General features: G+C 40.7%; 1 protein-coding gene across 1 annotated transcript; it reads left to right on the top strand.

Moving 5' to 3' along the window:
- Window positions 1-40043: 40043 nt before the first annotated feature.
- On the top strand, window positions 40044-63413 carry DIPK2A (divergent protein kinase domain 2A). Its single transcript, XM_008266285.4, has 3 exons — window positions 40044-40949; window positions 56104-56407; window positions 60528-63413. Exons 1-3 carry the CDS (start codon window positions 40293-40295, stop codon window positions 60857-60859), a joined length of 1293 nt encoding a protein of 430 aa, XP_008264507.2. The 5' UTR covers window positions 40044-40292; the 3' UTR covers window positions 60860-63413.
- The last annotated feature ends 8676 nt before the right edge of the window (window positions 63414-72089 follow it).

Here is a 72089-nt window from a genome sequence, read left to right as displayed (position 1 = left end):
CCTGGAGCCTGGGGGTTGCGTATCTCAGTATCTAAGCAGGAGTCCCAGCTATTGGATGAAGCTTATTTGAACTGCAATTCTGGAAGTGCTTCTCATAGAATGGTTCTGGGGCCAAACATATCAGAATCACCATTTGATAAATATGCAGATTCCAGCACTTTATCTCTGGCCAAACGCATAAGAATCTCTGGAACTCTGCAGGTGGCCTAATCATGAATATTAACATTTAGTAGCAGCAGCACAGTGCCAGACCTCAGGACAAGGAGCTTGCAAAGAAAATCCAGGAGAGGAGTATGCTTAAGAACAACATGTGCTTTTACTAGGCTGACCCTGGAATATCTTCCCCAGCAAGCTGACATGTGGGTGTATGTTTGCCCAGGGGAAGGGAAAAGGATGTGAAGGTCAAGGAATGACACGGACATAACTGTACTTGCTGGTTTTTCCTTTTGGCAATAAAGTTGAGCTCTGTAAATACTTAGATAAAAATTAGGTATCAAATAATATTTTCTTTCTTCAGGTAAGATTGCAACATTTCTTTAGGTTTTTAATTTAAAGATTCCACTACTGTAATTTATATTGAAATTAAATTCTAAAATGAGCCACTTAACTCATAGATGGCCTAATCAGTATAATACATATTGACCAAGTTTTGGTTGTTGGCAACACTGTTCTATAAACACCATTGCCTATTTCTGTACCCTTGCTTGAACAAGGAATAATTAAAGGAATGATTAGCTGGAAAACATTTTCAGTCCTGCACATGCTCAGGAGAGCAGTGACTCAACATATTCAATAAAAGGTCATTTTAGTGTCTATACCTTGAAGTAAAACAGGAGACAGGAAGAAAGCTAGAAAATAGCTCAGGTTAGAGGAAACAGTGAGACAACAGGTCAAAGAAAAATCATTATCATTATTGGGCTTCAACCTGCTCTACAAATGCTGAAAGGAACAGGACTGCAATTTTATCCTTAAGGCAATACCAAAGGGAAGGGGAGAGGGATGCTTGGCTGTTTGTGTTTCTGTTACAGCTGCCTCTTCATGTACAAATGTTCACAAGGATGGCTCCCCTTCTAACAATGTTGTCTCAGAACTTTCGGTGCTAGAAGTAACGCAAAACCAGACTTAAAACTGTGTGACAGAATGCCGGTTGCCCTTTTCTCCCCTTCTTGCTTTTAATCAGTTTTAGCTGTGCATGAAGCTAAAGAGACTGTATCTCCCAGGCCTCTTTGCCATGCGGGATAGTCATGTGGTTACATTTTAGCCCATGATACAGGAGCTCAAGTAAGGTTTGACCTTTTAAAACTTTGGCCTTAAAACATTGGCGATGTGCTTTCCTTTTTTCTTTTTTTACTTTATTTGACAGATAGAGTTCGACAGTGAGAAAGAGAGACAGAGAGAAAGGTCTTCCTTCCATTGGTTCACCCCCAAAATGGCCGCTATGGCCAGAGTTACACCGATCCTAAGTCAGGAGCCAGGAACTTCCTCCAGGTCTCCCACATGGGTGCAGGGGCCCTAGGAGTTGGGCCATGTTCTACTGCTTTCCCAGGCCACAACAGAGAGCTGGATTAGAAGAGGAGCAGCCGGGACTAGAATCGGCACCCATATGGGATGCTGGTGCTTCAGGCCAGGGCGTTAACCCACTGTACCACAGTGCCAGCACTGGTGATGTGCTTTTCAAAGCTCTTTCTTCCTTTCCTATAGACTGGAATGGAGACACAACATCTTTCATCTCCAGGAGGAGATCACCTTGATGTTGGCAGAGGAACAAGACAGTGAGTCTCTGGATGACCTATTGAAATCGTCCTCATAGCCTTAAATAGTCACTTTAAAATAAAACAAGGAAGAAATTACTGCCTTATTGCAGCAACTAATTTTATTTTTATCTCTTTGTTATAGCAGCACCCTATTTACTATAAGACAAAACCAGACAAGCCAAAACCCACTTTAAAACAAAGGGATTTTTCCCTTTATTGACTAATGTAACTGGAAGATCTTGGAGTTCGGTGAGCTTCAGGGCTGGTTATCAAGGACTCTTTCCTTTCCAAACCTTAGTCTGTGTATTAACCTCCTGCTGAGACTGGATATCCCATGAGGGTACAACTGCATACATCTCTCCAAGGTCAGGGCACACACATTTGATATCTCCCTTAGGTCTGAGCTTCCTGGCCCACCCTGGAGCCAACAGTACATGAAGTAGTTGTTATTGTCAAGATGAAAATTCAAGGATGAGTGTTTGGCTAGTGGTTGTGCTGTTGGTTACAATACTCATGTCTCACATCCCAGTGCCTGGGTTCCACTCTTGGTTCCAGCTGCTGATTCCAGCTTCCTAATAATACAGACACTAAGAGGCAGTGGTGATGGCTCAAGTAATTGGATTTCCTGGCAAACACGTGGGAGACCCAGATTGAGTTTCTAGCTTTGGCCTCAGCTCCACCTAAGCACTGTCATCATGGGCATTTGGGAGTGAACCAGAAGATCCTTCTCTCTCTCTCTCTCTCTCTCTCTCTCTCTCTCTCTCTCTCTCTTTCTCTGCCTCTTAAAATAAAAATGAAAGTCAAGGTTACTAAGAGATATAGATGCTGAAGAGGAAATGACACTACACAATGCACTTTGGGTGGCTCTCAATGTTCCCATGATAGTGGGAATTTTTTAAAAAACAAAAAGGAAAATGTTCCAACCCTCCCCATGACTCCATCCCCAAGCAGTTAGCAGGTATCCCAGGCATATGACAAAAGCCATGAAATATTTATTTCATGGGAGTCATTTAAATTGTTTTGAAAGTGATTACAATAAAAGGGAAATTATGTTTAGACAAAATTTCAAATCTAAAATTTTTAACTTGAATTTTGAGTTTGGGATATTTAGGGGAATAGGTTGAATTGAGTATCTTTTTTTTTTAAGATTTATTTATTTATTTGAAAGTCAGAGTTACACAGAGAGAAGGAGAGGCAGAGAGAGAGAGAGAGAGAGAGAGGTCTTCCATCTGCTGGTTCACTCCCTAATTGACTGCAAAGGCTGGAGCTGCGCCGATCCGAAGCCAGGAGCTGGGAGCGTCTTCTGGGTCTCCCACACAGATGCAGAGGCTCAAGGACTTGGGTCACCTTGTACTGCTTTCCCAGGCCATAGCAGAGAACTGGATCAGAAGTGGAGCAGCCAGGACTTGAACCGGCGCCCATATGGGATGCTGGCACTGCAGGCGGCAGTTTTACCCACTATGCCACAGTGCTGGCCCCGAATTGAGTATCTTTGAAAGAAATCTGACACTGTTAGTGGTTGGAGTAACAATTTTTTAAAAATATTTAATTTATTATTTGAGAGGTACAGTTACAGACAGTGAGCGGGAGAGACAGAGAGAGAGAGGTCCTCCATTCGCTGATTCACTCCCCAAATGGCTGCAATAGCTGGAGCTTGGCTGGTCTGAAGCCAGGAGCCAGGAGCTTCTTCCAGATCTCTCATGCAGATGCAGGGGCCCAAGCACTTGGACCATCTCTACTGCTTTCCCAGGCCATAGCAGAGAGAGCTGAATCGGAAATGGAACAGCTGGGACTCAAACCAGTGCCCATAAGTGATGCTGGCCGCCACTGTTATCTTTATTCAGTTACAAATCAAACTCTAGTTGATCTCAAGCCTGGACCCAGCTGACCGGCAGACACAGAACCGTGATATCCAGAGTTGGGGAAGCAGTCGGGAAAGCACCGCCTAAAGAATGCTGTCTCCAGAAGCCTATTCCACTCCAATTCTGCCAATTCCACTCCAATTCTGCCACTCACAAGCAGCTCTGGAAGCAGGAACGCTTGGACTGTGCAGAGTACAACTATTATCACCCCAGCCTCTGAAGTTAATTCTGTCTGTGCAGACACATTGCAGAAAACCATGCCCCGCAGTTTTCCCAGAAGCCATCTGTTCAGGGTCTACCAAATTCCACTTAAGCAAAAGCATTTGGCCTTGAGGCTCACAGTCCAGGGAGACATCTTTTTTTTTTTTTTTTTTTTTTTTTTTTTTTTTTTTTTTGCTAGGCTGAGCTAACAACAGGGTAGGGGTTGTGGAGAACCGGATTCTAATCCTAGTCTGGCTTTAAACATACTATTTAAGAGGGAAAGCAAAATAAAGCAAACAGTGATGAAAGGCGAATGGCATATAAGTTTCATAGCTATTAGACTTTAACCTTACCAGAAGGGCTGTGACTCATCTGTACTTCTGTTCCTCAAACACTTTTCTCAAAGAATACAAAAAGATGCTCTTTTTATGAAAAGGTGGTTCATACAGAACAGTCATGACAAAGAGTAAATAAAATTGAGTAGCTACTGGTAATTGTTAAACCTGAAGGTAAGTTTTAAAAATGCTTCTTAGAGGGGGCCGGTGCTGTGGTGCAGTGGGTTAAAGCCCTGGCCTGAAGCGCTGGCATCCCATATGGGTGCCAGTTCTAGTCCTGGCTGCTCCTCTTCTGATCCAGCTCTCTGCTATGTCCTGGGAAAGCAGTAGAAGATGGCCCAAGTCCTTGGGCCCCTGCATCCACCTGGGAGACCCAGAGGAAGCTCCTGGCTCCTGGCTTCGGATTGGCGCAGTTACGGCCATTGCAGCCATCTGGGGAGTGAACCAGTAGATAGAAGACCTCTCTGTCTCTACCTCTCTCTGTGACTCTGTTTTTCAAATAGATAAAATGTATCTTTAAAAAAAAGTGCTTCTTCAGGTCTTCAAAGAGGGAGGTGCCTTTCTCTGAAGGGAGGAGAGAACCTCCACTTTGACTATGACCTTGTCTAAACAAGATAAGAGTCGGAGAACTCAAGGGGCTTCCATAGCCTTGGAAACTCATGACTGGTGCATAGGGAGATTACTGATGCCATAAACAGGAGTGTCAATTTGTAAAGTCAACAACAGGAGTCACTGTGCATTTACTCCTCATGTAGGATCTCTGTCCTTAATGTGCTGTACACTGAGGCTTAATGCTATAACGAGTACTCAAACAGTATATTTCACTTTGTGTTTCTATGGGGGTGCAAACGATTGAAATCTTTACTTAATGTACACCAAACTGATCTTCTGTAAAAAAAAAAAAAAAAGAAAAAAGAAAAAAAAGAAATTATCAATTCCCAACTTGACTCTCACTGGGATTAAACATGACAATAGGTCTGATCTGATTTCATCATCATTTAAAAAAAATCATCTATTATTTTTCACTTTATGTTTCTGTGTGGGAGCAAACTGTTGAAATCCTTACTTAAGGTATACTAAGCTGATCTTCTGTATATTAAGATAATCGAAAATGAATCTTGATGTGAATGGAAGGGGAGAGGGAGTGGGAAAGGGGAGGGTTGTGGGTGGGAGGGACGGTATGGGGGGGGAAGCCATTGTAACCCATGAGTCGTACTTTGGAAATTTATATTCATTAAATAAAAGATAAAAAAAAAAAGTCAAAAAAAAAAAGTGCTTCTTGGAGCACAAAGAAAAAAAGTCACCTTGTAAACCATAAATATACATAATTGTTGTTAATAAAATATTTGAATGATAGAAAGAAAAGAAATTTAAAAAGCATCAGAATATATTTTGGGGCTGGCAGTGTGGTGAAGCTGGTAAAGCCGCTGCCTGCAATGCTGGCATCCCATATAGGGGCCGGTTCAAGTTCCAGCTGCTCCATTTCAGATCCAGCTCTCTGATAATGGCCTGGGAAAACAGTAGAAGATGGTGCCAAGTGCTTGGGACCCTGCTACCCATGTGGGAGACCAGGATGAAGCTCCTGGCATCTGCCTGGCCCAGCCTTGGCCATTGCAGCCATTTGGGGAGTGAACCAGTGAATGGAAGACCTCTTTCTGTCTGTCTGTCTCTCTCTCTAACTCTGCTTTTCAGATAAATAAATAAATCATATTTTTTTAAAAAAAGAATACATTTTAAGAATTGCTTTGATAAAGGATTGCTGGGTACCTGAGAGTAAGCATCTAATCATTATTTTTATTAAATGTATAATCTCTAGTTTATTTTACATACATTATTCCCAAACCAGTAATTGATACTTTTTATATATTTCTTAATCAAAAATAAGTTCCTAAAAAAAATGTCTCTAGACATTGGGTTGAGTCTAGTGGTTAAGATGCCCGCATCCCATTCGGGAGTGCCTGGGTTTTATTTTTAGCTCAGGATCCTGGCTTTGGGAGGTAGCAGATGATGGCTCAAGCAGTTGCTGCTGCACACATGGGAGACCTGGATTGAGCTCCTGGCTTCAGTCCCAGCCTAGCCTCCCTGTCATGGACAGCTGGGGAGTGAACCAGCAGATGGGAACTCTGTCTGTCTTTCTGTCTCTGCCTCTCCAATAAATAAATGAGCTTTTAAAATTGTAAAAAACATGTCTTACAGGCAAAAGTAATATATGAAGGTAGAAGTCGGATAATGATTATGAGAAGGATGGGTATTGATGAGGAAGGAGCAGAAGAGAACTTTCATTTGCCAGGAGGGAAACGTCTATATATCCTTATTTAGTGATAGTTACAGAGATCTGTCTGTATGTAAAAGTTTATAAAACTTTATGCTAAAGATGTGTATATTTTACTTTACATAGCATATATCTTAAGTTTAAAAACTTTAAGCATGCATTTTGTTTATGTGAAATTCTAGATTAGATGCCTTTACTTTCAAAATTTCATTTAATTTGTAACAACACATGCAAAACTGATGCTTGGTACATCATGCAAGCAGTACGTTATTTGTGTTTGGTCAAAAACACATTGAGATTCTGGAGTTATATCACATTATCATTAACTAGTTTATAAGAGTAATATATCTGGGGGCTGGTGCTGTGGTGCAGTGGGTTAAAGCCCTGGCCTGAAGCCCTGGTTAAAGCCCAAATGGGGTGCTGGTTCTAGTCCCGGCTGCTCCTCTTCCAGTCCAGCTCTCTGCTGTGGCCTGGAATAGCAGAAGAAGATGGCCCAAGTCCTTGGGCCCCTGCACCCATGTGGGAGACCTGGAAGAGGCTCCTGGCCCCTGGCTTCAGATTGGCACAGCTCTGGCCGTTGTGGCCATCCAGGGAGTGAACCAGTGGTTGGGAAACCTCTCTGTCTCTATCTCTCTCTGTGGCTCTGTTTTTCAAATAAATAGAATACATCTTTAAAAAAAGACTAATATATCTGGAAATTAATGATTTTAAGGTCATTTTTAATGGAAATCTAGCGGCCAGCATTGTGGTGTAGCAGGTTAAGAGGCTGCCTCCTGTAACCTACATGGGCTGCTCTCCCTCTGATCCAGCTCCCTGGTAATGTGCCTGGGAAAGGAGCAGTGGATTCCTACGGGCTCCTTTTCGGAAGTAAACCAGCAGATGGAAGATCTCTCTCACTCTCTCTCTCTCTCTTTCCCCCTCTCTTTCTCAACTCTGACTTTGAAATAAGTAATTAAATCTTAAAAATAAAATAACATAAAATGTAAACTAAGGGAATTCTTCAATTTCTGTTAAGTTTGATGCAACTTTGTGACAGTCAAAGCATGTTTTTGTAGCCCAACTAGCACAAAATCCTATGTCCCAAGATCATGATTTTTGTGGCTCCAATTATACCACTGATATTTTTTTGAGATTCCAGCTTTTTTTATTTTTTTCCCCTTTTACACAAAACAAAGTAGAAGAAATAATACAGGATTAAAACTGCAAAAGTAGTTAATTTGTAGAATACATATACACAAAAAAACTGCATAGCAAGACAGGCTTATTTAAAAGGAGGAAACATGTAAAATTCAGGTAGTTTTCATATGAAACACTAAAAAAAATGCTACAACAGGAGCCACTGTTCACAGCAATATTGAAAGGGAAGAACCAACACCTACTTAGGGATAGATATACCACAAGGTATAGGGTTTACAGCATCAGTGCAATAAATTTACAAAACTATATTACAGCTAGTTATTTGCTTAATAATTGTTCCCAAATATTTCACATTTTTGGCCTTTAGAAGTTTATTCCCACAGATATCAACTACTCTAAACTTCTAGCTACCAAGAGGGAAAGAATGACTACAAGAAACTTTCCAAGGAGTTGCAACACCTGTGCAGACCAGGAATCAAAAAGTCTGCTTTCACCAACAGCCCTTACACTTTGCACAGAATTATCTAGAAAAAAGGACACAAGCCGAGTCCTATACCAGATCTACGGGGACCAGTGTATAGGCCGGTGCTGCCTTACCTTTAGAGACTCATTCTGGTCTCAGAAATCGGTAAGATAAGATTATTTTCTACTGAAATGAATCTTGACTAAACATAGAAAGACTTTTGTCCTTCATGGGCTGGTCTCGCAGTAAGGGTCATAGACATGGGTCTTAGCCTGCTGTGTACTTTAGAAGTCAGCTGCAAATCGGAAATAAAAGTATGCTAAACATCCTGAATCTCATCTTTTGGAAGTCTGCCTTTGAAGATCCACTAGCTCCGGTCTAAGCGCACAGGGACAAGACGGCTAGACCTGTTATATTCTCCGTTTGGGAGCAAGTGCTAATGTCTCTTCTAAATTTCTAAGTTTTGCACATAGGAGAAACCTGCACATAGTAAGCCTGGAATTGTTGCGTGTTAATCCCTGGGGATTCTTCTCCCACCATAAGAAACGGAATGAAGAATGGTTCTTAATTGGTCTCATCATCAGAAGCAGTGAATTTGGTCCCTGCAGTTTCTGCAGTCATGAAGTCGGACAGTACTGTAGCAGACGGCTTCCTGCAGCCTCAGACCACTATCCTGTGTTAGCTAAAGCAAAGGTCAATTCTAACAGTTTCCCAGGTCACTGTGAACTGTACTAAAGGGTAAAGTTCATCTCTATGCTATTTTAGAGGAAGTTGCCTAAAATTAATGTTGTCTAAGAATTAACGCTGGTTGAGAAAAATCAAAGCAAATTCACACTCACTAAAGACATGTCCGTATAAGGCCAACTGATGGGAATGTACCCAGCTACATATGAGAGGCAGGCACTATGCACAAAGCCTTAGTCGGCAAGTCTGAATTTTCATTAACTATGGGCAGAGTGAGGGAGAGCAAAGACCAACTTCTATAACATTTTAGTATCCAGATAGCAAAGGAGAAATTGTGTCTGGGGACAACACATACTCCGTTAATCACAAGGAACAAAGTAAGGGCACTCACACCTCATTTTTCTTCTCCTTCTCTTTGAGAAGCTTGTTTATCTCCCTTATGGCCGTTCCGATGTACTTCGAAATGATTTCGTGTTGGTTCAATCCAGGAAGCAAGAGTAAGAAAGTTATTACTGGGGCTGACAATGTGGTGCAGCAGGTTGAAGCCCTGGCCTGAAGCAACAGCATCCCTTTTGGGTGCAGGTTCTAGTCCCGGCTGCTCCTCTTCCGATCCAGTTCTCTGCTATGGCCTGGAAGAGCAGCAGAAGACGGACCAAGTTCTTGGTCCCCTACACCCAAGTGAGAGACCTGGAAGAAGCTTCTGGCTCCTGGCTTCGGATTAGTGCAGCTCTGGCTGTTGTGGCCATCTGGGGAGTGAACCATGAATGGAAGACCTCTCTCTGTCTCTACCTCTCTCTGTAACTCTGTCTTTCAAATAAATAAAAATAAATCTTTAAAAAATAAAGAAGGAAAGTCATTACCAGGTGGATGAGAAACAGATTATGGACTTGCTGTCCCACCCAAGCAGCTGCCCAAGAGAAATGGTCACGGTCAGGAAGTACATTGTAGGCTTTTCTTCCTTGAGTGTAAAGCGGCGTTTCCACCAGCCCATAGCTCTGTGTTGAGTTTTCACTGCGTTGCTGCAAGTTTCATGGAATCTTGGTTGTTGTCCAGTGGTCCATTCATAGGAGCCAAGAATCCGAGGTGCCATGATGGCAGGTGGAAACCAGGCTCTTTCCCGTCGGATCACTTCATCGGCTGTGAGCACCACTTCTCCCCATCCCTGCAGCTGCTCCTCCAGACGTGCAGTCTCTGTGGCCAGCAGGTTGGTGCTGTGATTGTATCCCTACAGCATCGTCCGTCAAGGGTTGTCTCAGCGAACTCAAGCTGCCCTCCAACTGCACCTGCCACTCGAAACCCACACAGCGAACACAGTCATACCACCAATTTTAATGTAACTCTTTTGGTATATTTAAAATTTGAGAATACAAAACTAGAAGGAAAAAATATATACAGTATAACCAAAGGCAAGGTTACAAAATTCCAAATGTTTTGTTGTATTTTTCATCCTTTTGACACTTTACCTTCAACCTCACTTGTGCCCACTGCTCAAAACACAGTCTATTTAGGACATCAATCCCTTCATGTACAATTATTCTGTTTTAAAAGATTTATTTATTTGAGAGGCAGAGTTACAAACAGAGAGAGGAAGAGACATGGAGAGCTCTTCCATCCACTGGTTCACTCCCTAAATGGACACAACAGCCAGAGATGAGCTGACCTGAAGATAGGAGCCAGGAGTTTCTTTTGGATCTCCCACGTGGGCACAGGGGCCTAAGCAGTTGGGCCATCTTCCACTGCTTTCCCAGGCCATAACAGAGAGCTGGATTGGAAGAGGAGCAGGGGCAGTACTGTGGCATAGTGGGTAAAGCTGCCGCCTGCAGTGCCAGCATCCCATATGGGTGCTTGTTTGGGACCCACTGCTCCACTTCTGATCCAGCTCTCTGCCATAGCCTGGGAAGGCAGTAGAAGGTGGCCAAAGCCACGAGGGAGATCCAGAAGAAGCACCTGGCTCCTGGCTTCAGATTGGCCCAGCTCTGGCCATTGCAGCCATATGGGGAGTGAACCAGCAGATGGAAGACCTCTCTCTCTCTCTTTCTCTCTCTCCCTGTCTTTCTCTGCCTCTGCCTCTCTCTAACACTTTCTAACACTCTCTAACACTTTAAAATAAATAAATAAATCTTAAAAAAAAAGGAAGAGGAGCAGGGACTTTAACCAGTGCCTACATGGGATGCTGGCACTGCCGGCAGAAGCTTAACCTACTATATCATAGCTCTGGTCCCACATGTACAATTACTGAGTACTGAGTACCTACAAATTCCTAGGCACTGAGGCAATAAAAGGATAAAAAGGACTGGCCCATTCAGCCAGAGAATTTGCAATCTAAATGAGGAGACAACTCATTTAAAAATTATTTTATTGGGGATAGCCTTTGCGGTGTAGCAGGTAAAGTCACTGACTGCAATACCAGCATCCTATATGGGTGCCGGTTCATATTTCGGCTGTTCCACTTCTGATCCAGCTCCCTGTTAAAGCCTGGGAAAGCAGAGGAAGATGGCTCAAGTAACTGGGCCCCTGCACCCACATGGGAGACCAGGAAGAAGCTCCTGGCTTCTGATTTCACTCTGACCAGCCGTGGCTATTATGGCCATCAGAGGAATGAACAAGCAGATGGAAGACCTCTCTCTTTTTGTCTCTCTCCCTCTCTCTATGTAACTCTGGATTTCAAAATAAATAAATTTTTAAAAATAGAAAAAATTATTTTATCATTATATTAATTAATGAAAACATCTAGATAATATTATCTAAACATGTACCATGTTCCAGTAAGTATTTAAGTGACTCTTTAGGAGATAAAAATAACCTTGATTGTGGTTTCTGTCAATTTCTGTGGTATAAATACTTTTACCCTCGCCTACTGTCAAGGGACTAAAACAAAATTCTTCAAATTTTGGCAATCCAGTGTCACGAACGAGTGCACATCAGTTCCAGCACACAATTGCTTGAGTGTCTAGTGCGAGTGCAAGTTATTTCTATAGAATCTGCATGAGAGTTTACTTTATGAAGCATCAACTAAAAATCAGGCACCATGTTAGATATTAGGAACATACAGACGTTTAATTATAGTGTTTCGAAGTCAGAATTTGGCACAGTGAGTTAGACCCTGTTTGGGACACCTGCATTCCATATTAGAGTGCCTGGGTTCCAGCACAGGTTCTGCAACTCCATTCCAGTTAATGTGCCCCCTGGGAGGCAGCAGGTGACTGCTCATGTACTTGCCAGGGATGTGGGAGACCTGGATTGAGTTCCCAGCTTCTAGTCTTTGCCTGGCCCACTCTGGCTCTTCTTGGCAATTGGGAAATGAACTACTGGGTGGAAGATTTCTCTGTGTTTGTCTCTGTATCTCCCTTTCTATCTTTCTGGCTCTCTGCTTTCAAAGGAATTGAAAATCAATAAAGATATTTAGAAACTGTAGACTCTGTCCTCAAGGATTTTATAATCTACTGGGCATGGGATTAGAAAAGCAAATCACTGACTATAACACTAGCATTAAGTGCTATGTGAAAGGAAGCAGAAAAGAGTGCAATGATGGCTTACAGATGTTCCCTAGTGATGAGAGTTGAGTCGAACATTGAACAGGGCTAGGAAGCACTTATCTCAAGCACTATTGTCAACCTTACATTCGCAGTGCTAATACTTGGGAAGAGGAAAAAATTGTATTTACAGGTACTGGGGCAAGTGCTTGTGCCCCTGCACCCATATGGGAGACCCAGATGATCTCCTGGCTCCTGGCTTCAGCCTGGCCCAGCCCTGGTCATTGCAGCCATTAGGGGAGTGAGCTAGCAGATGGAAGATCTCTTTTTCTCTCTTTCTCTCCTTCTCTCTGTCTACAACTCTGCAATTCAAACAATAACAAACCTTAAAAAAAAAACTTCTCAGAGACAGGACTTTTAAGTATCAAATATTCAAATCAACTTGTAGATATCTAAAGTTACTGAGTGAAATAGTAGCAACTTCACCAGTGCGCAAAACCAAGCACTTTCATATTTTCTGTCAGCATATCCTGATGTAAGTTCTATGGATCTTTTTAAAAGATTTTATTTATTTATTTGAAAGACAGGTTTACAGAGAGGCAGAGGGAGAGAGAGAGGGAGAGAGAGAGAGATCCCCTGGTTCACTCCCCAAATGGCTGCAATGACTGATCTGAAGCCAGAAGCCAGGGGCTTCTACCAGCTCCCCCACGGGGATGCAGGAGCCCAAGGACTTGGGCCATCTTCTACTGCTTTCCCAGGCTATGGCAGAGAGCTGGATTGGAAGTGGAGCAGCCTCAAACCAGCACCTATATGGGATGCTGGCACTGCAGGCAGCAGCTTTACCCACTACACAACAGCGCAGTCCCCAAGTTCCATGGAATGTTAATAGTTACATTCAAAATAAGATTTCATGGCTAAATAAGCTTGAAAATACTTAGTGAAGAAAATTCAATAAGTTACTACAACAGTTCCTGAGTTTTCAATAGGCTCCTATGCATTGTGATCCTTTAAGAATAGACTACCTGGGCCCGTGCTGCAGTGCAGTAGGTTAAACCTCCACCAGGGGCACTGGCAGCTCATATGGGCATTGGTTCATGTCCAGGCTGCTCCTCTTTAGATCCAGCTCCCCATTATGGCCTGGGAAAGCAATGGCCCAAGTGCTTGGACCACTGCACCCACGTGGGAGACCCAGAAGAAGCTCCTGGCTCCTGGCTTCGGATCAGTGCAGCTCTGGCTGTTGTGGCCATTTGGGGGGTGAATGGTATACTTTTCTCTTTGTCTCTCCCTCTCTCTGTCCGTAACTCTACCTCTCATATAAATAAATAACATCTTGAAAAAAACCCAGACTATTATGTATCAAAACTATTTTTCAGAGACTCTTAAGATCAGTGTTCCAAGAAGCACACTTCAGGAAATGCAAAAGTACAAACAGCTCATTGACAATTTTTAAATGAATTTTTTCAAGAAAAGATTCTTTGTAGACTCATAGCTGCTTGAGCTGGTAGCGTCTGTAACTGTCATTGTGAAAACATGGAAAAAAGGCAACTGCAGTTGACATTCATCATTTCTCAGCTATGTCACGGAAGGTAAATGACAAATCGGAGGAATTTTTAAGTTTCTCTAAAATACTAGCTATGGTGTTATTAAACATGAATAGACATTGCACCACTTGTTTTTAAAGTCCTAATGGCACTTGGGGAGGCGATACAACAAACCTGGGCCCCCAACCTTGGATCACTGCCAGTCTCGAGGTTGAAATTATGGACGATTATGTTCATGGTTGGAACTGCCAGAACAGGCCTTTTGCCCTCCTCTTCTACAGTGCAGCTTTAGTGTCACCTTCATAAATCCCTCCCTTCCTTTTTAAGGCATTTCTTCTAATAAGGGCAAGTACTACCCTGAGGGTTATTTAACTCGAAGCAGATTTATCAGATGTGTTTCTAAGTGAGAATCAGCAGGAAGCCTGTCCTGAAGGGACAGCTACAGAAGCAATAAGCTTTAGTCTAAAGGAGAGGAGAAATATTTATGCTCAGTATAGAATTCCCTTAGGAGACAGCAGTCCAAGTTTGGCAGACAAGGAAGTACTTGTATCTGTGTGAGTCATCTCCAAACCTGGAGGGCTTTCCCCCTCCTCCTGTTGTAGGTAAGGTAGTACTGTTTTACTCCAGGTCCTTGTCATGCATGAAGATATGCGTTCTTCGTGCTGATACACATTAGGTACACAATGTGATAAAGTTGATTTAAAAGGTGGGAAAATGAACACACTACAAATATGAGCATGGGTTGCTCCTTACAGAGAGATACCTGGCATGAGTGGGCACCTGGCAGGCCCTGCGACTGTGATCTCCAGCAGAAGAGAGACCCCCCTTCCAAGCTGTTGGTCTCCTGCATGAGGTCAGGGCTGTGTCTCTGTAGGAATGAAGCCACCTGGGAATTTTATGGTGCTTCTATAAATTCCAGGTGGAGCTCAAAACCCGTATTTTCATGGCCTCTCCCTCAAGTTCAGGATGTAGCAGATACATCCCAAGAAAGGAGACATTTTGATTATCAAGTAGAAGGTTAGAATTACATGTGGGGCAGGATGGGGGGTGGTGGCTTATAGGCATCTCCCTAGCTGCCTGCCTTGCCCATCACTCTTTGACTCTCATCTCCTGCTGACATCGTCAGAAAACCCAAAGGGGATGAAGTCAGTTAAGGTCATTCACTCAGGAGGCAGCAGCAAGTAGAGAAGCAGCAAATAAAACAACTAGCACATCTTCAAATACAACCAGATCATAATAGAGGCCACCATTTTGAGATTTCCTGTCCCTAATCTGTGATAGCAACTTCTGACTTATTACCCAAAAGAGAGTACAGCTGTTAACTTCAGTGTGTGGACTGACCAAATGCAGCCCATGGTGGCTTGCTTCTGTAAATAAAGTTGGAATCCAGCCATGCCTATCTATTCTATGAAGGCAATATTAAGTAGTTTCAAGAATGACCATGTTTCCTGCAAAGTTTCATTTACTATCCTTTTTTTTTTTTTTTTTTTTAAGGCAGAGTTACAGAGAGAGAGGAGAGACAGATCTTCCATCTGCTGGCTTACTCCCCAAGTAGCCACAATGGCCTGTGTGGGGCCAGGCTGAAGCCAGAAACAGAACTTCTTCCAGGTCTCCCTTATGGGTGCAGGGGCCTAAGAATTGGGCCATCTTCTGCCGTTTTCCCAGGTGCATTAGCAGGGAGCTGGATCAGAAGTGGAATACCCCGGACTTGAACCAGCATCCATTAGGGATGCCTGTGTTGAAGGCAGTGCCAGCCCCATAGTATCTGGTTTTTGACAGAAAAAGTTTGTCAACTCCTGGCTTAGACAGACCCACTTTTTTATTCCATTCTAATTCCTAGAATGTCTCCAAAGTGACTTAAAGTTTACATTTTTGAATAGGACTTTCTCTGTGAAAAGATTCAGGTTATTTTACACTAAAAAACAAATTACAATTAAGTCTGTAATAGCTAGGCTAGCACATGTAGCTGAAAAGTGGAAAAATAAAATGCTTGTTTTTAAAATACTGTTGTTTTTTTTTAAAGAACACAAACATCTGAATGTTTCCCAAGACATCTGGAACACCAACTGATTGACTCATTTATATTTAGCCAGGTGCACTTTATAAACAGTAGAGGTAAAAACTAAGCATTAGATGTAAAAACAGCAATTTCATGTAACATTGCTGTAGAAAACTGCTTCTAAGTTAAAATGCTCTTCTTGCACCTTTAAAATGTACTAAAGTCTAAAACTCTATAAGAGACTTTGGAGAATTTAGAGAACATAATAATATTGTCTTTTTTTTTTCCTTTCCTGTATTTGGTTACCCAATCCATGTATTTTCATTGTCTGAATGATAGAAGATATCACTGTGATGTTTACCAAAAAAAAAAAGGGGGGGGACCTCAAAACTGAAAGTAAAATGTATTTTTTATTTATCATATAAGAGTATCAACAAAGGGGTATGAGACATGTGCCCTCTCTGAGTGTTTAAATTGAAATAAAGTGTGTTTCCTGGTCTTTCAATGCCAGACCTCTTAATGTCAGAGTAGTATTTGGTTAGAGATTCAGTAGAGCCAAGTAGATCGTCACAAAAGGATTGGGGTTTTGGAGCCAAACTGAGGTTTGACCACTGCCCTGACCACTTTTTTATTTGAGCTTATGTCTCTACACAGTGAAGGGTGGATTATGTTTTTCTTGGAGGTACAATATGAGAGGCACTGAAAAAAATTAAAACAAAATAATGGCTATTACATTCCTGACTTCCGTATTCTACTCCAGTCACTAAGTGCAGTGTGTTCTGTGCCTTCCATCATTTAATCCTTGCAAAAGCCTTAAAAGATGGGCAGTTATTATCTCTAATTTACAGATGAGTTCACTGGAGTGCTAACTTCCAGTTTACAAATTCTCTCCTTTTTTAAAAAAATTGCTTATTTATTTGAAGGTCAGAATTATAGAGAGAGGGAGGAAGGGAGGGAGGAGGAGAAAGAAAGAGAGAGAGAGAGAGAGAGAGAGAGAGAGAGAGGTATCAGGCTGAAATCAGCAGCCAAGAGTTTCATCTGAGTCTCTTACATGAGTGCAGAGACCTAAGCACTTGGGCCATCTTCTGTTACTTTTCCAGACACATTATCAGGGAGCAGAATTGGAAGTGCAGCAGCTGGGACTCAAACCAGTGCCCATATGGGATGCCAGTGTCATAGTCAGTGGCTTTTTACCTACCATACCGTAATGCTGGCCCCACAAATTCCCTTCTTAAAAGAGTATCTATCAATCATTTAGAACCTTTTATAGGCTGGAGGGTTTGTACATGTTTTTAATTCAGTCCACAGTGACAAGAGATGTATGTTACTACCATCTCCAATTTATAAATTAGGAAATTGAGGTTTAAAGAGGTTCGTTTGCCAAACTTAAATAGTTATGAGCAGAGCTGGGGTCAGAAATGGTAAAGATAAACCCCTAGGACCCTTACCTTCAACTTTTTCTATACTATTACAGCCTTAGCAAGGGGCAACTATTATTATTATTATTATTATTGCCATAAGTATCTTATAAAAAACAAAATCAGTGCAATAAAAATGTATGTATATGTTTGGAACTTGAAAACAGTAATTAAAGAGTCAGTTTTAAGTATAATATCTTAAATTGAGAGAACCATCCTTTGTACTGAATTACAAAGTTACAAATATACAAAATTTACAAATATACAAAATATACAAATATTACAAAATTCCAAATATAAAGACAACTTCTCAAAGTCAAAAATAGAGCTAAGCATACCACATCTGGATTCACTTTCCCAGGACAATCCTTTGAGGAACAAATTTTGTATTTCAGAGTGATAGTCAAAATTACATAAATATCGTGGTATATGCTGCTGAGAATTAACAAAGCCCATAATTATGTCATCTCAAGCTCTGAAAAAGTAAGGTGCAATAATATTTATGACAGATTATGGTGCCAGATGCACTTTGTGTCAGAAAAATTAGTTTGAGTTTCTATGTTCTTCTAACTTCACTGTAGATTATCAGCCTGGACAACATGCAGAAAACTTACACCCTGCCAGATTTTAAGTTTTCCCAAATAGTGTCAGTATTATTGGATAGATGGATTAGAATTTTTGTTTGTAGAGACTTGTCCTCTTCTGATATTTTTGTTTCTATTTTCATTAGAAATAGGGATGGCTTCTAAAATTTCTGTTAAGAAATTACATGTAGCCAGGATCATTGTTGGAAACCTTGGTTTTTATTACTACATTTGGACAAATTTTGAAGAAAATGCCTTCAAACAATAAAAGGTAGTAGTGAAATACAATAAAATATTTGTTGACAACCTAACTCTAGGTAAGCCAGTTTGCAAATTCTGCAGAAAGCATAGGATCCAGACTGTACCTTGCAAAACATTTGGGAATAGAAAATGTTGGAAATGAGAATAGTTAAGGGTTAGCTTTTTGAGTTTCACATTTCACTCATTCCATTCTTTCTCTACTCACAATGAACCCAGTTTAACTTTGGGTCACCCACTCTTTGGAGAATTTCTCAACATGTGAGCACGCCACCTGGTGGTAGAAATGTTTGCTTGCAATCTGCAAAGGATTGGTCAGAACTTTGTATCTTTAAAAAATAGTCTCCTGAGGCTTCTATTTGCATGATCAATTATTTAACCCACTTGTTCCAATAATTTTATTTTTCCAGCACTAAAATCAAGTCTTATTCATAAATGCTATGTTTGCTTTAACTGGTTAGTATAATGAGCAGAAAATAGCCAAGGAGAAATGAAGTTTTGTAGCCTGAGGGATTCTTGTCTTTCTCAAGCTTCCCAGGGGCACAGAGAGAATTCGAGATACAGTATTTGTGATGTAGCCCCTGATTCAGAGGTCATGCTGAGAGTGTACTTTGTAGGTCTTAAAAACACTTCAATTTTAATTTTAAAATTCATTCCTAAGGACAACAAACTGTCTTACAGTAGCTTTGTATAGCTGAAAATAGAGGAAATTAAATTACCACTCCCATAGTAGATTGTTTAAAGTCTTTAATAACATTTTGGAATTTATAAAATCCTAACTGTTCCTGCATCGGTTAGTACAGAAAATATAGGATACCCACATAAATTTGAATTATAGACTAATAAATACTCAGTATGTCCTATATATGTCAAGACACAGGTTACTTAAAAGCATTCCTTGTTTATCTGAATTTCAAATTTAACTGGAAATGTTGTCTTTTTTGTTTGCTAAATATGGCAACCCATCAGTTCACCTAATTCTTTGGTTTTAGGTAGTGTTCGTGAGTTCAATTATCAAAACTCTTTACATTAATTCCTTCACTGACTCATTAATTCATTCACTTAGCAGGTATTTGGATACCTCTTGTATCATTGTCAGTATTAGGAATAATTTTGCAAGAATCCCCTACCTCATAGATCAGTGTTTCTCAATCTTCACTGCCCATTGTAATCACCTGGGGAACATTTTAAAAAATGTTAATGGGAATCCCATACCCAAACCCTAAAGGGTCTATATTATTGGAGTTTGGCTTAGTCACCAGACCTTTATTACCTTCCCAGGTAATTCTGAGGTGTGGCCAAAGTTGAGAACCATTACTGTAGAAGAAACAAATTATGTTTTCTAGGCCTTCTCTTTGCAATGCCTACACCTGCACACAGGTGTGCTGATTAATGGCTGATGGTTTCAGCCCATCAACTCTCTTCAGAAAAGCAAACTGGCCTAAAACTTTTAGCTAAAATTTTTCCAAAGCAAAGTTATTATTATGCTAAAATTAAGACTTTAAAATTTAAACTACTTTTGGGTTGGCAAGGTGTGGCAGAGGGTTAAGCCACCACTTGCAATGTCAGCATGCCATATCAGAGCATTGGTTGGAGTCCCAACTGCTCCACTTCTGATCCAGCTTCCTGCTAATGCACCTAGGAAGGCACTGGATGATAACAGAGGTACATGGGCCCCTGGTACCTATGAGGGAGACCTGGATGGGGTTCCTGGATCCTGGCTCCAGACTGGGTTAGACCTGGCTTTGTGGAGTGAACCAGTGAATGAAAGATAGCTCTCCTCCCTTCTCTCCTCTCTTTATCTCTGGAGCTCTGCCTTTCAAGTGACTAAATAATTTTTTTTTTTTTTGTTAAAGACTCATGTAAGGAGCTTTTTTAAAAGTTAAAATAAAATTTATTTTGCCTCAATTTTAGAACTATGTATACTATTTAAATAAATGCTTTCAGAGGTGAGGAACATCTGACCTGTGAGCTATATAAATCCCGGGACATCATTTGGTCTGGCCCAGCCAAGGCAACTGCAGGCGGGACTTGAAATTCCGTAAACCTATAGCAAGCTAATTTTTTTTTTTTTTTTTTTTGACAGGTAGAGTTAGACGGTGAGAGCGAAAGACAGAGAAAAAGGTTTCCTTCTGTTGGTTCACCCCCAAAATGGCTGCCACGGCCGGCGCTGCGCCGATCCGAAGGCAGGAGCCAAGTGCTTCCTCCTGGTCTCCCATGTGGGTGCAGGGCCCAAGCACTTGGGCCATCCTCCACTGCCTTCCCAGGCCAAGGCAGAGAGCTGGACTGGAAGAAGAGCAACGGGACTAGAACCAGGCGCCCATATGGGATGCTGGCGCCAAAGGCAGAGGATTAACCAAGTGAGTCACAGCGCCAGCCTCAGCAAGCTAATTTTTAAGTTGATGATTTTGTATCATTTGCAAGTGATGTTATAAATATCCAAATGGCGCTTGGCAGAAAAAGTTTCCCTACCATTACGCTAAGCAGTAGACATTGTACTGGGTGCTAGAGGTGGAGCCATGAAAAAAAATTAATATGAAAACAAAAAATACCTTGTATAAGAAAAATAAATCAAAGACTCAAGAGGATATGCATCGTGAGGAGCAGCGCACTTTGCACAGAGCCGTTAGAGAAAGCTTTTAGGGGGACATTCAGACATCTGAACCCTGTGAAGAACTGAATCGTGTAAAGATCTCCAGAGAAAGGTAAAGAAACTGGTGGAAAGGCCTCGAGGCACAAACAAGCTTGCTGTGGTCCTAGGAAGAATCAGAAGGAAAGTGTGGCCAGGGCAGTGTTAGAGGAGAGTGGAGTAAGATGAGGCCGCACAGAAGGGTGTGTGGCCCTTAGCGCAAAGGGCAGACATTAGGCCATATTCTAGATGTAGTAAAGACCATCTGGAAGTTTTGGGCTGTGAGGTAAGAGACTTGGTATAATTTGTATTATAAAAATATCACCTGGGGCGAGTGTGGTGGCACAGCAGGTAAAGCTGCCACCTGAGACTCAAGCATCCTTTTTGGAATCGAGTCCCAGGTGCTCTACTTCCAATCCAGCTCCCTGCTAATGCTCCTGGGAAGGCAGCGGAGGATGGCCCCTTGGGCTCCTGCACCCATGTGAGAGACCTGGAGGGAGCTTCTGGTTCCTAGTTTGGATCTGGCCCAGCCCTGGCCTTTAAGGACATTTGGGGTGTGAATCAGTGGGTGGAAGAAAGCCCCCCGGCCCCCATAACTGTGCCTTTCAAATAGATAAAAATAAAACTTTAAAAAGATATGTAAAAAAAAAACCCAGTCATCTGTCTTCCATGTAGAGACTGGATGGTAGGGTGTGGTAATGGTTGAGCTGAAGCAGGAAGACATTAAGGATATTTTCGAAATAGTTTAGATGGCAGATGATGATGACTCAGACTAGGGTGGTATCAAAGCTGGACTCAGGAGAGATCTTGAAAGTAAATTCAACAGCACTAGCTGATAGGTTGGATGTAGGGTATGAAGGAAAGAGTAACTAAGAATGTCTTAGAAGTTAGCCATCTACTAAGACGGAGATAAGGAACTGAGGCAAGAATTCTGGTAGGGCCATGCTAAGTCTGAGGTGCATAGGGGTCCTCTCATTGACTAGGTAGGTATGGTAGATATGTGTAACTGAAGCTCAGGGAAGCAATCAGTGCTGCAGATAAAAACTTACATCATCAGCTACACACGAAGGTTTGCTTGTCCCTGGAGTTTAACACACCAGACTGTTGTTAAATTGGGGTAGTCAGTTTTTTCAAAGTGAATTACTTTCTCTAGGAGTTACACCTGTGACTTTCTAAACTACACTAGTACCTAATGACTCATAGTTCTTTACTGCAGAAAGTGTATATAAAAGCAACCATTGCCTCTAATACTTTTTAAATATCCTTGGGATGCACACATGAAGTAATTGTGAAAATTAAATTAGGTTTTTTAAGATTATAAATCAAAAATTCTCAGAACCAAGACATTATAGTTTTCAGCTGCTACTGCTTTCTTAAAACTGCTTTACCCTATATTTTAATTTTCAAGTAATCTGGAGGTATTTTAGCCAAGTTAATAATGAAAATAATATTTAGGCTATTCCATTTTTAAAATATGCAATATATATGAATAAAATCAAAATAGAATGATTTTGATAGCTTATAAGAAGAATTTTGAAGTCAGAGAAATTACTTAGAGGGGGAGAGAGGGAGGAAGGGAGAGAGAGGGAGAGAGGGAAAGAGGAAGAGGGAGGGAGGGGGGAGAGGGAAAGAGGAAGAGGGAGGGAGGGGGGAGAGAGGGAGAGGGGAAGAGGGAGAGAGGGAGAAATGGGAGAGAGAGAGAAATGGGAGAGAGGGAGGTGAGAGGGAGAGAATGCGAATCTTCTATCCACTGGTTCACTTCCCAGATGGCCCCAATGGACAGTGCTGGGCCATGCCAAAGCCAGGGGCCAGGAGCTTCTTCCAGGTCTTCCATGTGGGTGCAGGGGGCCAAGCACTTGGATCATCTTCTGCTGCTTTTCCTCAGAAATGGAGCAGCCGGGACCCAAATGGGATGCCAACAAGGCAGGCAGTTGTTTACCTGCTATGCCTCAATGCTGGCTCCAAGAGAAGAATTTTAATACAAGTAAATTCCATGATAATAGCTACTAGAAGACATCCAATTTGTAAAGTTGTTGGAAAGCTATGTAGTCGCAGTAAAAATAGGATTTTAATATTCCTATTTGCCACCAAATGAATTGTGTGGCTGAAGAAAAATCATTTAACCAACTCAAACCCCAGTTTCTTTATTTGTAAAAAGACAATAAACTATTTCAATTTTGGGATATGCGAAATAGTGTTTTAAAGGTATTTCATGAATAATAACGTTGTACATTAAATTAAAGAGAGGTAAAAATAAATCATGGGGTACTGACCACATTATTTTCTATTAGTAATGTAAATGGAAAAGGTGTTAACTTCATTGTGATAAATTAGTGAGAAAATATTTTAAATTAACGAATATAAAGTCTAAAAGTCTCACCTTTTTTTCACTTGCTTCTCTGGTGATATTATTTATTTTTCTTATGCTCTCAATGTGACTCAGTTTATCTCTTTTCTCTCTCATGGAGCAAATGAGGTGTTCAAGGCAAAAAGACTCAAAAGTGACCACCGACTAAGGAAGAATGAAAAGAACTGTAAAGAACCCAGGGTGAACCACTTCTGTTCTAGTGTGTTTGTGCTGCTGTAACTGAATATCACAGACTGGATAGTTTATAAATAACAGAAACGTGTTTGCTCACTCTTCTCAAGGCACCTTGTTACTTTATCCTCTGGAAGGGAAGAATGCTTTACAAACCTCATGTGGTAGAAGGCAGAAGAGCGAGCAGGATGATCTCCCTCTAACAGATCCTTTTATACAGGCACCTAATACCATTCCCAAGGGAAGAGTCCTGGTGGTTCAATCATTACAGATTCCATCACCCAAGACCATCACATTGGCAACAACAGAAGTTTGGAGGATCCACAGTGCAATCATAGCAATCCTTGCACCATGTACTCTGCTGGCCTGGAGGTCTGAGTTGCAAGGGAAGAATTCTTCCAACAGGAAACACATGAGCAGCAGGGAAAGACAGGGAATTTGGAGTGGTATGCCAGAAGAAACTAGAAAGACACAGGAGAGGATTTCCTTATAGGTTTCAGAAGGAGCACAGCCATGCCAGGACCTTGATTTTAGACTTGTGTCCTCCAAAACCAAGAGGTAACAGAGTTCAGAGTTTTTTCTTAAAGTTATCTCACTGGTAGCACTTTATTAAAACAACCCTAGGTAACTAATGCAGTCACTGTTTTGATAAACCCTCCAGATATAAATAAGGCATAGCATTTATTTAGGAAGATTATGTTCTGAAATGATTGAATAAGGGTTTGTGGCTCCTGTGTTTCAGAATCAGAAAGGTAAACATGAGTCAGGTAATACGATCTTTAAGTGAAAAAAAACATTTATGCTCTCCACAGAAAAATACCTCTTCTCCCATTTTATAGAAATAGAGTGACTCTAGATGGGGAATCATATTGCCAAGTAGACCTGGAGAATGTGAGCCAGTGTTGGAAGTGTAATGGGCCGTGAGTTAACATGCAGTGATGTACTTTCACACTTCACCAGAACCAAGGGTCTAAATGACAAGGGAGGTCATTATGTTGCTCAAACTCCTAGAGCAATAGTTGATCTGAGACAGGGAGTACAGACAATTCAGACAGATAGGGGAGGGGGGTGGGGAGAATTTTAAATAATCACATAAGGAAACTCTTAAAGGGATATAACATCCATCATTTTGTCAACAGTGATTTGGTTAAGGCTAAGGTTTTAGAAAGTTCAATAGGACCTTGAAATCTAAAATTTTGTGTTATTTTACTACTCAAAACAAATTTTAATACATTGATATAAATTAGTACTTTATCACTAGGTAACACACCAATCTGCTAAATACAAAAAAGACCCTATAAATGTTATAGCCACAAATTCTTTATATCTTTAAGAGGCGAAAACAGAAAAAACTCCATTTTATGAGAAACAAAATCAGGAGAATGTATCTGAATTAAAGAAACTATTTGAAATGTGGTTTCCCAAGACAGAATCAAGTGAGAAATTCAGTAACAGAAGTAGCAATCAGGAGTTCCAACAAGTTTGGAGTTAAAAGATCACAAGGATTCAGAGACTAGCTGGGATTTTACACAAAAGAACCAGAAATTATAACCCTATGTCAAAGCCAGTGTGCAACCTAGGAAAAAAAAAAAAAAAACTAGCCAAGGAAAGAGACATGATCAGAATGAGATTATTCTCACCAAATGATTGGGTTGACTTGAAAATATTAACGGTTGGATGATTCAGAACCTCACATGATAGAGAACAGATGTAGGCCAGGCTGTAGCTCAGCAGGTTAAGCCACTGCCTGCGATGTCGCTGTCTCACATCATCCCCTGCCACCCACGTGGGAGATCAGGATGGAGTTCCAGGCTTCTGGCTTTGAGCCATTTGGAGACTGAACCAGCTGATGCAAGATCTCTTTCTCTCTTTCTCTCCCTCTCTCTCTGACACTTTGCCTTTCAAATAAACAAAATGAATCTTTTTAAAAAAATCTTAAAAAAAAAAAAAACTGTGCTGTCCAGGAATACTGCAATAGTATCCTTCATCTGGGGCTGACCTTGTGGCATAGCAGGTAAAACTGCTGCCTGCAATGCTGGCATCCCATACAGGCGCTGGTTCATGTCCTGGCAACTTCACTTCTGATCCAGCTCACTGCGAACGGCCTGGGAAACCAGTGGAGGATGTCCCAAGTGTTTGGGCCCCTGCTATCCATGCAGGAGACTTGGAAGAAGCTCTTGGCTCCAGGCTTCGATCTGGCTAAGCTCCGCCCATCGCAACCATCTGGGGAGTGAACCAGCAGATGGAAGATCACTCTTTCTCCCTCTCTCTCTACAACTCTTTCAAATAAAGAACAAACAAAAAACCTAGTATTTCTCACCTGTAGATAAGGATATCTAATAGGTGAGAGCTGAGCAGACCCAGGCCCTAGAAACTGGAAAACTACTGAAGATGCTACCTTCTGATGCAAAAGGCCATACTCTCTAACCTATCAAGTAGAACTGATATCTTGAAAATTACAAGTTGTTCAAGCCTTCTGTGGCATCCTTAGAATTTTGGTGGTCCTCTGCTTTTGGCTTGCCAAGGGGGAAAGTGGGAAGGAAGATTGCATGAGACATCTTATTGCCAGGCTGGGAAGTAAAGAGAATTATTTATACCACATTTCTTCGGCTGGAATACAGTAATAAGGCCATATTCTTATTGCAGTTTGGGAGCTTGAGTTGATGTTTACAACTAGTTGTTGATTGTTTTCTAGGACTTAATACATGCACAACTATTAGGTTTTTGCTTCTTTTACAGATTTAGAATACATCATAATTCTCATTGATGTATACCATTTTACAGAGATCTTCTAAAAATGTTTACCTGAAGGGCAGAGAGAGAGAGATTTTCTATCTACTGGTTCATGTAGTTCATGCCCCAAATGCTCACAACAGCCAAGGCTTGGCCAGGTGAAACCAGGAGCCAGAGACTCCATTAGGAGTGTGTGTGGCAGGGCCCAAGACACTTAGGCCATCATCTGCTGGCTCCTGGGTATGCACTGGCAGAAATCTGCGTTGCAAGCAGAGTAGTGGGGCCAGCGCTGTGGTGTAGTAGGCTCCGCCTCCATCTGCGGTGTCAGCATCCCAAATGAGCACCCATTTGTGTCCTGGCTGCTCCTCTTCCGATCCAGCTCTCTGCTTATGGCCTGGGAAAGCAGTGGAAGATGGCCCTACATGGGAGACCCTGAAGAAGCTCCTGGCTCCTGGCTTCTGATCGGCCCAGCTCTGGCCACTGTGGCCATCTGAGGCATGAACCAGAAGATGAAAGACCTTTCTCTCTGTCTCTCCCTCTCTCTGTAACTCTGCTTCTCAAATAAATGAAGAAAATCTTAAAAAAAAAAAAAAAAAAAAAAAGACGCAGAGTAGCGAACTCAAGGCAGCTCTCTGATATGGGATGTGGGCATCCCAGGAGGCAGCTTAACCCTCTGTACCACAGTGCCCACCTCTAATACAAGTTTTAGAATAACAATGTTCTCACTTAATTTTTTGGTTATTTTTACCCCTCAATCCATTTTTTTTTGGTGATACCTACTGCTTGAGATCATAGAGTTATTACATTATATAATCTCTCCCTTTACTTTTCATTTTTGCTTACTTCTAAAAGTAACTGTATTTTTAATACTCATTTCTAGCCCTTGGATTTTTCTCTCTTAAGTCATGTCAGCAATTTAAGGCTTGTTCCTGATAGATTCTATCAAAGATATTCATGGGAAAAATGGTTTCTAAATTTCTTCTTAGATGTTTGTCTCTACCTTTTGTACTTGAGTACAGTCTTGCTGGATATATATCCATGGCTCAAATTTTTCCTTATTTTAAGGAAATTAAGACAATTTGGCTGGTGCCATGGCTCAATAGGCTAATCCTCTGCTTGCGGTGCCGGCACACCGGGTTCTAGTCCCAGTCAGGGTGCCGGATTCTGTCCCGGTTGCTCCTCTTCCAGTCCTGCTCTCTGCTGTGGCCTGGGAGTGCAGTGGAGGATGGCCGAAGTCCTTGGGCCCTGTACCTGCATGGGAGACCAGGAGAAGCACCCGGCTCCTGGCTTCAAATCAACGCGGTACGCCGGCCGCAGCAGCCATTGGGGGTGAGCCAAAGGAAAAGGAAGACCTTTCTCTCTCTCTCACTATCCACTCTGCCTGTCAAAAAAAAAAAAAAAAAATTGATAACTTTGATGCCCTATAAAACATATGCTCTTTCTCCCTAGATTCTTGAATATTTTTTTTTCTTTATTAGAGTCTAGTAGTTTTACTAGAATATGTCCTGGTTGTTTGGGGATGACAGTCACAGGTAATGATGTACTCTTTTAATGTGTATTTCACAATGATAGTTTCAGCAGTATCTATTTCAGCAATATTTGTTTCCAATATTTGTTCTTTTTTCTGTAGGGATCCCATTATCTTTGTACATGGATTCCTTATTTTTTTAAAAAAAGTCCTCCTTTTACTTTTTTTAAAAAAGATTTATTTTATTTATTTGAAAGGCAGAGTTAGAGAGGGCGGAAGAGATAGAGAGATGCAAGGACCAGGGCTGTGCCAGACCAAAGACAGGAGCCAGGAGTCTCCTCCAGGTCTCCCATGTGGGTGCAGAAGCCTAAGGATTCAAGCAATCTTCTGCTGCCTTTCCATGCGCACCATCAGGGAGCTGCATAGGAAGTGAGGCGGCAGGAACAAGAAGAGGCACCCATATGGGACGCTGGTACTTGCAGGCGACAGCTTATGCCGGTTCCACCTTATTTCTTATAAGGCTTTTTATTTGTTGTGTTTGGGATGTGTTGCATGTGTACATGTTTTATCTTATATTCCTTTGGCTTTTTTCACTTTGGAATTTCTTTTTTAAGCTATATCAGCTCAATTTGAGCTTTTATAATTCTTAACATTTTTTTCATATCTCACATTTTCTTAATGTTTAACTCATTTTGCAATGATTTGGCACATTTTAAACATTTTTCTAGTGTGGCTTTTAAAATTAATTTTTAAATATTTTATTCACTTGAAAGGCAGAGTGACAAAGAGAGAGGGAGAGACAGAGTGAAAAAGATCTTCTATACACTGGTCCACTCTCTAAATGGCCACAATGGTTGAGGGTGGGAGCTGAAACCAGTAGCCAGGAACTCCATTCAGGCCTCCACGTGGGTGTGACGGGGCTCATGCACTTGGGCCATCTGCTGCTTTCCCAGATGCATTAGCAGGGAGCTGGATTAGAAGCAGAACAGCCAGGACTTGAACCTGTACTGAATCAGGATGCAAGTTTAACAAGCAGCAGCTTAACCTGCTATGCCACAGTGCAGGCCCCTCCACGGCAGTTTTATTGCCTCCAGGATTATTTTTTTTTCTTATAATCTTTCCTTGTAGTTGCTTAGGATAGTACTAGATTTCAACAGTTTTCCAATATTCATTTTTAGGTAAATATAAAAGAACCACATAGAACTTTTGAGTTAAGAAATAAATGATTGGAAATGAAAAATAGAATAAGTAGGATTAACAGCAAATTATAAAGTACAGAATAAAAGACTAATGAAGACATAGGAATAGAAACTATTCAAAATGAAACTGATATGTAAATAAGATGTAAATAAGAAAATCAAGTCAACAGTGTCAGTGGTACACAGAAAAATATCAGTTAGTCTAACTTATGCATGACTGGGCTGATGTGTAACTGGATCACAGGAAGAGAAAGGAGAGCAAAATATATGAAATGTAAAAAACGTTCAAATTTGACAGGAAGTATATAAATCTGTATTCCCAAGAAGCTCAATACTTTCCAAATAAAAGATAAATGAAGAAAACCATGCCAAAATACTCATTAATTATATTTCTTCTTCTTTTTTTTTTAAGATTTATTTGGAAGTCAGAGAGGTAGAGACAGAGAGATCTTCCAATTGCTGGTTCACTCCCCAAATGGCTGCCATGGTCAGGACTGAGACAGGCGGAAGCCAGGAGCCACCAGACTCATCCAGGTCTCCCACATGGGTTCAGCGGCCCAAGCACCCAGTCCATCCCCTGCTGCTTTTTTTCAGACCTATAGCTGGGAGCTAGATTAGAAGCCAGGACATGAACCAGTGCACAAATGGGATGCTAACATCGCAGGCAGTGGCTTTATTGGTTATGTCACAACACATGTCCTACATATTAATTTCTGAAAATCACTGGTAAAAAAAAAAAATCTTGGGGCTGGTACTGTGGCTCAGTGGGATAACGCCCTGGCCTGAAGCACCAGCAATCCATATGGGCACCAGTTCTAGTCCTGGCTGCTCCTCTTCCGATCCAGCTCTCTGCTATGGCCTAGGAAGGCAGTGGAAGATGGCCCAAGTGCTTGGGCCCCTGCACCCACATGGGAGACCTGGAAGAAGCTCCTGGCTCCTGGCTTCAGATCGGCGCAGCTCCGGCCGTTGCAGCCATCTGGGGAGTGAATCAGTGGGTGGAAGACCTCTCTCTCTGTGTCTCTACCTCTCTCTGTAACTCTTTCAAATAAATAAAAATAAATATTTAAAAAAAAACTTATATGCAGGCAAAGCAGGTCACATAGCATACTAGAGAATCAAACTGAAAGTGACAGCCAACTTCTTGGAAACCATGTGAAGAAGATAATAGAATAAAATTTTTTTTATGAATAAGAAAAACTATCTAGAATTTTATTTCTAAAGGAAATATCTTTTAACCATTGAAGTCATCTAAAGACTTTTTCACACTAAAAACTTGAGAAATCTCATCATTAATACATTGCAGTACTGGAAAGTAAAAGGAAAAAATGCAGAAGAAAAAGGATACCAGATGGACATTTAAATCTACACAAAGGAATGAGGAACATGGGAAACAGATTAATCGTTGCTTAAAGAAGATTACAAGAATTGCTTTTCTTTCTTACCTACATCTACATTATGTCTGAAAATGGCAAAAAAGCTGCAACTCAGACATCAGAGAGTCCTCTGACTCATAAAAAGAAGTAATGTACTCGGCACTGGCACTGTGGCATAGTGGGTGAAGCCGCCTCCTGCAGTGCCAGCATCCCATATGGGCACTGGTTCGAGTCCTGGCCGCTCCACTTCTGATCCAGCTCTCTGCTATGGCCTGGGGGAGCACTGGAGGACTGCCTGAGTCCTTGGGCCTCTGCACCGGCGTGGGAGACCTGGAAGAAGCTCCTGGCTCCTGGCTTCAGATCGGCGCAGCTCTGGCCATTGCAGCCATCTGGGGAGTGAACCAGCAGATGGAAGACCTCTTTTTCTTTCTCTCTTTCTCTTTCTGCCTCTGCTCTCTGTAACTCTGTCTTTCAAATAAAATAAATAAATCTTAAAAAAAAAAAAAAAAAGAAGGCCAGCGCTGCAGCTCACTTGGCTAATCCTCCACCTGCAGCACTGGCACCCCGGGTTCTAGTCCCGTTCGGGGCGCTGGATTCTGTCCCGGTTGCTCCTCTTCCAGTCCAGCTCTCTGCTGTGGCTCGGGAAGGTAGTGGAGGATGGCTCAAGTACTTGGGCCCTGCACCTGCGTGGAAGACCAGGAGGAGGGCACGTGGCTCCTGGCTTCCAATTGCCCTAGCGTGCCGGCCATAGCGGCCATTTAGGGGGTGAACCAACGGAAGGAAGACCTTTCTCTCTTTCTCTCTCACTGTCTAACTCTGCCTGTCTAAAAAAAAAAAAAAAGTAATGTACTCAAAGAAACTAGGTACAATATAAATAAAAAATAAAAATATGATTAAAACTTTTTCTATTGACCTTACTGATGTTAATTTACCTAATTGTGACTTAAATAACAAAACATTTTCGGGTAAGTTGTAGTTTTGGTTGAGATCAGAGATTAATAAAAAAAGGAATTTAATATTTAAAGCCAAATATTACACTTAAAATTAGAAATGAAAATAACTGAAACATTTTACAGGGGAATTATTGTATTACATAAGACAGAGAATGCAAAACATTGATAAAGCTGTGTAGAAATAGCACTGCTGAAACCTGCTAGATGAAAAAAAATCATCAAATGTTATCATAGAAGTTCTGTTTTACTCAACTGGCCTATTTTACATGAATATCTCACTGCCATAACTCCTGATTCTTCTTTACTTAAAAGGCAGAGACACAAGAGATAGATCTTCCACCTAGCTCGTTCACTCCCCAGATTCTCCCAAAAGCTGGGCATCCCTCATGAAGGTTGCAGGGATCCAAGTACCTGAACCATCATTTGCAGTCTCAGGCTGTGCATTAGCCACAAACCAGATCAGAAGCAGCGCTAGGGCTTGACCTGACAGACCCTGATACACAATGTGGGTGTCCCCAGTGGTGTTTTCACATCAGTGTCAAATGCCCACCCTAATTATTGCCTTTGGATATCTGTGAATTTACAACTTCTTAACTAAAACTGTAGGTATTTTGAAAGAGATTGTTGAATTATAAATTAACATCTTCCTTGGACATGGTGAATCTTTCCATTTTAGATCTTTAATTTCTCAATGAGCTGCTGTCTTCAGTGTAGCAGTGCTGTACAACTTTCATTCCTAACTACTTAATTTTTTTGAATTATAGTTCTATAATTCATCTAATTTTTTGTATTAAAAAAAAATCTAGGGCCAGTGCTGTGGTGCAGTAGGTTAATCCTCCGCCTTTGGCACCGGCATCCCATGTGGGCGCCGGTTCTAGTCCAGCTGCTCCACTTCCAATCCGGCTCTCTACTGTGGCCTGGGAAAGCAGTAGAAGATGACCCAAGTCCTTGGGCCCCTACACCCACATGGGAGACCGGGAGGAAGTCCTGGCAGTGAGATATTCATGGCTTCGGATCAGCGCAGCTCTAGCCATTGTGGCCATTTGGGGAGTGAACCAACAAACGGAAGACCTTTCTCTCTATCTCTCCCTCTCACTGTCTGTAACTCTAGCTCTCAAACAAATAAAATCTTTAAAAAAAAATCTGTAACTATGAAAATAAGATAGCAATATATTAGATGCACAGAAAGTATACTATATTATCTATATTATTTCTATATATCAGCAACAAATAGAAAAATAAAAAAGTTAGGCTTATGTTGTTTTGAAAAATTTTTTTTCTGTAAATAAGTGACTTTTAAAAAGTACTGCTAAATCAAAGTAATTTAAAAAAAATTTCTTGTTAGGATTTTCCCTCTAATTTGCTTTGTAATTTACTTTCAGTGTAATGACGGAAAACAATATAAAAATGTAATTCATTGGTAGTCACGTTGGTAGGAACATATATTCTGAAAAAATGAATAAATATGTAACTGATTTTTCTAGAATCTAATGTCTGTTTCAAGACAAATTATAGAGCTCGATTAACTACTTACTGAATCTGCATACCAATGACTATTAGGTAATAATTATCTTAGAATTGATATAATATTTATAAAGACTTAAATATACATTGTTGGCGCCATGGGTTAAACTGCCATCTTTAACACTGGCATCCCATATCAGAGCACTGGTCCTGGTTGCTCTGCTTCCAAACTGGCTCCCTGCTACCAAGCCTGGAAAAGAAGCAGCAGATGGTCCGTGGGAGGCCAGGATGGAGTTTCAGGTTCCTGGCTTCCGCCTGACCCAGCCCTGGCCAATGCAGCCATTGGGAGAGCAAATTAGCAGAGGGAAGATCTTTCTTTCTCTCTCCCTTCTTGTTACACTTCCTTAAAAGCAAAATTTTTAAAACGATATAAATTATGATATTCCAGTTTAATCCAGTTATTTTTATCAACAAGTTCTAATGTTCTTTTTATGATTAAGTCAGCACAAAATATTTTTCACTTATCCATAATTATTCAAGTTCTGTTTTCTAAGTAGCAGGCAAATCTTCAAGGGAGCCCAATTATTAACAAACAAACTTAATATTTCTACCTTACTTGATGTCACTTAAATTCTTGACTTCTCAAAAAATAACTAGAGCGTTACCATTTCCTGAATAAAAAGAAAAAGCAGGCCTTGATATCAATCTACAGAAAGGCAAAAAGCTACACAAGGACAGAATAGATGTCTTGTCAAATCAGCCCAGTGGGTCAGTTGTATTTCAAAGATGGGGAATCTCTTTTGTGAAACTGCAGTTCTGGCCACACGTTTACTACACTGAATGGCAAGACATCACTAGTTTCTCCAAAATGGGAAGTCTTAATTTACCTACGAGGTTTTAGAATTTCTTTTTCAAGAAAAAAAATCTGGATTATATAATTTTGAACACCAAATGCACATTGTATTTGATACCCAAATATAAAACTTAACTGCCCTCCTCCAGCTATGGCTGATCTTTATAATCGTCCCGTAGGTTGAAGACTTTAGCAGATCTTCTACCTATACATGTAGTTTCCACGATGGGATCCTTGTAAAGTAACTGGAGTTAGAAAGAAAGCAGAGCTGTAGCTCTCCAGAAGCATGTTTTTGCTCTTAACAGACCAGTTGCTGTTCTCCAAGGTTTCTGGCATGCTTGCTCAGAGAAAAGAGCTGAGCTGTCATCATCTAGCAGAAGTGGCAGGAAAATCATCTGTACAAGCCAGTAGATGAGAAGTAGGAACTTAGGCTGTGAAGCTTAAGAGGAAAGCAGGCTGACAAGAAAAGAATAAAATCTTTCTAGTGTGCATAGCCCACTCTGAGAGGAGTCATAGCGATACGCAGATGTCTGTAGGTATAGAATTCTTGTTTATGCTTCTTTAACATTTGGTTATGTCTCAGTATCTGTCACAAACTTGTGATCAAATTCGTATGTATATATTTGTCTCCTCCACTGGATTCTGAGAACTTACACGCTCAAAACCACAGATGGTTGGATCTGAATAAAGAATACTGTCGGTATATATGTGTCAACCCATAAAATAAATGTTAATTTACACATATTTACACCTATTTGGCTAAATGTCAAATTATCTTAAAAGTGGGTAGGTAAGTCACCTCTCATTGATGTGTTTTTTTTTTGTCTTAATGTTATATTCTTTTCCAAAAAAAAAAAAAAACTGGCAAAAGTGCTTTTTTTTTAAGATTGATTTATTTATTTAAAAGGTAGTTATAGAGAGGCAGAGGCAGACAGAGAGAAAGGTCTTCCATCTGCTGGTCCACTCCCTAAATGGCTTTAACGGCTGAAGTTGTGCAGATCTGAAGCCAGGAGCCTCTTCCAGTCTCCCATGCAGGTATAGGGGCCCAAGGACTTGGGCCATCTTCTACTGCTTTCCCAGGCCATAGCAGAGAGCTGGAGTGAAGTGCAGCAGCCGAGAGCAGAACTGGAAGCCGTATGGGATGCTGGCATTGGAGACTGGGGCTTTAACCTGCTGTGCCACAGTGCCGGCCCCCAAAAGTGTAAGTTTTAAAAAATATTTTAAAGATTTGAAAGGCAGAGCAACACAGTAAGGTTGATTTTCGATCTCATGGTTTGCTCTCCAACTGGCCACAACAGCTGGGGGGTGTTGAAGCCAAGAGTCAGGAATCCATCCAGGTCTCCCAAATGGGTGGCAGGGGTCCAAGTACTTGCACCATCCTCTGTTGCTTTCTCAGGCGTTTCCAGCAGGAAGCTGGATTAGAAGTGCTGAGCACCCAGCATAGAGGAGGCATTCTGATAATGGATGTCAGTGTCACATGTAGTGGCATTACCTGCTGTGCCACAGTGCTGGCCCAACATGTCAGTTTCACTGGAAAGAATTAAAATTTAGGCCAAGAATAGAAAGTGAAAAACATACTTTTTTCTTAAAGTTTCTGTTTAACATGTTTTGGCATTTGGTACTTCTGTAAACTTAATGGCTTCAACTTCTAAAATTATTTCCTTTTCTTATGATCAAAGAAAAGTACTTTTGATACAGTCACTTTCCTATGTTTTTCTGCAATTGATAGTTGTATGTAAATATGCTTTGTGGTGACCTAATGTGGACAGTGTCTTTTAAAAATAAAATGTATTATGTTTAAGATAAAAAGAACTATATTGTTGAATTCAATAAATGATACCACTTCAGAAAAAAAAAAAAAAAAAACAGAAAGATATCTTTTGCCTTTGCCCCTCTCTGCTGTGTGAAGATACAACAAAAACAGAGTATCATCTACAAACCTGGAAAAGTGTTCCTACCACTCAGTTTGTCAGCACCTTGATCAGAGACTTCAGTGATAACAGAACTGTGGGAAATGAAACCATTATTTATAAAATGCTCAGTCTGTGATATTTTTGCTACAGTAATCCCAACCAGTTTAGACAAATAACTTTTAGAGTAGTTTAGGATAAAAATCACACAGTGATACCTGATACTTTTCTTTTTCTTACAAATCTTGATTAAATTATTAGCGTATCTTCAGAATATACCCAGGACAGGGCCGGCACCGTGGCTCACTTGGTTAATCCTCCGCCTGTGGCGACGGCATCCCATATGGGCACTGGGTTCTAGTCTCGGTTGCTCCTCTTCTAGTCTAGCTCTCTGCTATGGCCCAGCAGGGCAGTGGAGGATGGCCCAAGTGCTTGGGCTCCTGCACCTGCATGGGAGACCAGAAAGAAGCACCTGGCTCCTGGCTTCGGATCGGTGCAGTGCCGGCCGTGGCAGCCATCTGGGGAGTGAACCAGTGGAAGGAAGATCATTCTCTATATATTAATATTTATTCCTAAGTGTTTATTCCTTCAATTGTTCATCCATCCACTGTCTACTCATCTAACAACTACTAATGGAACAACCAATTAAATCACCGTTCTGGGCACTTGTATTAAACAAAGAATTGCCCTTACAGCCTTTAAAAAAGTAGTATATCTTAGGATCCTAATCTTGGAATGGTGCTTTATCCCAGGATTTAACTGCCATGAGACTAAATAGTCAATATGAGAAAATAATTCTAATGACTAGGTAAGGAAGCGTTTTCCAAGATGGGATTCCAAGTCTTTGCTTCTTTTTTTTCTTTTTTTCGTTTCTTTTTCTTTTTTCTTTTTTTTTTTTTTTGACAGGCAGAGTGGACAGTGAGAGAGAGAGACAGAGAGAAAGGTCTTCCTTTTTTTCCCGTTGGTTCACCCCACAAGTGCGCTGCAGCCAGTGCGCTGCGCTGATCCAAAGCCAGGAGCTGGGTGCTTCTCCTGGTCTCCCATGGGGTGCAGGGCCCAAGCACTTGGGCCATCCTCCACTGCACTCCCTGGCCACAGCAGAGAGCTGGCCTGGAAGAGGGGCAACCGGGACAGATTCCAGCGCCGCAACTGGGACTAGAACCCGGTGTGCCAGCGCTGCAGGCGGAGGATTAGCCTACTGAGCCGTAGCGCTAGCCCAAGTCTTTGCTTCTAAATCAAAGCAGAGAACCTAACTGATGTACCATTAAGAATATTCTGATGATAGAACGCTATTAATAAGTGATTTTTGGCACACAACTCAATGAGAATAAAGATAACTGAATGACATTGCTATATAAACATTCTTTTTTCCTCTCAACTTAAATAAGCAAGATGTTTTGTTCTTTACATGCCTGAAAATGAGAGGACTTGAACTCTGTCAAAGTCTAGCAATAAATAATATTCATCCATAAAAAGTTAAGCTAAATCAAGAGTCCAATCTCACTAAGAAATACATTTCAATGAAATACTTAATTATTCAAAATTGGGATTATTTATGTTGTTTTGATCACCTATACATTAATAATAGGTATATAATGATAAAATGTCTTCTGAATTAATATTTAAAAAAGTATGATCACAGGAAATGTAATAACCCTAAATATACACTTTGTTTGCTGCAAGCAAATATGATATCCAACAAGATTTTCTTGTGCAAAACCATTCTAAATAGAGTATTCTATGGGTCAAGGTTTCTCAATAGCACATTGTCGGCATTTTGGGCTGGTTAATTCCTGTGGACAAAGGTTGTCTTGTGAAATATAGGTTATTTTGCAGCACCCTTGGCCTCTTCTATTAGACATCAGTAGCACCCCTCTCCACTTACGATCAAAAATACCGCCAGATATTGCCATGTCCCCCCATCCCCCAGACAACAGTTCTTGAGAACCACCTCTGCAGTAGACAGAAAAGCTTTACAATGTAAACCTTAACTATGAAAATGCATTATGGGTGTTATCAAAATAACATGGGATTTAATCCCACTAGAAACAGTCAGTTTCTAGGCCGGTGCCGCGGCTCACTAGGCTAATCCTCCACCTTGTGGCGCCGGCACACTGGGTTCTAGTCCCGGTCGGAGCGCCGATTCTGTCCCGGTTGCCCATCTTCCAGGCCAGCTCTCTGCTGTGGCCAGGGAAGTGCAGTGGAGGATGGCCCAAGTGCTTGGGCCCTGCACCCCATGGGAGACCAGGAGAAGTACCTGGCTCCTGCCATCGGATCAGCGCGGTGCACGGGCCGCCGTGCGCCAGCCGCGGTGAGCATTGGAGGGTGAACCAACGGCAAAGGAAGACCTTTCTCTCTGTCTCTCTCTCTCACTGTCCACTCTGCCTGTCAAAAAAATAAAAATAAAATTAAAAAAAAAACAGTTTCTGTGAAATGACATTTTATAATGCACTAGAAATTATATTATTTAAAATAATGACTATTAGTTTAGGATCCATTAGCTGAAAGTACTCTGTAATTTATAGGAAAGGTAAGTAAAGTATATTAATGTTCACTTACTGATCTTCTAAATCCTAATATAGCACTTTGGAATAGCGTTTACCTAATATGATGAGACTTTCTTTTTTCCCTTTTGAGGGGTGTTAAAAATTCTTGAAGATTATCTTGTTAAATTTGACTAAATTGACTAGTTGGAAAATTTGACTAAAAAGAAATCAGAGCTTTTAAACAAATACGAACTACTTAGATGCAAAGTGTTTTCCAAAACTCAACTTGTATAGGCTAGTGACCTTTTTCTTTTCCATTCTTCAAATGATGCCTATACAATTCTAAGGACTTGGAGGGTGAGAATAGTTTAAAAATTCTAAAGATCTTTTCCATACTGAGAGGCAGTACCTCCTTAATCCGGTTTCTACTCACCTAGTTTCTCACTATGTCCCAATTCTCTCAGCTTAATCAGTTTACTGGCAAGAATGCAAATGTTACCAGTTCTGACCCATATAAAAATTTATGTACTGTCCTCTGTTTAAACAATCCCATGTGTATTATCTAGTATCAACAGGACAGTGTGTAAGACAGGTAGAAAAGATTCCAGGTAGGAACGTCTGCAGCTTTATAGCCCAATTCACACTTCAGCAGCAGCCACTGTCTCACAACTGAACCACACTGTAACAATGATGACTCTTTCCAAGCATTTGGTTTTAACCACATCGTTTAATTCTGGGATGCTTCAAAGCAAGTTAAATAAAATTTCAGGCGTAAAGTGTTTAGCAGTACCAGCCCAACTTATGTACTCACTTTGTTCAAGACTTTGGGACACAATCTAACAGTTTATCTGCACTCAATGCAGAATCACTTAAAAATCATTTCTATGTCGAATACATGTATTACATTTCCCCAAGATTTTCTTTCCGAGTTTGAGTTCTTTTATCACAAAGAACAAAACATTAAGCCCAACCGTACTTAAGAAGATGGCTTGCGTACAGATACAGCAAAAGTGAACTCGAAAACCCTGTATAGATGTTTCTCAAGTCTCTGTAAACAGTTGATCTACATAGGCGTTACTATGGTCTTGTAAAATCACTGCTCAACTCTAAGATGTATTCACGTAAGACCCACAAATCTAATAACCTATCAGGAACCACCGGCCCAAAGACCAACATTTTAACTTAGCCTAGCGCTAAAACTAAAAGAACAGAACACATCCACAGATAACCGCTAACGAGCCCAGGCCCTTAGGGCTTATACCCAAACAAGGTGCTGCGGGTCTCCTTTTCCGAGCTATTTTCGCCGACTGGCGCGAACCCCGAGCCTCGGAGCGGCGCCGCGCACCGGGCGGCCGGGTCCCCATGGTTACCGCCACAGCGGCGCGGCGCGGCGCGCGGGTAGGCCCGGGCGGCGGGTGGGGGCGGGGAGCTCGCCCCGGGGGGCCCGGCCGCGGCGGCGCCGGGGCGCTCGCTCCGCTGAGGAGGACGCGGCCTCACGGCCCGGCTGGGGCGGCCAAGTTGCGAGGGGCTCATCCATCGCCGCTTCTCGGCGGCGGTCAGGGCGGACCTCGCGGCGACGCCAGGCCGCGTCCGTTCCCTTTCTTCCCGTGTACCACGGTGTCTTGAGGACTTGGGTGTTTCCCACGCTCACTCGGGAAAATTCAAACTGCCTCCACCGAGGACGGAAGCCAGCCCGGGCTGGCCGGCAGCGGCGGCGGCGGCGGCAGCAGCAGCACACGCCTCCCCCCGCGTCTCCTCCGGGCGCGCGAGCCCAGCGGGGCGCGAGCTCCCGCCAGGCGCTCCTCAGCCGCGCGGCCCCGCCGAGTGCCGGGAGCCCAGGCTGCCCCGCCCCGGGCGCCGTCCGGAGGGAAAGAGCTGCGATGGCCTTCCACAACTCCCCCCCGCGCCACAGGGGCGAAAGCAGGCCCCAGTAACGCTCAACACTCATAAAAGATTAACTATCGTTAAAAAAAAAAACCTTCGCCGTCAGAGCTCGCGAGCGGGCCCCACCCCCGGAGGCTGAGGCTCCGCCCCCACGTGGCGGCCTCCCACCGCCGCCCCCGCGAGCCCGCGCTTACGCTCTCGGGGCGGCCGGCCGCGGATGGCGCGCGGCGCGCTCGCCCCGCCCCCGGCCCCGCCCTCCACTAGGAGAGCCACCGTGTACGAGCAGGGGCGTACGGCGTCAGGGACGCGCGGGCGCCTCCTCCGTCCCACCTTCCTACACTGTTGCTACTTTTGGGGGTGAGACGTTCCCGCTCCTCTTCCCTCTCGTGAGTCCCTGCTTTCGTCTCCTGCAGACCCGCTCGCCCGCGGCTGGCCACGGCCGCCGCCGCCGCCGCCGCTGCCGCTCTCGCGCCGGGAGCCAGCAGTGCGCGTGCGCGCGGCCTCGGGCGCGCGGCCGTCGGGGGCTCGCGCTCCCGCCCCTCTATAACTTGGCTGGCGTGGAGGAGGCGCCGCCGGAGTCGGAGGGCGGGCGCTCTGAGGAGGGAGCTCGAGAGTTGTGGCGACTAGTGACGGGGACAAGTCGCAGCCCGCTCCGGTCGTCTCTTGCCCGCTCGCGCCTCCGTCTCTCACACACCTACTCCGCCCGCCGCCCCCAGCCCGCGCCCTCGCGCCTCGGCTCGCTTACCGGCTCTCCGGCTCTCGGCGCGGTGGGGGCGCCCCGGGGGTGCCCTCGCCCTCCCGGTGCGGGCGGGCGGGCGGGATGTGGCGCCTGGTGCCCCCGAAGCTGGGCCGCCTGTCCCGCTCGCTGAAGCTGGCGGCGCTGGGCAGCCTGTTGGTGCTGATGGTACTGCACTCGCCGTCGCTGCTCGCCTCCTGGCAGCGCAACGAGCTGACCGACCGGCGCTTCCTGCAGCTCAATAAGTGCCCGGCTTGCTTCGGCACGAGCTGGTGCCGCCGCTTCCTCAACGGGCAGGTGGTGTTCGAGGCGTGGGGCCGCCTGCGCCTGCTGGACTTCCTCAACGTGAAGAACGTCTACTTCGCGCAGTACGGCGAGCCCCGCGAGGGCGGCCGCCGCCGAGTGGTGCTCAAGCGCCTGGGCTCGCAGCGCGAGCTGGCGCAGCTCGACCAGAGCATCTGCAAGCGGGCCACCGGCCGGCCCCGCTGCGACCTGCTCCAGGCCATGCCCCGGACCGAGTTCGCGCGCCTCAACGGCGACGTGCGCCTGCTCACGCCCGAGGCGGTGGAGGGCTGGTCGGACCTGGTGCACTGCCCCTCGCAGCGCCTGCTCGACCGCCTGGTGCGCCGCTACGCCGAGACCAAGGACTCGGGCAGCTTCCTGCTGCGCAACCTCAAGGACTCGGAACGCATGCAGCTGCTGCTGACCCTGGCCTTCAACCCGGAGCCGCTGGTGCTACAGGTAGGCGCGGAGCCCGGGCGGGCTGGCGGAGGGGGGAGGGGGCGTCCTGCGCGAGGGGCCGCGCGTGGGAACTCGAGTCCCAAGAAGTGGCTCCGCCCGCGCCCGCTGCCACTTCGGACCCGGGCCGGCGGGACCGGGCTGCGAGCGTGGGTAGGGGGCGGCCCTGGGCGGTGCCGACTTGCAGAGGGCGACCCGGCTGATGGAGAGTCAGCTCCTGTCACCTAGTTGCGGGCGCCTGGGGTTTGCGGATCCTTGAACGCCAGAGGGAGTGCGTCTCGCAGGCTCCCAAAATGTCTCTCCAGCGAGTTTCCTTCCGCCCTACTCGCTGTGTCTCTGCTCCTACCCGCCCGGGCTTCCACGGCCCCGGGCGTGCCCTGGGCAGGAGCCCGGACCTCCCCTGGTCCAGGTCCCTCTTGTACCTCGTCGGCTCTTCCCTTGCTGCCCTTCGGGGTTGGCCCAAGTTCGGCCCCGGCCTTTGTCTCGGCGTATTTACCTGGCGTTCATTCGAACAGCTAATTCGGGGACAAGGTGGGGAAGACAAGGTCCGAGCGTGGCACAGAGGTCAGGGATAGGGTTAACCCCTGAGTCTTGCTTTGGGTGCGAAACAGGAAAAAGTCAGGCAGCAGTGGACTTGGGGCTGGGGGCGTGGGTTGTAAAGGCCAAGAGGGACGTTTGCATCCTGATCCTGTGACCTGCCCTCGGCATCTGGTAATCTGGCAGAAATGAGCCGAAATGTTAGGCCAGGGCCAGAAGCCAGGAGGGAGGATCTCGCCGAATTGCACGACTTGCCTTCCTCTGTGTTTTGAAAATAAATGTGCCTTCTGGGGGAGTAGGATGGAGTGTTTTTGTAAGGGGAGAACGAAACCACGGTGTTTACCTTTGCAGTAGTTCCATGAGTTTCTACCATTCCCGCTGGCTTTAGTGCGGTGCCCTTGGACGCTGGCTACAACCGTGGGGGTTGTGATTGTTTTTGGTAACTGCAGACAAAGTTCCCAGTGCTCCCTTTCCAGCCAGTTTCGCTGTATTTCAAATGCGAGGGGGGAGAAAGTGACTTAAACTTAATCACAAGTAATTTTGATTTACTTCAGGCGCGTTCTGCCTTGCGAAGAATGTCACTGATGGCTGGAGGGGGTTGTGCACGGTGATTGTTTTTTTAAACCTAAAGGGCAGGAATGGGAATGTACAGTATTTATTTATATTGTTTTTTTCTCACATTCTCCACTGGCTATCTTAGCTAAAAAAAACAGCCTTGCTTGATTAATTATTTTAACATAGATACTTTGCCTCAAATGAAACTTTCGTGTGGGTCTTACTAAATTTTAAGGTGTCACAGCATATATGTAATGAGTAACTTTTAAAGTACAGATGGCATATTGAATACTACAGTATCTCCTAACAGTGAATTATGTATGAAATCGGTAAAACTTCTCAAAGAAATTTATTTTATTCATTAGCTCTCAAACTTACAGTCTCCCAAAGGTTGAGTCCGTATTTGTGATACACATTGGAATTTTTTTTTTCGATTTATATTAGGAAGGTAGGTCTCTGGATAAAGCAAAGCTTTAGCAGTGTAGTTTGCTGATATAGATTATCAAGTTCTCTGGGACTCCCGAATTAATAAGGAGCTATCTTAGTCATACTTATTTCCTATATTTAAAATCTGACTTCCTTTCCTATTAAAAGATTTATATCAGTAATTCTGTGATTGATGTATTAGAAACAACTAATATTTTAACAACATTTAAATATTCACTTCTTTATAAATGCAGGCATGCCATCTGAATTTGAGAGACTGGCATTCGATTTACACCTAGATAAATCTGCTTTGTTCTTGAAACTTTGTTTTTGGAAGTTTGGTCATTTTCAGTTTACTTTGTAGTTGAGAAAGTTAAATGTGCTTGCATGTTATTTTCTGGTTAACTCTTACCTCACATTTTGTTTTCATCTTTAGTGATAATGTTTTTTTTTTTAAAATCTCAGGGTTTTTTTTTTTTTTTTTCTAATTTTAAACTTGGTAACATCATTGCTCTTGAGTGGGTAGATGATAGATTATAGAATGAGTTTGTTTTTGTGTGTGAGGAACATGTATCAATTTTGTAGACCAGAATTTCTGAATTGCATTCTTAATTCAGATAATCCAGTTCCCAGGAAGAGTACTAATATTTATATAAATTTAGAGCCTTTATTGCCAGTATTTCTACTGGTGTCCTTTAAAAAAAAAAAAAACCTGATAAACAAGTATAATAAGATATTTTAAAATAAGAGCTCTTCGTAGAGCTGCTACTTTATAGAGCCCGACCTTTGGTGAAAGCTAGTGCTTTAGTAGTATGAGCAATATAATTGAGGTTTGATAGATGGTATAAAACCACTAAAATAAGGATTCTCAAAATTCTATACTCAAGTACAAATGTTACGCAGTAAGTTAAGCCATGATGTTCATTACTTTTTGTAAAGCAAGGCAAGCTACAGTATTTATAAAAGTTTCTAGTCAGCCATTTTTGGCCTTTCTTGTAGTATTGGGAAATTAATTGACATTCATAGAAAAACTGTTGCTTGGCTACCTATTTACATACATTTTTTGCTTCTTGTAGTTAAAAAATATTTGTAAGGGAACAAGTGTGTTTTACAGTTTAAAGTGGAACTCACATTTTTTTCCAGGAGAGGGAGCTACTTATTGAATGTTCAGGCAGTTGATGACAAACCAGATTTAAAAAAAAAATGGTCTGGAAATTAACTACTTTGTGAAGAAAGTCTTTTGAACTAAATTCGTTAAAATATTCTTAACAAGAGTTACATTATAGGAAACACCCTTAAAAAATAAACATTTAAAAATATCTTTTGATAAGATTCTAAAGAAACAACTGAAAGATATGTGACTTTAACCCTTTAAACTTAACATGTTCTGATGTTGTGGAACAATAAAAATTGATGTTTATATTATGGCTTAAAAGGAAATATGAAGTTGCTATTATGGTTTGAATTAAGTGTCTCTAAAAAGACACACATACTTTATGGAAGGCAATATGGATTTTAAAACAACTTTCCTATTACAAAACGTTACAGGGATATGACTCTTTCATTTGTTGGATAAATAGTTTTATTAGATTACAGCTTTAGCCCTAAGGAAAATTGATCTGCAATAGAATTATCTTCTAAAAGTATTTTACAAACATCAAGCAACAAGATAATGTTAGTGGTAGCTTTATCTTCTACTCTAATATCTTTTTTACTCTTCACACTTTACTTCATCAAGAAGTATATTTTGTGTACCAGGTATGCCATACTACTAGCAAAAAATAATTGGAAGAGAGAAACTTTGCTATTTTCCTGGTAAATTTTATATTGGTGTTTGTACTTGCCTATTCTTGAATTCAGAATTCAAGTGTATGTGTATGTAGTGATTCACCCATCTGGTGCATTTCATAAGGTATTTTGAAGCTTCCTTGGTGTGTCAGTCACCTTAACAGTAGTGGTGATTCTGACCATTAACCATGTTGTTTCGCTAATTTCATCCTGAATGTAAGCATTAAAGAATGGTTTTTAGGGTCTGGCACTGCGGCAGAGCAGGTAAAGCCACTACCTGTGATAACAGCATCCGATAGGGGCACTGGTTGGAGTCCTGGCTTTGGATTGGCCCAGCTCCAACTTTTGTGGCCATTTGGGGAGTGAACCATTGGGTGGAAGATCTCTTTCTCTCTCTCTCTCTGTCTCTGTCTCTGTCTCTTTCTCCAACCTTGCCTTTCAAATAAGTAAATGAATCTTTAAAAAAAGGAATGATTTAAAAAAATTTTCATTTTACTTGAAAATGAGAGAAACAGAGATATCTTCCATCTGCTGGTTCATTCTCCAGGTGCCCACAATGCCTTGTGGCCAGGCTGAAGCCAGGAGCTCTATCTGGGTCTCCCACTGCAGTGGCAGGGACCCAAGTACTTGAGCTATCACTGCTGTTCCCAGAGTATACATTAGCAGGAAGCTGGCTATGAAGCCAGAGTTGTTGGGACTACAACCAGGCACTTCAATATGGGATGCAGGTGTCCCAAGTGGCAACTCAGCTGCTGTACCAAATGCCTGCCAATAAGGGATAAATTTTGATAGAAAACTGAGTGAATGTTGTTTTTTCCTTAACCATAATTTCTGCGGGGATGGATGTATTATTAAAGCACTCTTCTGAAAATAGTTTTTGAAGTAAGCAAAGAAAATACTATGGCTACTTAGCTAATTTTGTACTTTGAATCAGTTCATGAACTTTTTTTGGTGGGATTCACTTTGCTCTCTATAAAGTGGGATTATTGAATTGAGTCCTTTCCTTTTCAGCCATACCATCCTGGGTCTCTCAAATTCTTAGTTTGACAATTCCTGTTTCTTTAAAGTTGTTTTCCGAGCTTGGCTTTAACTGATGGGTTAATTAAGCTCTTTTAAAAGGAGATTGGGAAATGTTGGTATAAGGGACCTGCTATGATGTGATTTGGAAGCCAAGGCAGATAATCCTCTTTGAAGCCTTTCTTCCTACTTCCCAAGTTTTTACACACAAGAAATAAAGTTAAAATGACACAAAAACTAGAGAGTTCATTTAAGAGAAAACATATATGGAGTTAAGATTATTAAAGCATCTTGGTGGGGCACTAGTGTCTAGAAAGGATGTGACAGACTTTGTTTTGAGAACTTTTCAATCAGCAGCTTAAAGAACCACCCACTTTGTTGCACTAGCTACTGCCTTAGTAACTGCATTCCTAGTTTTAGGCTTCAAAATGCATTAGAGGTAGTTCTATAAAGCATTTTTTACCTAGTAAGTTTATAAGCTTTTGAACTTTTTCTGCTCTTTATTTGAGATTTCATTTATTTCTGATACTTGAATGTCCTCCATGTTAAAAGAAAAATAGTAAAATAATTCTGTATTCCTCAGGTGCAAAAGAAAAAAAAAGACGGAGATTTTAATTTTAGGTAGACCTAGAAACAGTCATCCTTAGGAAATCATCACTTAATATCAATTGAGCAAAATCATTTGATACCTGGTCTAGTTTATGGATTTATTCATGTGTTTTGACCATTTAAAATTATGTTCTTCATAGTTTTATCTAATTTGAACTGTAATATTTTCATTGCATGGGTTAGCACATACTCCTCACACTTGTTGGAGAATAAAATGCTTGTTTTCTGAGGGGGTGATCTGCTTTCTGAATCTGGCTGAGCAGTTTTCCAGGGGCTCATCAGTCTGATTTTCGTTCTCTGTTTCTGACTTGTGGTTTCTAGCCTTCTTCCTCAATTGCCATCATTGTTGCTGAGTCTATAGAATGCTGTTTTGTTCTTCACTTTCTCTTGTTATTTATATATTAAACTTAAATGGCCCTAGAACATAAATCCTGCATTTTTCCTACACGTACAATGAACCCTGGTATTTAGTAAATGATAAAATGAAGACTAAAATTTACTGGTATAAAAGGAGAGTAGTTACTTACATACTCAAGGACTATCAAAGGCTTTAAGTTTCATAATCTAATCTTTTATCCAGTTTATAGTTTAAATTATCTGTGAAGTACTTGGAAGTTCTTTGGATTTAAAGACAGAACTGAATTTTTAGTCTGTGGTAAGACATTTAGATTGTTTGAGAGAATAGAAAGACTGCTTTAGGCAGTGAGTAGCTTACAGTGTAGGAGGTAGGTATATAAATTACTAATTACCATCAACACAGTGTAATAAGCCCTAAAATAAAGGAGTGTGCACACTGACAAGTGACTCATTTAGAGAGAGAGTCTGGGTGTATCTTGATGGGTACCAGGGAAAATTTCAGGGAGGAGTTGAATTCTGAAGAATGGAGGAGATTTTGCCAATAGCTAGATTAGGGAGGAGTAGAGGTAACAGTGTTGGGTTAGCTCACGTTCTGTGTTACCATGAAGGTGTCAATGGCATTGGGCAAATCCCTTAATGTTTCAGATCTTAAGTTTTCTAATCCATAAAATGGGGATAATACTTATGTAACAGGATTATTTTAAAGATTAGAGAAGATAAGATTATTTAAATGATATATGTGAAATGTCTTTAATTATAAAGCCTTTTACAATCTATTATTTCTTGGCAAATCGGCTTATTTTTAGACAGTTAGGATAGTTCACAAATTCTTTAGCACATTATGTTGATAACTGTCTTAGAAATATATAAATTTTATTTTAGGACAAATGTTCTAATGTCACCCTTGTATACATAGACATATAAATGAATCTAGCAATGTTTTCAGGTTTTAGTTTTTTGAGAATAGTAATTTTAAAAAGGGGGTTAGGAATTTGTCCCCTTTAAAATAAAATGAGTGGAATGAATATTGTGGAAAGGAAATTCAGAAATATAAACCAAGTAGTTTATTTTTTCTTCTGTAAATCCTTGTTATAGTTTAATCATTCTTTTTAGTACATTGATACATGGTATACTGAAAAAACTGAGAAGCTGTATCTGGATTATTCATGTGCTTTCTTAGACTCTGAGATGGAATATTAAAAGATAAATATTATCTGAAGTAGGTGTGATGCTTCAGGGTCTTCATATTTTTTCTTTCTAGTGCTCTTTTGGGGGATTTAGCTGAAGTGAAGAGATTAGACAAGAATTGTGTGGTATTGCTCAGTGTTCCAGGAGCTGATCTATAAACTGTTGGGATACAGTAAAATGACAGCCCAGGCACAGTTTTTGGTTCAAGTCCTGGCTACTCGGCTTCCTTATCCAGCTTGCTGCTAATGTGTACTCTGGGAGGCAGCTAATACTGGCTCAGTTACTAGGGTCCCTGCCACCTATGTGGAAGAACTGGATTGAGTTCCAGGCTCCTGACTTTGGGTTTTGCAGGCATTTGGAAAGTGAACCTGTGGATAGAAGATCTCTCCATCTGTTAAGCTCTCTTTCAAATAAAAATGAAAATAAATACATAAATATTGCATATTGAATTGAGGATGCAATAAGTCATCAGGAATAGTGACATTTTACCTGAAGAGTGAGTGACAAGAAAAATCCTGTGGTGCAGAAGTTCTGAGGACTAAAGTGTTTTCAGATAAGAAGCATGGAAAATCTAAATAGAGGCGCCTGATAAGTATCAAGAATGGAAGTGAGGAAGCATGGTAGAATACAGTAAGACCACAGAGGTTGGCAGATCCTATTTAGCCTTGTAACCATTCTTAGTGAGCTATAATTTTATATTAAGAGCAATGATAAGCAAGTGATTTTAATAGGGCCTGGTTTGTGAAGAATAGATTGTAAGGGGAGAGAGCTGTCAGGCTTTCCCACTAGCTTCTGTGAGAGGGCTTGGTTGTTTGGATTAAGATTTTACAGTAGAAGTGTTTTTGTTTTTTATACAGACAGTACATACTTATAATTGCTAAATTTTTTAATTTTTATTTTATTTGAAAGGCAAGAAGACAGAGACAGATGGAGAGAGATCTCCCATCTGTTGGTTCACTCCCCAAATACCAGAGCTGTGGTAGGCTGAAGCCAGGAGCCAGTAACTCATCCAGGTGTTCCACATGGGTGGCCATCGCTTGCTGCCTCCCCATGTTTGCATTAGCAGGGAGCTGGTAAGTGGAATAGCCAAGACTCAAATCAGGCACTTAGATATGGAATGGAGGTGACCCACGGGTGGTGCATCAAAATCTTGTCTCCTGCTGGAAGCTTTAAAAAGCAATCAGACTCAATATGTTTACAAGAAATAGCTTCCAGGACTTGCTGATGAGTTAAGGTATAAGGGTAAAGGAAAAATAAAGGCAAAATGTCTTGCATTTTGGGTCTGACCAACTACTGCTTTGTACTGGTGAGAAAACTTAGAGTAAGAAATGGTTCGGGGTAGGGAAACAGAGAGTTTTGTTCTAGCTATATTAAAGTTATATTAAGGCAACAGTAAGAATACCAGTCTGCTGAAATCAGGCACCAGGTATTTAATGGAGGAGATACTGTGTTATTTGTGAATGTTTTGCAGTTCTTCTAAGAGCTGTATTAATTCAGTTTGTGTTTCAAAGGAACTAAGCAAGTTAGTAATGGTGTATCTTTTATTTCTTTGAAATTTTGTTTTTATTGACAGCAAATATTTGAGTTTGGTATTTATAGGGGTTCAAGTTAGGAATGGTGTTTACAGGATAGGTGTTTGGGTCAGAGGTTAAGATGCTACTTGAGATGCCTGTGTCTCATTTTGGAGAGCGTAGTTCAGTCTTGGCTCCTCCAGCTCTCATGCAACTTCCTGCTAATGCACACCGTGGGAGGCAACAAGCGATGGTTCAGGTACTTGGGTCCCTCAGACCTAGATTGAGTTCTGGGCACCTGGCTTCAGCCTTGCCCAGTTCTGGCTGTTGGAGGCATTTGGGGAGTGAACCAGCAAATAGGATTTCACTATCTGTCTGTTTCTGTCTTTATCTCTGTGTATCTCCTTGCCTTTCAAATAAAATAAAAATAAACTAATGAAATATTTTAACAACTTTAAGTATATACTACCTTTATAAAAAACCAACACTTGTGCAAACATCTTAATCCAAACAACCAAGCCATCTCCTATAAACAAGTCCAAAAGGCTGATTCCTCTCTCACCCCTTACAATCTATTCTCAAATGAGGCCTTGCTAAACACTTGTATTGTTTCCCATTGCTCTGAATATAAAATTCTAGCTCATTAAGTTATGAGCTTCTGGCCTCAGCTTGGCCCTGCACTGGCTGTTGCAGGCATTTGGATAGTGAACTAGCAAATTAAAGGATTTTTATCTCTGTTTCTCTGCCTTTCAAATAAAGTGAAAATAAATTTTATAAATAAGAATCAAAGTTGCTGGTTATGAGAGTAGGTAAGAAAGGATTGAAGCCAGCCAGTTTATGCATATTTAAAATTTAGGGTCAAGTAGTGGAGGTAGCAAGGAGAGCATTTTATATAAGTTATTTTAAAATATGATTTACTTCTGTTAAACTTACTTTTGTTGTTGTTTTTGGTGGTGGTGTTGATGATGTGTTTTGACATTGGTTTCCAGTTTTGGGTACAGCTGTTGGACATGATATTCAGTGAAATAACACAACCTTGCTATTTCCAAGGCATTACTTAACACTGTTGAAATTCGAGGTGGGTAGAAAATGGCATTCAGAAAATTATTTCATGAAATATTGGGACATATCCTAGGACTAAAAATCTTAAAATGGTCAGGCTCCCACGAAATCTGGAATGGGTTTTGGCCATTATTTGTCAATATAAATTAAGAGGTAAGATCTTAAAGAAATTTTAGCAAAAATTAGGTAACCATTAAATCATTCCAGTAATTTTACTCTATCCCCCTCCAGACAGTTCACAAAACTGTGAACACATTAGTCTGTCACCAGTATAGTTGACTAATCTCTATGAACAGCTGTTATAACATACATTACTATAGTGGGATTTCATTCAAATTTGGGCTTTTGAAAATAATTTAAAAATTTGAACCTTTAAGCATTTTCTATGCTTTTAATAACATTAGTTTTCTATAAGTGTTCTCAAGTTTTAATTTTGCATTTAACTTTTATAAAAATGCAAGCTATGTAGAAAATATGTGACTAGATTTTAAATTGTATGTTTTCATTCTTAGTAGGTTTTTGAAAAATATTTGAGAGTCAGATAGACGGACAGATCTCATCTACTGGTTCTCTCCCCCAGAATACCCCAGAACCAATGACTGGAGCTGGTTGAGGGATCAAAGTCCAGAGTGGCCGTGCAATCCAGGCAGGCATTCAGTCTCTTGAGCTATCACTCCAACCTCCCTAGTACAGGAGGAAATTAGAGTCACAAGTTTGAGGTTGCCATGGAACTCTAGGTACTCTGACATGGGATACAAGCTTTGTAATTGTTAGGCCAAATGTCTGTCCCTATTAGTGGATTTTTTTAAGTTAGTTCATTTATCCTAGAATTTCTTCCCTTTCTAGACCAAAAACATCAGTCTTGAGTGGTAAATTCTTATTCTGTATTCAGAATAAGTCTTTAAGCAAACTACAAAGTTTTATGTTGCATTTAGTGGAATGTTGTGAGGTAATGAATGGCTATAAGATATTGTGTAAATATTGTATATATGAAGGAATTTTGATCTTTAAAATTTAGTATACAAGCACTACTTTTGGTTATGTAGGGGAAAAAAAGAGCACAAACACTTTTAAAATTGACTGCTTTAATCTGTCTCATGGCATTGACTGATTGTATGTAAATAAATAAATAAACCCCAAAAGAAGTCGTTTATGTGTCTTTACTCATACATCTCATGTCTACTTTTCATGATGAGTTATGACACAGTAGAATAAACTGAGCTTATGAACCTGACAGGATGATGGTTATTGATCAAAGGATATTAGTGTAATAGATACCTTTAAAACTTCCTTTTTAGAGTAATGTAATATACCACAGGATACTGTACTGGTTGGTTCTGGCATGTAAGATAATCCTGAACATTGGGTTTTTACTTATTTGTATTTTCATAGCATGTAGACCATGCTATAAAGACCATGTTGAGGAGTTTTATCCCATGAGTCTCAACATGATCTAGTCCAGTCTCCATTACCTCAGAGGTAAGTTAAAATGTGTTTTTTATGTGAGTGCATATTTGCCAAGTTTTTAATATTATACTAATTTCACTGCAGCTTCTTTGACATTTTTTTCATTACTGAGAAGGCAGTTGTGGGGACAGGCATTTACACTAGTGATTACGATGCCAGTTAAGACACTTTGATCTCATCTTGGAGTTAGCCAGGTTTAATACCTGGCTCCAGCTTCCTGCTAATGCAGTCCCTGGGAGGCAGCAGTAATGGCTTCTTCTCACCCACATGGAAGACCTGGAGTGGATTTCTTAGCTTCTTTATCACAGCCTAATCCTTACCATTGTGGGCATTTGTAGCGTTAACCAGCTAATGGCAGTGATGGCAGTTCTCTTTCTGTTTCTCTGCTTCTCAAATAAATAAGAATTTTTTAAAAAGAAGGCAATTTCTAACTTTAACATGTGCATTGAATATCCATACTGCCCCATCCCCAGTCTAATATTATGCTCATTCTTTACATTTCAGTTTGAGTAGAGGTTACCTGGGGTGAGTAACCTTAAGTTATTTTTGTAGCACCTTGTTTGCTATATGCTATATGTGTTGCTACCTCTGTAAAATCAGAATTCTTAAACAAGACGATATTGTCTTGAAGGATTCTATTAAACTGTCTTTTGCATCCATATGACTCTTTTTTTTTTTTTCCTTAAGATTTATTTATTTATTTGAGAGGTGGAATTACAGAGAGGCAGAGGCAGAGAGAGATCTTCCATCCACTGGTTCACTCCCCAAATGGCCACAATGGCTGGAGCTGGGTCGATCTGAAGCCGGGAGCCAGGAGTTTCTTCTGGGTCTCCCACGTGGGTTTAGGGGCCCAAGGACTTGGGCCATCTTCTACTGCTTTCCCAGGCCATAGCAGAGAGGTGGATTGGAAGTGGAACAGCCGGGACCAGAACCAGCACCCATATGGGATGCTGGCGATTCAGGTAGCAGCTTTACCCACTATGCCACAGCGCTAGCCCCCCATTTGACTCTTAACAAAAAGAATTATAGCTTAACCTGGCCTTGCCTTTCATTTTACTACCTGTGTGACTTTAGGCAAATTGCTTAACACTGAATTAGATTTAGAAGTCAGATGTTTTCCAAATTTAAATTTCTTTGATTTTAAATCTCTTTTATTGATTACTTAAAATACTGAGATTAATACTGATTTTGATTCAGATAGGTAAGTTATTTCAGCATTTGGAATTTGCTGTAGGGCACCTACTTAGAATAAATGAAAAGTAAGAAAAGGCTATACTTATGTGTGTACATATTGCCAATTTTTAAGTTTCCTGCCTTTTTAGTGCTTGTGGATTCTGTGTACACCACTCATGGCATCAGATTGTTTTAAAGCTTGTTAGCTGATTGATATATCCCATTATAGTTAGAAGCTTCTTGAGGGCAGTGAAGATAACTTTTCTAATTTTGTGATTCTTGGTTATATTTGGAAAGTGTTTATTATTTGTAGATTCCTTTTACTAGATGGTAAGAAAATGAACATCTCTTGAAAGTCTGGACTGAACTGAACAGATTTAAACATTCAAACATTCAAACATTATTAAACATCCTGAAAAAGTAAGTGAAGTGCCTCCAATCAAATTAGAATCGATACCATCCTAATTTAAAGCCTCTTTATTTCAATTGAAAAATATTTGTACATTTTTTCAGTTGTAATTTATTCATTAAGAAAATCACAGTTTAATTTAGATTACTTTAAACTGTGTGTGCTTATTCCAGACAGTTTGAAAATACGATTTCTAGATTTTGTTGTAAATAAGAAAATAGAGACTTAAGTAGTAAACTTCTTATCCTACCTACTGTGTTTTATGCACTTTTGCAGTTTGGTAGTCAGGAAGAACTTATCTTATTGCTTGATAAACAAATCTAAACCCTGATATCTTTATAAAGTTTTCTCTCTCAAACTGTTCTTGACCACGACAACTTGGTTTTAAACCAGAATTGCTTTAAATGCAAGTTACAAATATTTTGGCTTCCCTTGAGCATTTTCTTTGTGCTACAGTGTGTTCAATAAAATTCTGTTCTCATTAATGAAATTTGACTGTTTTGATTATGCAGTGAAAAATTCTTGTTATATGAGCAAATGATCTAGATTCATTTATTAAACTTCCAAAAGATTAAGTGGCAAACTATATAAAAGAATTGTAATTCTTGTCTTAAAATGAGGCATAACAGTATTTCAGTTAACATTGTCAGAAATCACTAAATGAATATAAAGTTGTTCAATGTGACATTTGTTCATATATTTTACCCTTTTCTATGAGGGACTTGGGTAATGAAGTGTAGATTTGACTGTCGTTTGCCAGTTGGAAAAGTTCCAAAAACAAGAAGGCATTTGTACATGTGCAGATGTTGGCAGGGTTCCCTTGTCCCCTGTTGTCAAAGACCATTTTATTTTCACAAAGATATGTTTGTATCTGTTCTTCAATATGGCATGTGAATAATATACTAAGAGTGGAGGAGGTTTTTGTTTGTTTCAGTTTTTTTACTTTTTACAAAATGATATAATCCTACATGTTTCTTTTTACTGTTTTCATCTTTTTGTGTGACGAGGACTTTATACCTGAATACTTCTGGGAGACAGTCAAATCTTTTGTGGCAATTTATTAAAAATTTCAAGATCATGAAGCATTTTATGTTGAGTGGAAAAGTTGAAAAAAAGTGTGTTTAACAAACAGTTCTTGCACTGCATGTTGAACCTGAGCAGTCTGTCACTTTCCTAATCCCTGAAATAAATAAAAGCATTCTTAAGTATGAGATTAAAATTAAATACTTACCTCTAATTTCTGAAGAATCAGAAGATAGTTTCCCTGAACTAAAACAGAATCAATTAATTTTCTGTTTAAACGTTCATAATATCTGAATTTTTTATTTCCATAATTAGTTTTATAACAGAACTGCAGATAACTAAGAAATGTTCTACACACAAGTGCAACTATTTTTTTTTAAAGATTTATTTATTTATTTGAAAGAGTTAACAGAGAGAAGGAGAGGCAGAGAGAGAGAGAGAGGTCTTCCATCTGCTTGTTCACTCCCCAGTTGGCCACAAAGGCCAGAGCTGCGCTGATCTGAAGCCAGGATCCAGGGGCTTCCTCGGGGTCTCTCACATAGGTGCAGGGGCTCAAGGATATGGGCCATCCTCTGCTGCCTTCCCAGGCCACAGCAGAGAGCTACATCGGAAGTGGAACAGTTGGGAGTCGATTGGCGCCCATATGGGATCCCGGCACTGCAGGCAGCAGCCTTACTGGCTGTGCCACAGCACCGGCCCCCACAAGGGCAACTGTTGTACATTGATGGAGTTGAAAAGGAACACAAATGAAAATAGATAATTATAGATAAATTTAGTTTTAGAAAAATTTTAAAAGGTAATGAAGATTTTATTGTAAGCATATTCATGAGTTTTATTTGAAAGGCAGAGCTACAGAGAGAGAGAGAGAGAGAATCTTCCATCAGCTCGTTCATTCCCCAGACAACCACATCAGCTAGCCTAGGCCAGGTGGAAGCCAGGAGCCAGAAGCTTCATCTGGATCCTCCACATGGGTGCAGGGGCCCAAACACTGGACCATCTTCTGCTGCTTTCCCATGCACATTAACAGGGACCTGGATCTGAAGTGGATGAGCCAGGACTTGAGCTAGTGCTCATATGGGATGCAGGTGTCACAGGTGGCAGCCCTTGTAGTTACATATTTTAGTGATAGAAAGGATCTTAGATAAAATGTTTTGTCCATCATTTCACTTAAAAAACTTGCTAGTAAATGACTTGTTTGTGGTCATGGGATATTTTCATTTTGATTCAGGATGGTAATCCTCCCAGTGTTTATAAAGTTGATAAGAAAACCTAAGTTGAATGGAGTAAATGGTTTCGAGGCCGGGCCAAGGCGAATGGAATATGTGGTAGCTGGGAAAGGAGAACAGGACCAAAGATGCGCAGAGTGGAGGTTGCGTTGATAAGTTATCCGTTTGTTCCTTCCCTCACCTTTGGATGTCAGTTAAAAAAACCTCTCCCAAGAATTCATTCATTCCTTACATCTACCTTTGTTGGCTTCTTGTTTAGATAAGGCCCTTACTAAATGCTCCCTAGGACCTGTACCACTTTTTAGTAGCTAATACGCCGAATGATTTGGTGTCTGTCAGCTCGTCTAAAATAGAAGCCCATGGTTGTACAGAGGCTGTTCTGTTTGCTCTTCTGCCAGCACAACCCAGTGCCTGGTGCCTGACAAATAAGTGCCAGTTGATAGACATGCAGTGCTGTTTGTCCAGCAGAGAGGACTGGTTGATTGTGCATGATGAGTCAAGAAAGCATACTTTTAGATTTTATAATGAAGACAGTGTTGTATTAATCAATTTGGCTCTGAGATTTTGATAAGCAGGACTTGTCAAATCCTGTTTTATTAGCTTTAAAATGTGAAGTTCTCTATTGAAATTTTTTTCAGGTTCATAGTAATGGTAGGTATTAGAAATAAATGAAGTTATCTATAATATCTGTTGAATATAACGAAAAAGTCCTCATTCCTGGTAGCAATTCGTACTGAAAGGAACTGGGGATAGACCTGGGCTATCTTAATTAGAAACTCTTATAATATAAAGATAATTCTCTTTTATAGAGTTTCCCATCTGATGAAGGTTGGCCATTTGCAAAGTATCTTGGAGCTTGTGGAAGAATGGTGGCTGTAAATTATGTTGGAGAAGAACTGTGGAGTTACTTTAATGCACCATGGGAAAAAAGAGTTGACCTTGCTTGGCAGTTAATGGAAATAGCAGAGCAGCTTACAAACAATGACTTTGAATTTGCGCTCTACCTCCTGGACGTCAGCTTTGATAATTTTGCAGTTGGTCCTAGAGATGGGAAGGTAATCATTGTGGATGCTGAAAATGTTTTGGTGGCTGACAAAAGATTAATTAGACAAAGTAAGTATATAACTTTTGGATTTTTTATGTGTACAGTTTTTTCTATATCAAAGTGATGTTTATAGCTCTATAAATTAAGCCTTACATTTCTTCCTTACATGGCAAATTTGCATCTTTGCTTTATGTAAGTATTCTCAGTAAACTGAATTCTAATCTTTTTAGTTTTAGTCACATTTCTCCATGTTTATTAGTAAAATGTCCTTTGAGTTCAAATAGATGCAAATGTACTCTTTACATACACATACATATCTTTGGCATTCTGGGTGCTGTGTTCTGTGGTTTAGGAGTCTAATGCAGAATTCACATTATGTTGTTACAGGCTACCAGGGACATAGTACTGCTTCCATTGCTACCTAATTCTTCTGTAGATTTCTATATAGCCATGTTCTGAGGTGATCTTACAGGATGCTTTTGTTTTGTTTTTAATCATTTCGATGATTCCTAGCACTGCAGATCTGACCTTGGTTTGACATTTTGATTGTTACATCACACCCAAAACTTTGCAGTTTGCTTATTTTTGGATTTATCAATATCAATTTAAATTTAAATTTATCAATTTATCAATCAAAGGATTGGCGTACAGGACCTAATATGTTTTAAAAGTTAAATGCCATAGGAATTTTAAAGTGTCACTAACAAAGTCTGTAGTTCCAGAATCAGTTTAGTTAGAAAAAGAAATAGAAAGATCATTGCTCCGTGGTGAGAGTCTTATATTTTTAGTCCCATCATCTTTCCTGACATGAGAGATGTCAGGATCTTCTGATAAACAGAGGCTACAAATTTGTAGCACTAGAGGGGGGCAGTTGATATGTTGATATATATTTGCATGATCTTAGCATGATCCTGTTAAGTATTTGATTTTTCCTGCTGTTTAGTTTTGATGACATACTCACCAATCCACTTTCTGATTGTTTCTTGTAATGCAGATTCTTCCACAAGGCGTGAGTGACACTGCTGGTGTGTCCCACTCCTCACTTACCTCTGCCTGCCTCTGTGAATGTTACATCATCTTACATTGTGATTTTCTTTTAAAGTGTACACTTTGCCTAAGCTTAAAATTTTCATTCCAGTTTTTGTAAAAATAATTTTTTTGAAATTAACTTTACACAGATATTCCTGAAATAATTATTATAGTTTCATATCAACTAATTCATGACCTTGGAAGAAATCAGCCATATAGTTTCTGTATTCTTTTATTTTGTACAGTGAATACTGCTCTAGTGCTGCTTTTACTCTGCCTGGTTCCTTCCTTTTCTTTTCTTTTCTTTTTTTTTTTTTAAGATTTATGTTTATTTATTTGAAAGAGTTACAGAGAGAAAAAGAGGTCTTCTATCTGCTGGTTTACTCCCTGACTGCTGGAGCTGGACTGATCCAAACCCAGGAGCTTCTTTCAGGTTTCCCACATGGGTGCAGGGGCCCAAGGACTTGGACCATCCTCTGTTGCTTTCCCAGGCACGTTAGTGGTGAGCTGGATCAGAAGCGGAACAGCTGGACCTGGAAACAGCAGACTAGGGCTTTAACCCGCTGTGTGGCCCCTGCCCAGTTCCTTCAAATGTCTCATAGTAGGGCCCTTTCTGTAGCTTCTTGGCAAAAGACCCTAACTATTCATTCACCTTCCTTTCTTTCCTTTTTCTAGTAAATGACCCTTATGTTTTTCCTCACAGGGAAATTGAGGTGTTGCTATGGCAGACCTCTCTGTTTTTTCCTTTATCATCTAAACCTGTTAAGATAAAACAACACATTCATCTCTCCTTATCAGAGAGAAAATCCTTCTTTTAGAACTTGTGGCTTAGCTATCTTCCTCAACTTCCTACCCAAGTTAATATCTAGTTTTTCTTCAAGTATGTATAAGAACCTCTACTCATCTGCTTGCTTTTCATCTGTTTAAAAAATATTACTTATTGGCCTATCTCTCTAACCTTAGCCTGCATCCATTCCTTAACTCAGTAACTCCTGACTTAGATAACTGCTTTGCAGTTAGCAACCACAAAGTTGGCAAACTCCTGATGTGATTCTGATTAGTAGCGACTTCCTGAAATTGTTTCCTTCTTTGACTTCTTTCTATACTGGAATAGTAACTTTTAAAAAATATAAATGTGATTTTTTTAAAGATTTATTTGTTTGAAAGGCAGAGTTACAGAGAAAAGGAGACAGAGATCTTCACCTGCTGGTTCACTCCTCAAATGGTTGCAGTGGTTGGGGCTGGGCTAGACTGAAGCCGGGAACCTGGAACTCCATCTGAGTCTCCCATGTGGGTTGTAGGGGCCCTAGGTCTTGTGCCATCTTTTGCTGCTTTCTCTGGTGCATTACTAGAGCAGTAGAATAGGTGGGACTTGAACCATTTGCTCACATGGAATGCCTAGCTTCAGAAGCTAGGCAGCTTAACCTACTGCTTCACAACATTGGCCCCATAAATCTGATCTTATCTGTCACTTGCTTAATGTGTTTAATGACTTTCCATTATTCTTCAGTAAGGAAGTGACTTGGTCCTTCTCTGCTTCAGTATGATCTCTCTCCACTGCGTTTGACTCTTAGCTGCAGTGGCTTTTGTTTTCTGGCCTTTCCCACAGGCACTTTCTACCTAAAATGCCTCATTTCCCATCTAGATACAGTTAGCTATGAGTCCTTCAAGCTTTGGCTCCACCTAGCACATGTAGGCTGATGTGTTCTAAATGTGTGTGTTATATCTCTCCCTTCAAAGTTGTATATGTCAAATTTATTTCTAGTGGTATATGTGACATACTCACCCAAATACATTGTAACTACTTTATTCATATTCACAATATTGACATTGCTATTTCTTTTTGTTGTTGACAGGCAGAGTTAGACAATGAGAGAGAGAGAGAGACAGAGAGAAAGGTCTTCCTTCCATTGGTTCACCCCCCAAATGGCCGCCATGGCCAGCATGCTGCGCCAATCTGAAGCCAGGAGCCAGGTGCTTCCTCTGGGTCTCCCATGCAGGTGCAGGGCCCAGGCACTTGGGCCACCTCCACTGCCTTCCCGGGCCACAGTAGAGAGCTGGCCTGGAAGAGGAGCAACCAGGACAGAATCCAGCGCCCCGACCAAGACTAGAACCCGGGGTGTCGGCGCCTCAGGCAGAGGATTAACCTAGTGAGCTACGGTGCCGGTGCCGGCCACTGCTATGTTAATAGTGCCTATGTTGCCACCAGTTAGAGCCTTAAACTTTACCCATACACTTACTTGTTAGTTTTTATTTCAAATGTTTCTCCAATTCCAATATGAATTTTCCAATTCCAATCATTTAATCATTTCTTTTTTGGGCTTTCTTCAGTTGTCATCATCTTTAGTCCTTCTAGTCTTCAGCCCAGATTTGTCTTTCTGTAAAAAAAATCATGGTCCTGGCCGGCGCTGGGCTCAATAGGCTAATCCTCCACCTTGCGGCGCCGGCACACCGGGTTCTAGTCCCGGTCGGGGCGCTGGATTCTGTCCCGGTTGCCCCTCTTCCAGGCCAGCTCTCTGCTATGGCCAGGGAGTGCAGTGGAGGATGGCCCAGGTGCTTGGGCCCTGCACCCCATGGGAGACCAGGAAAAGCACCTGGATCCTGGCTCCTGCCATCGGATCAGCGCGGTGCGCCGGCTGCAGTGGCGGCCATTGGAGGGTGAACCAACGGCAAAAGGAAGACCTTTCTCTCTCTGTCTCTCTCTCTCACTGTCCACTCTGCCTGTCAAAAATAAAAAAAAAAAAAAAAAAAAATCATGGTCCTGATCACACAGATTACAGCCTGTTTCTCTAGCTTCATCAGTACCTTTTCTGCAGATGCTTGTCTCACACTCTAGTCATAGTGATCTTCTCATTGTTTACTGATCCAGCTGGAGGAATCCCTAAAGTTCAAACTTTGCAGATACTCTTCTCTAGGCCTAGACTTTCTAGGTAGGGTAGAAAGTTGCTAGATTGAGACTATAAGTGATAGAGACCTTGTGTGATCCTTCCCAAAAAATGTTTGTGAATTATGCACTTAAATGTTTAGCATTATAATATACTTTCACACATAATAGGATAGAAAACATACTGTGTTAATTGGTGATCTATTCTATTTTGGGGAGCAATTATAACTCTGTTTTAAATTGTATTTTTCTTTCTGCTTTTCCCTCTTTCACAGATAAACCTGAAAATTGGGATGTGTGGTATGAAAGCAAATTTGATGACTGTGATAAAGAGGCTTGCCTATCATTTTCAAAAGAAATCCTCTGTGCTCGTGCCACTGTGGACCACAATTATTATGCTGTTTGTCAGAACCTCTTATCCAGACATGCCACCTGGCGTGGCACTTCTGGAGGGCTCCTTCATGATCCACCAAGCGAAATTGCCAAAGATGGCCGACTCGAGGCCTTGCTGGATGAGTGCGCCAACCCAAAGAAGCGCTATGGCAGATTCCAGGCTGCAAAAGAACTGCGAGAATATCTAGCACAACTAAGTAACAACGTGAGGTAGTCCATGGTGAACTCCCCCACCTCCCTTTCTCCATTTAAATAGCACTGGCTAAAACTAAACCACCAAAAACTCTCTGGAAAAACAAAATTTGGAAGTGTTATAATCAGAAGATGAAAAACTTGCACTGATCTTACGTTAACATCCATCAAAATGAGACATTGCTGTTCTTCAGAAATCACATGATGCTTTTGCAAATAAGTATGTTCTTATACTTTAGAGACTTGAGATATTATTGACTGCTTTGCCGCCCCATCCCCCCCTCCACAATGCCTGAGTGAATTAATGAGTGTCGTTAAGCTATTGGAAATAAGTCTGATAGTTACATTGGCTTGTGTATCAAAGGGTACTTGGTACTTAGTTTGCATTACTATCATGATTTTGTGAATCTCTTGCATTTACTATTAATATCAAGTTAGATTGGCCTGTTTTATAGGCCACCTTTTCCTTCTGATGTGTAGGAGGTATTTTTCCCCCATGTGTTTTTTTTAATTAAATTTTACAACATTCAGGTTACTGCAGTTGTTCATTTGAATTTTGACTTGTTTTCATTCAGTGCTATGTGGTACATATTTACTGTTAGGGCAGGTTTCCCAGGTTTACTGTATTTTTTCAGAAAGGCAAAGTTTTTTTATGTAAATAATTTTTTCACACTTTCTGTGGTTTTCACCATTGCATGATTCCATTTCAAGTTATTTAACAGTTACATCCTCTGTGCCAATAATTATAAGTGTACACTGAATATGAAGTTCGGCATATGTTGCAAAATGTCATCTTGTCCTTTTACTAAAGAGTTTAAAAAGAGTATACTAGCAGTCTACACCTTGATGTTAATTTTGGTTCAGAAAAAGAGTATAACTCAGTGTTTTTAAAATGCTAACTAGTCCAAGGTAGTACTGCATTTGCCAAAGAATATTAGACCTAGTCCCATATTTAGAACTTTAAATAGAATTGGCCAGCTACTTATTCTTACTGTCGTACTTCTAATATTTTAGCTCTGATGTTATTAAATACACATCTTCCTGGTTATTCTTTAATATTGAAAGTTAAGCTACTGCTTTCAAGAATATATAACTTACAGATACGCTACTTTTTATTCATTGGTAGTTTTGCAAAATTTACTTGGTAGTCATTGTTGGAGTTTAATCAGGCATCCTAACCTTTTATTTTATTAATGGATGAATAATTTTTACTGTAAAGCAGATGGTTTAGCTAGTCTGCCTACTTTGGTCATCTTTATCCAGTTGTTGAACACCAAAACATCAAATTTAAGTATGTGGATAAAAATTAACAAATGTACGAAATTTGTGAACTATTTAAAAAATGTTTCAGTATATATATAAGTTGACTGTAGCTAACCTAGGTAATATTTTTCAGATTGAAGTTATTTTGTTTACAACAGAGTTTGGTGTATCATGCACTAGTTACTTCTAGACTGACCTTATTCTATCTAAATCATGGAGTGATTGAAGTATGCACAACCAAAGCCAAGGTTTTCTTTTTTCATTCATTCAACAACTATTTATTGAGCTTTAGCTCTGTGCCAGGCACATTACTAGCTGCTACACACTTTCTGGATGTGACACATGGTTAAGTAACTTTACAATGATTATCAGATACTTTAATGTCAGTGGAAATAGCATTGACTAAGATGATACTTCCACTTTGTTTCACTGTTGTGATGGAAATTCTATTTATATCATCTAAAACTTCAGATACTACAAAAAGAAGATGAAATCCATAAAGTTAATCCCAGTTTAAGAACTAGAAGAAAAAGGATAAGAGCTCTCCTTTATAAAACAGACTGTGTTATGTTAATTTTTATGCATTATTACATTGCATAGCCCTCGATGAGACATTCAAGTGCTGGAAATTTTACTAAGCTGACTTTTTACAACTTTAGAAAATTTTTGAGGGGAGTAAGAAATTGCTTGTCACACATTCACCTCTTACTCAAAACTTCAAATAAAATACACATTTTCAAAATGGAGCACCTTTTATATTTGATAAGTATTCATTATAAATCTTAGAATGCCAGTCACAGAAGAATAGTCTATGGTTTAGCAAACATTTATCTTACTTTTTGGAAGAGTGGTTGTGATTGCAGAATAGAAAGTGAGAAAACACTGCCAGCAGTGATTGCTACTTGAGGTAGTTCATTTTATAACTACCATTTCCCCCATGAGATTATGTGGAATTTCTTTCATCTTGGGAAAAGGTTGAGAAGATAGTAAAAGAATTAGGAATTAAAAATTACAGGGAAAAATATATGTGAAAAGCAATAAATATTTTGTTCACTTTGCTATCAAGATGTTCACTATCAAATATTTATTATACAGCAGCAATTTATATTTTTAATCATTGTCCATTAATAGACGCAGTAAAATATTTTTGAATCAGACATTTGGGGTTTGTATGTGCATTAAAATTGTCTTTTGTACTGTAAGTTACTGTTTAATTTGAATATTTTATCAGAACTGTCTCCCTGTGCCTTTATATTATAAAAGTTGTTTCTACAACTTTTAATGATCTTAATAAAGAATACTTTAAGAATCAACACTTTTCAGTCTTTCTTTTAAAATCCCCAAATTTTTATTGGTTGAAAATTAGGTTGTGTAGACACGTATTTTTTTTTTTCTTGCATGCATTTTGTTATAATTTAAGGGCACTGTAGGTGCTATGAACTAGATTCAAGGTGTGTTTCCTTTTTTTGTAATAATGACTTTTTAAATGTCTAAAATGGAATTTAAAAACACTTCATTATAGAAATTTTGAAATTTTATGAAAAAATAATATAATATGAACAATAGTATAACTCATACTAATTTCACAAGTTATCAGCATGTGATCAAACTTGCTTTATCTGTGCTCTATCCTACTTGTCTTCAGCTTATTTTGAGCCAATCTGAGATATATATCCTTTTATTTATACATTAGACATTTTCTTCAACAAAGCCATAATACCATTTTTCACATCTAAAAATGTAGCACTAATACTTCATTATCTCAAAATCAGGAAAATTCTCAAGATACCACTTTTTTTTTTCTTAAAAGCTTTGGATTGAAAGCAAGGATTCTGAAGTGTTGGTTATATAGATAATTTCATGATCAATAAGATAATAACTGAAATTGATTGAAATATGTTAAATGCATAAAGCTGTGCATTTAAAATGATAACTGTAAACAACAACCAATAATTATGAATCAATTTGGTCACTGTTGAAAGGGTATTGAGGGATTATTCTGAAAACTGATAAAATGGAAGAAAAGAACCATCTAACCTTTCTTACCTCAGGATAATCAAATGAGGAGGAGGAAATTTCATAAAATACAAAGAATCATTCCAAATAGTTAATGCAGAAAGAATGTTAGAATGTCACTACTTTGTACCTCCCAATGAATTGATGAGTTTAAGTGATCTTCAATGGCTACTGACGCTATAAATTGAAATGCTGATGAAGAATGTTGTATGGATTGACCTACTGGTCAATTTTTTTTTTTTTTTTTTGACAGGCAGAGTGGACAGTGAGAGAGAGAGACAGAGAGAAAGGTCTTCCTTTTTTCCGTTGGTTCACCCCCAAATGGCCGCTGTGGCCGGTGCACCACGCTGATCCGAAGCCAGGAGCTTCTCCTGGTCTCCCATGCAGGTGCAGGGTCCAAGGACCTGGGACATCCTCCACTGCCCTCTCGGGCCACAGCAGAGAGCTGGACTGGAAGAGGAGCAACCGGGATAGAATCCCGCACCCCGATTGGGACTAGAACCCGGTGTACCGGCGCTGCAGGTGGAGGATTAGCCTATTGAGCTGTGGCACTGGCCCTACTGGTCAATCTTACAATGATATACCTTCCTATAAGACTCAGTAGAAAACACTCAGTATCACCTGTGAAGTGTCTTGCCAAGAAAAAGAAACAAGAACCTGACACTTAATGAAGACTACAGGTCTATCCACTAATGGGAAATCACAGCATCATGTTAGAGGGCATGTTGAAGGTCATCATGAGTGCAGTCAACAAAATTCAGAACGTGGGCATTTCTATAGAATGGGTGACTTGGTTTTAACTAGTTGCAGGAAAAGGAGGAATCTTTGCATGAAGAGAGATATATATATAAAAGAAAAGCAAGTATCACCTTTGTTTCTTGATAAATCAACTATTAGGAAAAGTAGAAACATTTGAACAATAACTGAACCATATGGAGAATGTCTTGGGTTATTATCACTTTATCTTTGTTACAGGTAAACTATTTACTGATCTGTTAATTAAAATTGAGAACAGTTTTTGAGAAGAGTATTTTAGGGTTCTGTTAATAACTAAGTTAAATTTTGGACAAGAACATTTCCCTTTTTCTTTTGAAAGAGTATTTGCCCTTGGCTTTTTGGGCGCCGGTTCTGTCCTGGTTGCTCCTCTTCCGGTCTGACTCTCTGCTTTGGCCCGGGAAGGCAGTGGAGGATGGCCTGGGTTCTTAGGCCCTGCATCCGCTTGGGAGACCAGGAGGAGGCACCTGGCTCCTGGCTTTGGATTGGCGCAGCGCACTGGCAATAGTGGCCATTTGGGGGGTGAACCAGCGGAGGGAGGACCTTTCTCTCTCTCTCACTGTCAAAGTCTGCCTGTCAAAAAAAAAAAAAAAAAAGTAGGTAATAGTAGAGCTGGTGCTACATTTTCTATCACTGTGTGTGTGTGTGCTATACTATGTTCTACAACTTTTAATAACCTTATGTATATAGTTGAAATCGAGAATCACAACAAAGAATTGAAAGGAGGGGGTGGCTATTTGGTGCAGGAGTTGTGATGCCACATGAGATGCTTACATTCTTATCTCTGCTAATGGTTCAAATCTTGACTCTGCTTCCAGTTTCAGCTTTCTGTTAATATGTTCTCTGGGAGGTAGCCGATGAAGACTTATGTACTTGGGTCCCTGCTACTCACATGAAAGACCCGGATAAGAGTGGGGCTCCTGGCTTTGGTCTGGGTTAGTTCTGGCGTATTTTTTTAAAATACTGCCTTTATTTTTATAGTAATAATCACAGATTGAGTTCTTTGATTTTCCCACTGTTACTGGGACACTATATACATTTTATAGTCCTTGTAAGGATTTTCAGACAAAATTCAAGTATTTTGAAAGTAGACTTAAGAATCAGAAGTTAGAGGCAGATTTTGGTTTTAAGGAAATCAAAGAATGGTGCACTTTTAGTGAGATGTAAGGAAACTTTGAGAGTAGTTATTCGTAGTCATTTTCTATCCTCTTTTTAGAAGTCATTTGTTGTTAAAACCATAAATAAAAATCTCAAACACCTGGTAACCACTTGTTCCCAAGGGAAAGATAGTTCTCTGCTGTCATTTAAGAAAAGGCAGTTAGAAAGATAGACATCTTTCAACTGTTTAAAATGAATACTTAGTTGTTTTTGAGAGGGAAAATTTCAGTCTCTGACACTTGCCAGTTGTGACTCCAGATGAATTATTTAACACCTTTGAGACAGTGTGCACATTTAAAAAACACACAATTTTTTTTGACTCAATTACATGGTTACTGGCCTGACGTGATGTATGGGGAAGCACTTTAAAAGCTGTGAAGTGCTATACAAGTTTTTTTTTTTTTTTTTTTGTAATAACAAATAAACATTGATGAGTTGCCCAGAGAGAAAAAAGGGAAATTCATTCAAAGATTAAATAATTGGCTTAACTAATACAGTTAGGTTAAGTATAGCTATTAATAATTTTTTTTTTAATTTTTTGACAGAGTGGACAGTGAAAGAGAGAGACAGAGAGAAAGGTCTTCCTTTGCCATTGGTTCACCCTCAAATGGCCGCCGCGGCCAGTGTGCTGCGGCCAGCGCACCGCGCTGATCCGAAGGCAGGAGCCAGGTGCCTCTCCTGGTCTCCCATGGGGTGCAGGGCCCAAGGACTTGGGCCATCCTCCACTGCACTCCCTGGCCACTGCAGAGAGCTGGCCTGGAAGAGGGGCAACCGGGACAGAATCCGGCACCCCGACTGGGACTAGAACCCAGTGTGCTGGCGCCACAAGGCGGAGGATTAGCCTATTGAGCCGCGGCGCTGGCCAGCTATTAATAATTTTAATATCTATTTTAGATGTTAAATTATGTTAAAGAAATTATGTTGATATGAAACCAGTAACTATAACTTGTGTTTTAGCATCCTTAAAAGAGAAAGCATGATGGATTCTAACATGCAATTTTTAAGTATTTTTTAAATATTTTTAATTTGTATGTGTCTCATAAATACATTGTGTACATAGTAATTCTTCCCACCATGCCCTCCCTCCCATCCATTCTCCCCTCTTTCCTGCTCTCTCTCATTTTATCCAAGAAAGAACGTAAAAGAAAAAAAGAACAAATGGAGTAAAAAAAAGTAAGTGTTCCTCAACTGTCCACACAAGGGCCGATCTATGTTATTGCCTCTGGAAGGTGATTTCACTTTTTTTCCACTTCCTCTTTTCCCTTGCTTCCTCCCCCTTTCCTTTTAGAAACTTAATTGTTTTTAAAGAATAACCCAAGGATGTTACTTCTTTTGGGAGCTCTTGAACATAACTATAACTTATGAGACATAATAATATCCTCCTCTTAATATACTAAAAGGAAGTGATTCTTGAGAACAAATTTTACTATTAAGTTTCACGGTACAACTCTTTGGGGACAGAGGTCCTGCGTGGGAAGTTAGAGCACAGTGACTCTTACTTATTTAACAAATAACACTCATGTATGACATTAGTAATGGCCCAAAGCTCTTGACATGATCTGTCTCAGCTATGGAAGCCTTTTGGATCCACTGGCTTGACAGAGCCATACACAAAGTGGAAGTTCTCTCCTCCCTTCAGAGAAAAGTAGATCCTTCTTTGGTGGCCCCTTCTTTCCTCTGAGATAGCGCCCATAGGGGTCCTTTGTGTAGGAAGTCTTTTGCCAGAGTGTCTTGGCTTTCCATGCTTGGTATGTTCCTCCTGGGCTTTCCAGCCTGACTGGATGGAGTGCCTTAAGGGCTGATTCTAACATGCAATTTTTAATGCGTGTATTTCTGCATGATGCCCCACTTGTCCATGGAAAGAAATAGTAACAGTAAAGATGGAGAATCGGATTAAGAGTTCCTCCCTGGCTTGGGAAAACATGGGTCATAGAAAAGTATGTAGTGGAGGAATGGAGATATTAGGAGGCAGAGAGAAATCTGGGTGGGTCCAGGGAACGTCTTTGCCTTTTGGGTGCTTATTCTGAACAAATCTTCCAAAATAATATAGGCTGCATTTACCTTGTAAGTCATAATTTGCCAACCCCCACTCTAAATTACAGAATATTGTTCCTGCATGAAAGTATACCATATTTTGTTTAACCATTACCCTTGTTGATCACATCTAACTTTTCAGTATCAAAAAACACTGTTAGGAATATCCTTTTACAAATAATCCTGCATAGGCATGAGTACTCCTGTAGGAGGTAAAATTGCTAGGTCTATCGACATAGTGGTTAAGATGCCTGCTGCATTCCCTATCAGAGTGCTTGTGTTCAATACCTGACTCAGCTCCTGCCTCCAGCTTCCTGCTATTGCAGACCCCTGGAGGCAGAGGTGATGGCTCAAGCAGTAAGGTTGCTGCTACACATGTGGGTTCTTGGATCTGGGATTCAGCCTGGCCAAGTCTTGGCCATTGTGGGTTATGGGAAATGGACTAGCAGATGAGAGTTCTCTGCCTCTCAAATTAAAAAAAAAAAAAGAAATAATTGTGAGGTCAAACATTTGCATATTTAAATTTATAAATTAACTTCCAAATCCCCCTCCAAATACCTTTACCAACCTATACTCCTCAAAACCATTTATGAGAATGGGCTTCTTATCCCCTCCCAACACTGTTAGTTATTTGTTGATCTATTTTTATTTGTACTAGTATTACATGGAAGATACTTCCTTTGTTTTTATTTGTAACTGCTTAATAATTAATTGATGAGATGAGATAAAAAAAATAATACCCCCTTTAACTTCCACTTGATTTAAAGTAAGAGAGAAATTCAGGCATTAAGAAGATGAGAGTATCACCCATGCTGTTGTTAAAGCTGTTGTACAGCGTGGCCTGTATTCCAGGTAACACCAGTTCTCTGAATGCCATATACCAGAATAAAATCTTTCCCACTTTTATCATAGGAAGAGTTGGAAAGCCAGGAACCTTTTGCTGTTTGGCGATCTCCTTTGGAAGAATACATGGAGAAGCAAATAGTTTTGTGGTTCATGAGACTGTTACATTCTAAAAGGAAAGAGAAAGACAAAGAGGCTGAACACATGGCCAGTTCCTTTTTCCAGACTCACCAGTTGGATGAGTCATTAGTGAAAGGCAGAGGACAGATCAGAGTGTTACTCAGGAAACTTGAGCAGTACGTAATCAACATCTTAGAGTACCTTTGATCTTAGACTCACTGTCTTTCCAATGAGTTAGCTGGCTATTTAATTTATTTTATTTTATTTTATTTTTGCCAACTGTTTTATCTTTGCCTGTCTTAAAAGCAGTGAGTTTTTATCCCTTCGAATTTTTATTTGATATGTATCATGTTGCTTAGACTTCTTGTATGTATATTTAAAAGACAAAGCATAAGCAAAATAGATTAACTAAGGAATTTGCAAAACATTCAGAATTCACCCACTTTCTTGACTCACTTTTCTATTCAGGGCCCTTGCTTAAGCATATTTTTCCACCTTGTATATTATCCTTATGTCATCAAGAATATTGGTGAAGTCACATTTCTCAAAAGAGTGCCTCAGTACTATCTCTAGAACTTTCTTTAATTCATAGCTACCAAATTCTGTAAGTTTTGGTGTTGGTACCTTCTTGAACTTACTAGTACAAGTTAAAGGTCTCAGACAAAATGGGACCCATATTTTCCTTCTTAAATGGCTCTTTAATAGTTTGTTGATTGAAATGTTGAGAGATTGCATCTTTCCAATAATAACAGGAATAACAACCTTTGAGCCTGTTTTGGCAATGGTGCCATTCCACAACTACTACCTCGCTGACAGCAAATATAAACACCGTTGGCTGTGAAACAAAAGTTCATTTCAGATATGTTAAATTGGAAAACAACATTTATTTACTTATTTTTGAACAGGCAGAGTGGACAGTGAGAGAGAGAGAGACAGAGAGAATGGTCTTCCTTTTCCGTTGGTTCACCCCCCCCAGTGGCACGCTGCGGCCTGTGTACCGTGCTGATCCGAAGCCAGGAGCCAGGTGTTCTCCTGGTCTCCCATGCGGGTGCAGGGCCCAAAGACCTGGGCCATCCTCCACTGCACTCCCGGGCCACAGTAGAGAGCTGGACTGGAAGAGGAGCAACCAGGACAGAATCCTGCGCCCCGACTGGGACTAGAACCCGGTGTGCCGGCGCCGCAGGTGGAGGATTAGCCTATTGAGCCGCGGTGCCGGCAACAACATTTATTTTAATTGATGAATGAGTGCTTTTTTTCAATGTGTCATTTTTCTCCTTGTTGTAAAAAATATAAAACGATTTGCCATTTGCTCCCTTTTAAGTGTGCAATTAGTGGCATTCAGTTACATTCACAATGTTATATAGTCATCACCACTATCTTTCAAAAATATTTTTATCATTCCAAACAAACACTCTACTCATTAAACAGTAACTCCCCATTCCCCGTTTCCCCAGCCTCTGGTAATTTTTAGTCTACTTTCTAATTCTTTTGCCTATTATATATATTTCATGTGAGTAGGTTTAATGCAACATTCATCTCTGTGTGTCTGCCTTATTTTATTTAATATTTTTTCGAGGTTCATTTATTTGTGACATATGTCAAAATTTCATTTCTTGTTATGGCTAGCTAATATTCCATTGTATGTGTATACCACATTTTGATTATTCATTCGTCTGCTGATGGATCCTTGGGTTGTTTCTACCTTTTGGCTATTATGAATAATGCCCCAGTGAATATTGGGGTACAGGTATCTGTTTGAACCCTTTTTTTCAATTCTTTAGGATATAAGCCTAGCATTGGAATTGCTAAATAGTATAGAATTCTGTGTTTAACTTTTATGAGGAGCTGCTAACCTAGGACACATCTTTGAACTCAACATCTGACTGATGCTTTGGGGATGAATGGAAAGTGGTCCCTTCTAATAAGGAATTAATAAGGAAGCAGCACTGACTATGCATGAACTCAGAGTGACTCATCTGTCAACAATGTGGGTTTAGGTCATATAAGTACAAAAACTGCCAGAGGATCTTGAATTATGAAGGAACTTCAATAAGTTTGCATAAAATGGAACTGAAAGCTAGGTTTGTTTTGGTGTACAAAATTTTGAAATCCAAGCATATGAGGGGTTTTCAAAAATTTCATAAAAAGGGCATATTATGAAAAAACTATGCACATATTTGAATGATTTTTGCACCCAGATAAGGTCATTTTTAATTCCATTTTGCCACAAACTGAAATTACTGTATGTGTGTGTGTATGTGTGTAGATGTACATTTTGGATGTGTTTACCAATCTAAGTACAACATTTGTGTACATTTCCTTTAGTCTTTAGTCTCACAGAGTATAGTCAAAATACTGTTTTCCGGGGCCAGCGCTGTGGCTCAGCGGGTTAACGCCCTGGCCTGAAGTGACAGCATCCCATATAGGTGCCGGTTCTAGTCCCGGCTGCTCCTTTTCCGATCCAGCTCTCTGCTATGGCCTGGGAAAGCAATAGAAGATGGCCCAAGCCTTTGGGCCCCTGCACCCCCGTGGGAGATCTGGAAAAAGCTCCTGGCTCCTGACTTCGGATCTGCACAGTTCTGGCTGTAGCAGCCAATTGAGGAGTGAACCATCGGATGGAAGACTTCTCTCTCTCTCTCTCTCTGCCTCTCCTCTCTCTGTGTAACTCTGAATTTCAAATAAATAAATAAATCTTAAAAGAAATACTGTTTTCCAAAGTGACTTAAGTCAGCACCTTTACTTAAAATTCCAGGTTATTTTGTTGGGAACTGGCACTCTAGGTGTAAGAAATAATGCATTAAAATATGTAGTCGGGGAGGGCACTGGGGTGCAGTGGGTTAAACTACTGCTTGGGATACCTACATCCCATACTGGAGTATCAGTTTGTGTCTCATCTACTTTACTTCTGATTAGCTTTCTGCTAATGCATTCTGGAATGCAGCAGTGATGGCTCAATTACTTGGGTTCCTGCCACCTATGTAGGAAACCCAGATGGAGTTCCTAACTCCTGGCTTTGGCCTGACTCAGCCCTGGCTGTTAAAACA

Source organism: Oryctolagus cuniculus, chromosome 4 (assembly GCF_964237555.1).
Source record: "Oryctolagus cuniculus chromosome 4, mOryCun1.1, whole genome shotgun sequence".
Taxonomy (NCBI): Eukaryota; Metazoa; Chordata; class Mammalia; order Lagomorpha; family Leporidae; genus Oryctolagus; species Oryctolagus cuniculus.
Note: the sequence above shows the minus strand (reverse complement) of the source record. Positions and strands in the feature narration are given on the sequence as shown.

Excerpts from the sequence above, each read along its gene's own strand:
- DIPK2A (XM_008266285.4), top strand. The coding sequence starts at position 40,293 with ATGTGGCGCCTGGTGCCCCCGAAGCTGGGCCGCCTGTCCCGCTCGCTG. Across the intron at positions 40,950-56,103 it reads CGGAGCCGCTGGTGCTACAG|AGTTTCCCATCTGATGAAGG; the intron begins GTAGGCGCGGAG and ends TCTCTTTTATAG. Across the intron at positions 56,408-60,527 it reads CAAAAGATTAATTAGACAAA|ATAAACCTGAAAATTGGGAT; the intron begins GTAAGTATATAA and ends CCTCTTTCACAG.